Here is a 71058-nt window from a genome sequence, read left to right as displayed (position 1 = left end):
CTGGTTGAGGTCAGTTCTGTTGACTGTTCTGGATGAACTTCAGCCCTGATTTTGGAATCAACCAGATAAGAGACAACATTAGCTTCTGGCTTCCCTTTTCTGACTGCATGGGGCTACTATAGGCTCTGGGCAATGCTTACCTGCTGCAGCTGCACAGAGAGCCCTTAGAGATAGCAATCTACCGTACCTGTTAGCAGGTGAAGCCTCCCCACCTCTTATCTTGTTGCATCCTGGACAGTCAGAAACCCAGAAGAGCAGAAAGTTCATGAGGAGACCAGAATTGCAAAGGCTCTGAACTGGAGTGTGGATTAGGCATGAGATGCAAACTCTGAAGAAACAGAACAAAAATATTCTTACCATTAAAGAAATACAAAAATATGTAGCTAGACTTGGAGGCATGTGTCTATAATCCCAGAAATCTAAACGTAACTGTGGAGGATCAGGAGATCAAGGCCATTCTCAGAAATCTAGTAAGTTTGGAGGCAGCCTGGGCTACATGAAACCCTGTCTTTAAAAAAAAATCCAAGGCCTATGAAATGGTTTAAGTGGGTCAGACGCTTGCTGGATAAGCCCTGTTAATCTGGGTTTGAACCTTGGAGTCCACAGTGGAAGGAAAACTGATTGCTTTGGTGGGGGGGTAAAGACAGGGTTTCACTGTGTAGCCCCAACTGGCCTGGAACTCACTCTGTAGACCAGGCTGGCCTCAAATTCACAGAGATCCTCCTGCCTCTGCCTTTTGAATGCTGGAATTAAAAGTGTGCATCACCACTGCTGATTCTTGAAAGTTGTCCTCGGAGTTCCGCAGGTGACTGTGGCATAGGTGCACCTGCTTCCCCTTTCCCGTGTGTGTGTGTGTGTGTAGAGCATACCAAACATACAATTATGTAAATAAAAAGCAAATAAGACATTGTTCAGTCTGGGGATATAACGAAGTCAGCAGAGTGCTCACTTACATGCGCAAAGCCCTGGGTTCAACCTGCAGCACTGTATAAAGCCAGAATGATAGTTTCTGTAACTGGTTTCTCAGAGATGGGTAAGGGGAAGTCAGAGGTTTGAACATGGGTGGGATTCAGCTCACTGCTCTGGCATGGATGAGGGCATGAAAAGGCGAGAAAGAAGTAGAGAGGCTAAGAACAAAGGCAAAGAATGCCAAGACTGGCAGTCTGCGGACACCCAAGCCACCAAATTCTGCTAGCACCCCAAGTGAGTTTGTGAGTGGGTTCTCCCCAAGAGCCTCTGGACAAGAGCCCAGAGCTGCTGAACCTTTGATTCCAGCCTCCTAAGGACCCAGCTGAAACTGGTTTTCTCCTCCACACGACTGTGAGATGAGAAGCCTAGCACGGTGACACACACCCACAATCCCAGCACTGGGGGGGGGGGTGGCAGAAGCAGGAAGGTCTCTGCAAGTTGGGGGCCAGCCTGAGCTTACTAGTTCCAGGCCAGCCAGGAAAACATGGCAAGACTCTGTTTCAGCGGGAAAAAAAAATAATTTTTAAAAATGTGTGTTTTAGGGGTTGGTGAGATAGCTCAGTGTTTAAAAACACTGGATGTTCTTCCAGAGGGCCCAGATTCAACTTCCAGCACCCACATGGCTGCTCACAACTGTCTGTAACTCCAGTTCCAGGGGATCTGACACCCTTACACAGACAAACATGCAGGCAAAAAAACACCAATGTGCCAGGCGGTGGTGGCGCACGCCTTTAATCCCAGCACTTGGGAGGCAGAGGCAGGTGGATCTCTGGGAGTTCAAGGCCAGCCTGGTCTACAAGAGCTAGTTTCGGGACAGGCACCAAAGCTACAGAGAAACCCTGTCTCGGGGGGGGGGGGGGGACAATGCACATGGAATAAAAATAAAATAAATTATTTTTTTAAATGTGTGTTGGGCTCTTCTTCCAGAGGACCTGGGTTTGATTCCTAGTACCCACATGGCAGCTCACAACTGTCTACAACTTTAGTCCCAAAGGAACTGATGTCTTCTATAGGCACGCATGGTGCATAAACACACAAACAGACAGACAAAATACCCGTGCACATAAAATAGATAAATAAATTATTCTTTAATGTATGTTGTCTAGCATGCCCTGGGTTCAACCCCAGCATAAATGAGTAAGTAAGTAAGTAAGTAAGTAAATAAATAAATAAATAAATAAACAAATAAATAAATATTTTTAAATGGGTAGGATAAGAGGCTGGGAATGTAGCCCCGCTGATGGGATGCTTGCTAAGCACGCACAAAGCCCTGGGTTCAATCACCAGCATTGTACAAACTTAGCATGGTGGTATATCCCTTTAATGCCAGCCAGGCCTACAGAGTGAGTTTCAGGACAACCAAGGCTACACAGAGAAAGCCTACCTCAAAAAGCCAGAGAGAGGGGTAGGGGAGAGAGAGAGAAGAGAACTCTTGAGTGCTATTGGCAGAGCACCCGCCTAGTATTCAACCCATAACCCTACCAGGAAAGTATACCCTCAGAAACTTAAGCCCCAGAAGACGGAGGCAGGAGGATCAGAAGCTGAAGGTCATTTTTGGCTACATAGCAAGTTTGAAGCTAGCCTGGTATACAAGAGACTCTGTCTCTAAAACAAAAGAGCAGAGCCTCTCCCAGAAGAAAGACCTATCTGTCCCATAGCGTGTTGTGAGGACCCGTGTGGAGTAGGAAACAGGCCAGGTGTCCAGTGTTGGTAGAGGGCACTCAGAGAACACGGAGTGCCTTACAGGAGACCCTTATGGCTGGTGTCTCTAGACCTACAGGAGGACCCGTAAGGGATGGAGAGCCTCAGCTTCCTGAGGTTCTGTGGGAGAGGACGAGCCACAGAAACATACGCTTATTCAGTGATGTAATTATATCCGGCACCCCCACTAGGGTGACTGGAGAAACAGGACCCAAAACTGTTACTCTGGGGCAGCTTAGGAGGTTTCAAAGGGTCAGGAAAGAGGAACTGGTACGGTGAGAAGGGAAACAGAAAGAGATGGCACTGCGCCTGCCACAGCAGGATGTCAGTCCTTCCCCCTCAGTGGGTTGCACAAGTTACTTCACTCTTCTGAGCCTTCCTTTCCAGACTGAAAGAGAGAAGAGGAAAATTCTATCTGTATTGCAAAGAGCTACAGAGATGCAGTGAGCTACGTCACAGCACGCGGGCGGAAAAAATGCGTCTGATACTCTGTCTGGTCCCAGGAGACTCATTTCTTCAGTTCCCCCCGTCTCCCCCCCCCCCCGAGGGCAGGGGTGTAGTTTCATGTATCCAAAGCTGGCCTCAAACTCATTACATAGCTGAAGATAACCTTGAAATTCTGATTCTCCTGCCTGCACCTCCTCAGTGCTAGGATTACATGTGTGTCCCCTTTACCCGGTTAGCACAGTACTGGAGATGGGGTTCAGGGCTTCCTCCACGTTAGACGAACCTCGTGCAATTGTGTTCCAACCCTCATGTCTTTTCTTTGACACCACACTCGCAGCCAGGCAGCACCTTTGAGGACATGCACTTCAGTGCCAGCCAAGAGTTACAAGTGACCTTGTAAGGATGCCCTGCTTCTTGCTGACGGAGCACAGCTCTGTGTCCAGAAACATGGCTGCCACTGATGCGGAACCATAGCAACACGGAAGAAGAACCAGATTGCAAGAGGGGGAAGTCTTAGGGATGCTATCACCAACCAATTTGACTAATATTTTTCTTTTTGAGAGAGGTATATGGTAAAAGAAAAACAGTCTATGTAAATCAGTTTGAAAGAGCTTTCAATCAACACAAAACTGAGAGAAAATTCTAAGTGTGGGAAAGAAAAAAGAGACTGGGGAGATGGCTCAGTTGGCAAAGCGCTTGTTAAGTAGGCATGAGAAAGAACCTGAGTTACATTCCAAGAACCCTTGTTAAAACAAAAATAAAAGCCAAACCATGGTAGCCCACGCCTTTAATCCCAGCACTTCGCGAAGCAGCAGTAGGGAACCTCTGTGAGTTTGAGGCCAGCCTGGTCTACAAGAGCTAGTTCCAGGACAGCTGCAGCTATTACACAGAGAAACCCTGTCTTGAAAAACCAAAAAGAAACAAAACAAAACCAGGCATGGAAGCATGCATGTACTTGTAACCCCAGAGCTTGGGAGGCAAACAGAAAAATTCCTTGTGGCTGTCCAGTCTGGCCAAATCTGCAAACCGCACTACAAAGAGAAACTTTGTGTCAAAACTCAAGATGGTGGGGCTAGAGAAAGTATTCAGTGACAATCACTTTAGGCAGCTCAACACTTGCCTTCAACTACAGCTCCTGGGATCCAGCACCACTTTGGACCTCCCGGAGGATCACACACACAATTTAAAAAATAAAGAAATTCTAAAAAAAAAAAAAAAAAAACATAAACAAACAACAAAAAAAGAACCACCACCAACAACAACAAAAAAAAACTGCAAGGTGGCTATTTCCTTAGGAATAATAACACCTGAAGTAGTCCTCTGGCCTTCACACATGAACACACACAAAAAGGTATTAACAAATTCATGAGTTGCCAGGTATGATTCCCCCAGGAAGCAGACACATGAAGATCACCCACAAATTTCAGGCCAGCAAGAGCTGCATAGTAAGGCCCTGTCCCGAACAAAAGCAAAAACAAAATACAGGAGTTTTGGATTTTGGTTATGCCCAAATAATTACAGGAGTCCCTTGTAAATGGAGACTGCTCGTTAGTTTCCCAGTGGCTGAGACCAGAATAATCACATAGAAACTATACTAATTACAACACTGTTTGGCCTACTAGCTCAGGCTTCTTATTAACTAACTCTTATATCTTTTTTTTTTTTTTGCCTTTGAATGAGTTGGTTTAATTCAAAGTGATACAGAATTCAGAGTACAACAAAGATGAAACAGCAGGCTCTGGCAGGATTCCAGGCTGGGTTCACTTTCAATTCACAGCTGAGGTAGGAACTGCTGAACACTAAAGACAATGAGCTATTGTATTATTTATTTATTATTATTATTATTATTATTTTTTTACAAAAGTTTATTACAATGTACAACAGGCTCCAGGATAACACTTCATTCTAACTATAGGTGGCAATGATGTTATAGTAGGGGATCCTACTATACATTCTAGCTGTAGATGGCAAAGATGTTATGGCAGGGAATCCAGATGTTTAAATAGGAATGGAAGAGGGTCACCATCATCTCAGATATGAGGAACAGCTTACTTTTTGCCAGATTTCTTAATTCCACCTGTGGCCAGGGGTCCCTTTCCCGCGGCCTTGGCTTTTAGCTCCTCGAGTTTCTTCTGCTCCTCTTTTTGTTTCTGCTTGAAAGCCTTATCTTCTCCGTCCATTTCCTTGGCCTGCTTCTTGGGCTGCTTCAGGGGCTTCTTTCTGCCACCTTCCCGGCCCGACGGGGCGCCTCCAGACACCCCCTTCTCCAGCCTAACTCTTATATCTTAAATTAACCCATTACTATTATTTTGTGTATTGCCATAGACTGTAGCTTAACAGGTAAAGTTCCAGCATGTCCTCCGTCAACAGCTACATGGCATCTCTCTGACTCTATCTACTCTCTTTCTCTCTGTTCTGATTTCCTACCTGGCTTTACTCTGCTAAGCCATTGGCCCAAATAGCTTTATTTATCAACCAATAAAAGCAACACACATATACAGAAGGACACTTCACATCAGGCCCTACCACAAAACAAAAAGAAAGAAAGTTAAAATACAGAGAACAACTGGCCATGGGGTGCCCAGCTGCAGCTGACACGTCTACAACACAATGTCAGCACCTAAGGCTCAGGGAACATCTTGGAGGAGGAAGCAGGAAGACTATAAGACTATATATATGTGGAGAGGGGTGGGGGTAGGGACTCAGGAGGAATTGGAGAAAGGAAAGAAGGAAATTATGTAATTGCATTTTAATTTTAAAAATTTGCTTCATTTTTTTTTTAAACAGAGTTTCTCTGCATAATCCTAGCTGTCCTAGAACTAGCTCTGTAGACCAGGTTGGCCTTGATAAGAAATATCCTAAATTAGCCAGGCAGTAGTGACACATGCCTTTAATCCCAACACTTGGGAGGGAGGAGCAAGAGGAGCTCTGTGAATGTAAGGCCATCCTGCTCTACAGAGCTAGTTCCAGGTCAACCATGGCTACACAAAGAAGTCCTGTGTAAACAGGACATTTCTTGTCCTGACTGCCTGTTCCCAAAGACCCAGCAGCTACTTCTCTAATTACCATTCAGAGGTTTATTGAATTATAAATGCTCAGTTGATAGCTCAGGCTTATTACTAACTAGCTCTTATGTTTTTAAGTTAATCCATATTCCTTACTTATGTTCTGCCACGTGGTAGTATCTTTATTAGCATGGCATGTTCCTCTCCTGCTCTGTCTGTGTCTGGCTGGTGCCTCCTGACTCCATCCTTCTTCTTCCCATCATCCTTAATTTGGTGGCCCACCTATACTTCTTATCTGGCTGCTGGTCAATTGGTGTAGGAGGTCCTTCTGTATTTGTGTTGTTTTCATTGGTTAATAAAGAAACTGCTTTGGGCCTGGTGATAGGGCAGAACTTAGGTGGCAGGGAGACAGAACTAAATTCTAGGAGAAAGAAAGCAGAGTCAGAGAGAGGGAGAGCCACCATGGAGATGCCAGGTCAGACATGCTGAATCTTTCCCAGTAAGCCATGACCTCATGGTGACATACAGATTATTAGAAATGGGTTAAATCAGGATGTGAGAGTTAGCTAATAAGAGGCTAGAACTAACGGGCTAAGCAGTGTTTAAATGAATACAGTTTCTGTGATTATTTCGGGTGTAAGCTAGCCAGGCAGAACGGAACAAGGGGCCCCACTCCCTTCAACAGCCAATCAGTGTTTTATTAAGCCAATTTGAGTGGCAAATCTTTATAGTGTACAAGAGAATTATCCCACAGCAAAACCCTGTCTTGAAAACCAACGAACAAAAATTTAAACCCCAAGGTATAATATGTCATGACTAAGCAAACTTTATTTTTAGATTTCAAGGCTAATTTGACAGGATAAAGGACGAAATCCTTAGAGCCATTTTAACATGTAGAGAAAAGGCCAGTTCACAAAATATAACAAACTCCTTTAAAGACTGTTTTTAGTATTTTAAATGTGTATAGGTCTGCATTTGGGTAAATACACAAGAGTTCACATGCCAATGGAGGCAAAATGTGGAGTTAAGACCTGTGTGAGAAGCTGGATATGGTGCTGGCAACCAATCTCAGATTGTCTGGAAGAGCCCCAAATACTCCTAACCATTGAGTCATCTCTTCCGCCCAGAGTTTAAAAACTCTTATTAAACTAAAGGAGCACTCTAACTGTGGTAAAGTGTGTGTAAACCATGTGTTCTGGGACACTCTTATGATCCCAGTCCTAGGGAGGTTGAAAGTAGGATCTCAAATTAAAGGCTTATTGTGGTTGGAAATTTCTATACCACATGGTCCCACAGCCACTCAGTCCCAAGGAAAAATTCAGAGGCTTATATTAATTATAAACTGTTTATAAATAATTAGCTCAGCCTTATTATTAACTACATCTTTTTTTTTTTTTTTTTTTTTTTTGGTTTTTTCGAGACAGGGTTTCTCTGTGGTTTTGTAGCCTGTCCTGGAACTAGCTCTTGTAGACCAGGCTGGTCTCGAACTCACAGAGACCTGCCTCTGCCTCTCGAGTGCTGGAATTAAAGGTGTGCGCCACCACCGCCCGGCCCTATTAACTACATCTTACAACTTAAATTAACCCATAATTTTTGTTTATGTTTAGCCACATGACTTGGTACCTTTTCCCAGTGAGGCATCTTGCTTCCTCTGTGTCTGGCTGGTGACTGTGTCTCTGTCTTCCTCTCAGAATTCTCTTAGTCTGGTCACCCTGCCTATACTTTCTGCCTGGTTACTGGCCAATCAGTGTTTTATTAAACCAATATAAATGACAAATATTTTTTTTAGACCAGGCTGGTCTCAAACTCACAGAGATCCACCTGCCTCTGTCTCCCAAGTGCTGGGATTAAAGGCGTGCGCCACCACTGCCTGGCTATGAATGACAGTGTACAAAAGCATTATTCCACAGCATTTCCCCATTCTTATTTTCAAAACAAAAACCGAATCTAATCTCTTTTGTTTAGCTTTTTTCCTGACCGTTATCCATAACAACTTATAACCAAAACTCTAGACAAAGTCAAACATCCATAGTCCATTTTTTGGGAATATGGGCATAGTTTTCTAGGCTACTTCCTGCTGATCAGGATGCTGATAATCTTATGGGGACCTAAAGAAATTTAGAATTATAGTCAAGTCCTGACTGGAGTATTCTATGAGGCTGGATCATCTCAACCAGCAGTCTTGAAGCAGTTCTGAATGCAAAACTCAGAGGACACTGCCACGGAGGTGCTCTGAAAAGTTGGATAATTGGGGCCATCTGTTCCCATTGGAGATTTTTCAGGGGGTCTTCTTGATCAAACTTTATTTTCCTTAGCCCAGAATGAATCCACAGCCTCTCATTTCCATAACGCAAAATCTTTTCTCCAAACTAACATCTTTTGACTTAAATTTTGAAGTCAAGACATTTTCAAAATTATAGGTTATATTAATCCAGCAACATTAATAATCAAACGTCTTTTAGTGATTGTTGCTCCTTCCTCAGCAGTCAAACAATTCAAAGACAACACAATAATATACAGTATCCAGATTTTCTGTGTGTTTTCTATCTTTATGTAGGTTTTTTTTTTACTCTATTTCTTTTATTTTTATTTTTAATCTTTGTGTTTTTTGAGAAAGGGTTTCTCTGTGTATCTTTGGCTGTCCTGGATCTCACTCTGTAGACCAGGCTGACCTCTCAAACTCACAGAGATCCACATGCCTCTGCCTCCCAAGTGCTGGGTTTAAAAGTGTGTGTCCCCATACCCAGCTACTCTATTTCTTTTTTGTTTTAAGGGCTTTATTCTTTTTCTGTTCTCTCCCAATGCTACTATATTTTTAAACATACTGTAAACTGTTTAGAGTTTCTTTTTTTCCATCTGAATCTGTCCTTACTGTATAAATCTATCTTTTTTTGAGCACATGAGTGTTTAATCTGCTAAATGGCATGGCTAGGGTTGAAGCTGTGGTTTTGGTGGCTGTCTCCACCCCATTCCTTAGCTTTCTGAGAGTCTAGCTTCATGACTGAAGTAAAGGCGAGAGCCACATTTATTGCCACAATTCTGTGGAGTTTCTAGGTCCATGAAACCACCAAGAAGCACCAAGAAGCAGCCACTGGCTGCTCATAAACACCATTTAAGTGTTTGGTGGCAAGGCCTCTTAAAAGAGCTGCAAGGTTTTTGCCACTAAGACTGAATCAGGAAGTTGCTCTGAAAGGAGCCCCACCTCTGCTTGCCTCTGGCAGACAGAGCCTAGTTACCAAGAAGCTGTACTTGACTCTGTTCTCATCTGTGTAGAATCCTTTTTTTTTTTTAAGCTTTCTCAAGCTTTATGTGGAAATTCTTGCTAAACGTTTAAGCACCATTTGTTGATGGAAATTTCTGTCTCACCTGGTCCCACAGTCATTCAGTCCCAAAAAAATAAACAGAAGCTTATATTAATTATAACCTGGTTTATTAGCTCAGGCTTATTATTAACTAGCTCTTACAATTTAAATCAACTCATAATTTTTATCTATGTTTAGTCACAAGGCTTTATAGCTTCTCTCAGTGAGGCATTCTCATCTTGTTTCCTCTGCAGCTGGTTGGTGACTGACTCTCTGTCTTTCCTCTTCCCAGAATTGTCTTATCTGGTTGCTTTGCCTATACTTTCTGCCTGTCTACTGGCCAGTCAGTGTTTTATTAAACCAATACAAGTGACAAATCTTTATAGTGTACAAGAACATTATCCCACAGCAGATTATCAGGGTTTTGTAACCAGTCCTAGGCAGCCAGGGTGATGTGACTCTGTCTCAAACAAACAACAGAAAAGGGGTTCAACAAAGAAAAGTATCATTAGCTAATTTACTTTTGTGAGGCAATTGTACCAGAGACCCCAAGGACACTCTTAAAGTGGAATAGAATGTCTGTATTGCTGACCAGATGCTTCAAGGGAACTTGCCCAAATCATCCAGCCCACGCCAATCTTTGCCTTCCTTTTATGCAGAAAACCACATCCTGGTTGGCACTTTGGTCAGCAAGAACAGCTGCGGCCTGTTAAGTTATTCACAGCTTTTTAAGAGGGCTCCCTGAGTCTGTAAACTCCTTTTCTGTCAGAAGCTGAGGCATAACGTCGTGTTGAGCACTTAGTTGAACGCTGAGCTTTGCCCTGTGTCTAGAGCTTCACAGCCAAAAAGTGCCTCTCCTTCCCAAGACTGGCTGAGATGGGAGGGAGGCATCAAGGAGGAAAGGATTCAAGCTGCCCTGCAGCCTCCTTTCAAGCTGCTGTTTGAGTCAGACATGGTGATCCACGCCTTTAAAGCCAGCACTAAGAAGGTGGTCCACGTAGTCAGTTGCAGCCAAAGCTGCAAAGTGAGACTTCGTCATTTTTTTAAAAAAAAAAGTTATTTGTGTAACTTTTGTGGTTCTAAGTATCAAATCTTAGAACTCAGGAAGCTGAGGCAAGAAGATTGCAGACTCAGAGTTAACCTGGGTTATACAGCTCTGCTTCAGAACTACAACCTATATTAAAAAAAATAATAAAAAAATAAAAATAAAAAAAAATAAAAATAAAAAACTAAGGAAAAAAGAGAGAAGGAGTGGCAGAAAGGAAAGAAGGAAGGAAGGAAGGAGGGAGGGAAGGAAGGAGGGAAGGAAGGAAGGGAGGAAGAAGGGAGGGAGGGAGGGAAGGAGGGAGGGAGGGAGGGAGGATATAAGGAAAGTACCTGTTTCCAGCTTCCACGGCCACCAATAGTATCTAAGATGTCCCTCTGCCATATACTTACTCTTCTTCCATTAGGTTCAGCCTTTTAAATCCTTCTTTTCAAACATTCATGGGCTGGGGATGTGGCTCACTTGGTAGAGTGCTTTTCTGGTATGCACAAAGCATTGAGTTCAGTCCCCAACTCTGCATAGAAAAGCCACGGTGGCTCACCTGTAATCCCATCACTGGTAAGCAGAGAAAGGAAGATCAGATGTTCAAGGGCATCCTTGACTATACAGTAAGTTTGAGGTTAGCCTGGGCTACATTTAAACATCCTTGATGCACAGTTAGAAGCAACCTTGTATTTTAAAACTTGGGTTTAACAGAGCTGCAAAAGTTTCAAGTTCATGTGCTTGTTGACCTCAAGGTGCCAAATCTGGAAACGAGTCCTCCAGACATCCTAGCTGGTGTCACTGATGTAGTGATGGCAAGACAATATGGCTACAGAGGACTCATCATGGCTTCTTTTGTAACAATGACAGCCTGGAAAACAACAGGGGACTGGTTAAATAATTCACTGCTTACCCACACAGTGGATTACTAGATAGCCATTTAAGATAGAAAGGAAAACAATACTCAAGATGTAATTTTCAATGAAAATTCAAGAGTGGAATCACCAACAACCAGATCCCTCCCTTCACTGAGCCAGAGACATGCGCTTCTTCACTCCGTAATATAGTTGAAATGAAGATAGATTATCATCAAAAGCCTGCCATAATTTAATTGGAATGGGTTTCACTCTTAATATATAAAATAATGCTGTGTTTTACAATCTATAGCATCTGGAAATTTATGAAAGTCAATAGCATTTACCAAGTTCAAGGCATTGTCAAGCAATGTGTAGATATTACATATAGATTTTCCCTTTTTATTACATTTATTTCATTAGTACATGAGTAACTGTGTGCTGTGTGTGCACAATGGAGCGAGTACAAGAGAGTGCTTATCTGCTCAGGCACACAAGCCCATGTGTGGAGATGAGAGGACAGGGAGCCAACAGGACTTGGTTCTCTCCTTCTACTGTCTAAGCCTTGGAATCAAATTCAGTCATTGGACCTGGCAGCAAGAATTTTTACTAAGTTATCTCTCAGTCCCCCCCCCCCATCACAACACTCAGCAGGTTGTTTACGTTCTATAGGTCAGGAAATAAGACTGACTTTAGGTACTATCTGGATTTCCAGAGTGGATGCTCTTAGGCTCAGGAGCCAAAGCTACTGATAATGGTAATGTCACATATAGATGTAGAAGGAGACTGCTCTTTCATTTCCCGGACACCCAGACGCGAATAATCACACAGAAACTACAGTAATTACAACACTGTTTGACCTATTAGCTCAGGCTTCTTATTAACTAACTCTTACATTTTAAATTAATACATTTCTATTAATTCATGTATCACACGAGGCTGTGGCTTACCGGGTAAGGTTCTCTTCTGGCATCTTTATCCTTCAGCAACTACATGATGTCTCTTTGACTCAGCCTATTCTCTCTCTATATCTCTGTTCTGATTTCCTGCCTGGCTTTACTCTGCTAATCCATTGGCTGAAATAGCTTTATTCATCAATCAATAAAAGCAACACATATACAGAAGGACATCCCACATCACATAGAGGGATCTCTGGGTGCTAGGCCTGTCATCGATGCTTCCTTGCTTCCTGTATTAGTTCACTTACTTCTTAATTAGCATATAATGACATCTCTCATGTATGTGAGGATGAAGAAACAAAGCATTGAAAGGTTAGACACTGCCCACAGATCAGGCGATTAAACTACTCTAGACAACCACTCACAAGCATGCCCAGAAATTGGTCTCCAAGCCGCTTCTATATTGTATTGAGTTAATAATCAATATAAGCCATCACACCAGGCATGTAGGAAGCCCCTGGGTTCTGTCCCCAGTACTGCATCACCACATAAACAGGGAATGAAGGTGAACTGTAGTGGGATAGTCGATCACACTGTGAACCCTGACTCAGAGAGGCTGCGCCAGGGACTAGTTGACAGGAAGTAATCATAGAACAGCCAAGGGCATCTGGTAGAGCTAGAAAGATGCCCAGGAAGTAGCAGAGAGGGACTGGGGTTTATTTTTTGTTTGTTTGTTTGTTTGTTTGAGGTTGGTTCAGAGCAGAAGGACATTGTCTTTCAGGGACTCTGGCAAGGAGAGAAAGTTAGCCAGTTGCTACTCAAACTCTTCTGAGCTCGAAGGTTTTCCCCTAGCCTTTGAATCTTGAGTCTCACTTATACATTGAATAATAGAGATTTAGTTAAAGCGATCTTAGGTGGCAGCAACAGAGACATTGCCAGGGAATGGAGGCCATGGGCTGGGAGCCGAGGGCCAGGGCCACAATTCCCACCAGGCTGAGGCCTCAGCAACCAGGCAGCTGTCAGAGAAGCAGGCCTGGCTCTTTGGAGATATGGTTGCTGCTGGAACAGCAGTAGCTTAAGGCACAGCCACTGTGCCAATGGTAAAGAGCAACAGTGATGCCTGTAACCAAAGCACTAACAAAGTGGAGGCAAGAAGATGAGTTCAAAGTCATCCCCAGGCACATAGCAAGTTTGAGCCCAGCCTGGGCTACACGAGACCTCGTTTCAAACTAATAATAATGATGATGATGATGATGATAATTTGTACTTATAAAATTGAATTTTAAAATACATTTAGAGGAATAAAAAGAAACCGATGCTCATGTATTGCTTGAAGGGTAGTGTGGGACTGGGAATAGAGTGGATAGGGTGTATAATGGGAATGAAAAACTTTATTCTGCACTGTTTTTATGGCATTTGATTTGGGGTCCATGTGAATACATTACCAGTTTGAAACTAAATCAAACAAGTATTTTAACTTTGCTTCAAATGAGCAAACCACTGTTGTAAGAGAAGCCTTCCAAGAGTCAATAAGGCTCCCGGAGCCATTTGCTGTTTTGTTATTCTGATATTTATCTTGTAAGCCTCTGACAGGTTTCATCTTGTTATTTTGAAGTATCGAGGGGCGACAGATGAATGCTTCCCTTAAGCCTGACCACACATGCCATGATTTCAAGGCTTCAATCCCATGGCATCACCTCACTCGTGGGTCCCCCAGATCAAGCCAACAGAAGGGCAGCACCATGGCTAAGCAGCAAGGAAATCCGCTCCCCTCTGAGAGTGGCAGCGTGGATGCCAGCTGTGTTGGCATGGGGATTTGCCTTTTAAGTCCTTTGTCTCCCAACAGGTTCAGAGCGGTTGACTCTCTGGCATTCTCTTCTTCATGAGTCACAGGGTCTAAATTGCTTAAATATTGAGATTCAAAACAATATCTTTCCTCCCCAATTTTTAAAGATGTGTCTCTGTGTGTTTGTGTGTGTGTGTGTTGTGTGTTGTGCAAACATGGGCACAAGGTCAGAGGATAACTATGCACACTGTATTCTGCCCTTTCATCTTTATGTGGCTCCAGGGATCAAACTCGGGTTTATTATTTGGGGTATCAAGCTCCCTTGCCCACTGAATCATCCCACTAGACTTTTGGTGGTGGTGGTGGGGACACGAGATCTCAAGTAGCCCAGGCTGCCTCCAGCTCCCAAATGCTGGGATTATAAGCATGCACCACCACACCCAGCTTATTCTTTTCTGAGGATGAAACCCATGGCTCCTGAGTGCCAGGAAAGCAAGCACTCTGCCGTTTGAGCTCTAGCTCCACCCCCACGCCCTCCAACTGCCATCCGAAAGGGTTGCAGTTTGGGCTGTACCTACTTTATTCCAGCTATGGCACTGAGTAAATTTAGGAATTCCAAATCTCTTTCAGTTTCCAGAAAAAAAAATATATATATATATATATAATGTCCACTTTCAATAAGCGTTTGGCTTGCAAAGATCCTTTGCTATCACTTCCCCAAAGGGCATAATGTGTCGCCTTACAGTTCTATTCAATGTTACAAGAGCTGGGAGATCAGCATGCCAGCCTGATGCATCATGGGAGTGTGCATGTGCGTGTGTGCGTGTGTGCGCGCGTGTGTGTGACCAGCCTCTGATAAAGATGCTCTGGGGAGCTGCTCCAGCACAAGCGGCAAATGTCTGGATCTATCTCTGTCTAAAGACATTTAAAGGCCTGCACCATCAGCAGCTATCAGAGACCCGAGTTCACTGCACTCCCAGGACTCAGGACTAGCAGCAAATGGATCCCATGCTAGGGCTGAGGATAGAGTATCCCACACACAGGAAGCCTTGGGTTCCAACCCTAAACTAAGCATGGTAGGTGGCACACTCTTGTAATCCTAGCCCTTGGGTGGGAGAAGAAGGAGGATCAGAATTTCAAAGTCATTCTTGTTGATATAATGAGTTCAAGGTCAGCCTAGGCAACACAAGACCCTGTCTCAAAAAAGAAAGGGAGGGAGGGAGGGAGGGAGGGAGGGAGGGAGGGAGGGGAAGAAGGAGGGAGGGGGGGGAGGGAGGGAGGGAGAGAGAGAGAGAGAGAGAGAGAGAGACAGAAAGAAAGAAAGAAAGAAAGAAAGAAAGAAAGAAAGAAAGAAAGAAAGAAAGAAAGAAAGAAAGAAAAGAGGCTCATACTAATGTCAAGTATGTTTTGTTATTTGGTTGTTTTAAGATTTACTTATTTTAGCTGGGTGGTAGATTAAAGGTGCACACCTTTAATCCCAGCACTCAGGAGGCAGAGGCAGGTGGATCTTTGTGAATTAGAGTCATCCTGGTCTACAGAGCAAGTTCCAGGACAGCCAGGACTGTTACACAGAGAAACCCTGTCTCAAAAAGCACCACTCATTTTTTTTTTTTAACTTATTTTGGGCCAGGGTTGGTGATGCATTCTTTTCATTTCATCACTTGGAAGGCAGAGGCAGATGATCTATGAGAGTTCAAGGCCAGCCTGGTCTACATTGAGAGTTCTAAGGCAGCCAGGACTACATAGCGAGACCCTGTCTGAAACAAAACAAAAGACCAACTTATTTTTATTTTATATGTACGAATGTTTTCTTGCATGTACGTCAGGTCACTGCTTGTCTTCCTGGTACCCTGAAAGAGGTACCAGGAGGAGCCAGAGGAGGGCACAAGGGTTGTAAATGGCTATAAACTGTCATGTGGGTGATAGAACCTGACCCAGGGTCCTCTGCAAGAGTTGCAAATGCTCTTAACCCCTGAGACATCTCTCGAGTCCCCCTAAAGTCACATTTTAAGTACCTGATAAGCCATACAATGAAGAGATACCCAAGGAGGCTCACAAAAAAGTAGTATATTTCAAATATGTGCATTTTAATTGAATTTTATTTTATTTCATTTAATTTTTTATTTTATAGAAAAATTTCATATATCCAAATTTGTATTAAATTACAGATGACTAAAATAGGCCCTTTTAATACAAAAATGAAATTAAAAATAGTTTATTTTGAGGCTGCAGGTGCTACTACACTGAACATTTGGGGGGATCACTACAAGGGTGGAGGGTGACATGGAAGCACTAGGAAGTGAGGGATGGGGTACATGGTGTGAAATCCCCAAAGAATCAGTAAAAAACATTATATTAAATAAATAAATAATAGAAGCAAATACATTCACTTTATTTTTGTTAACCAGGAGATAACTACAGAATTCATAACCTTCCTGACATGAAAATGACATTATTTACAATTACTTCAAAATCAGAATGAATTTAAAGGTAAACAATGAACTGAGAAAAACAAATGTAATCAACACATGAGGATTGATAGTTACCTCACAAAGAGCTCCCACAAGCTTCACAAAAACACTAAAAACCCCCTCCCAAGTGAAGAAAGGAACAGGGAGATGATTTAAAGAGAAATAAAAGTTTATATCATATGGCTCAGTTTATTTAAGTTCCTAGGTTTAACTCCCAGCTTCACACACACACACACACACACACACACACACACCACTAATAATAACTCAAATAAAAAATTATTTAACTTGTAGAAGACCTGGAGAGATGGCTCAATAAATAAGAGCACTTGCTGCTTTTGCAGAAGACCTGGGTTCAGTTCCCAGCACCCACATCAGGGGACTCATAACCAAGTAACTCTAGTTCTGAGGGATGTAGCAGGTCTGGCCTCCTTGGGCCTTGAACACACATGGGACACACACACACACACACACTCACACGGAGGGATGATGGATTACTTTACCAGTATTTTCAAGTAAAATCCACACACAGTTATCACAAAACAGAAAGAAGAATCCTAACTAAGTCACCAGCTGCTATGCTGCCACTGCTGGTCCTGCTTCCTCATTCCAAAAAGGATGCACATCTCTCAGCTCCATCTTTTTCATTCAGTCATGTCCATCCCCATGAAAACTCCACCCCTTGGACCAAAACACTGCTCTCTATTGGCTAGCAGAACAGTGACAGAAATTCCATAATATTTCCCCCTTTTGTCTAATTAAGAAGAAAAAGTTCTAACCCTAACATAATAAAACTATATACAATAAGAATTATTATCGAGTATTATCCAGACACAAAAGAAAAGTAGTAACCTTGGCAAAAAGTGGAACTACATACAAGGACAATTATTAAGTAAGAAATGCATTCTAAATGTTCAGTTCATAAGCAACTGGCAAAATTATAAAGTTTACTCTAATAGCTGTCCTCTTCTGAAGAGTCCAACGTTTGGTACCTAATATGTCTTTTGCCAAGATTTGGGAGAACTGTCACTGTAATTGCCTAGTCTTCAACCTCATCAAAGACCAGAGAAGGAAACAGTATTACCTGAGTAAGTAGGAAGTGCAAGCAAGTAGCTTCCAAAAATGTAAGAAATGACAGAAACAGTTGCCTGGACAGTTTCTAGGTATAGTCGCTTATGTGTGTGTGCATTGCATGTGTGTGTGTGTGTGTGCATGTGTATGTATGTGTGTGTGTATGCACATGTGCCACGGTGCATGTATAGAGGTTAGAGGACAACTTTAAGAGATCAGTTTTCTCTTTCCACCTTGGGTTCAGGTTCCTAGGACCAAACTCAGATGGTCAAGCTTGGCAGCAGGCACCTTTAGGGACCGAGCCATCTCATAGCCATTTTCCCTGTGGTAACATAAAAAAAATCATGTTGGATTATCCTAGTTGAATGTAAAAACATGTTAACCTTCTAGTTGATTACAAACTGGCTATGGTTGTCAATTTATAATCTTGGTTTCTCATATAATCTTCACTCTGTTGTTTCTTGATAACATTTTTCATGCACACAGAAAAGTGGATAATATATTTATCACCTCCATTCTATAATTAACCTTTTTCTACATTAACTTTATCACATGTACATTGATACATCTAATTTTTATGCATTACTAAACAAATTCCAGAAATCAACGCCACTTCATCTCTGAATGCTTCAGCACACACGTCATTAGCTGTGGCTCACGGTTTGTTTACAGTGGTGTGGCTTCTTAGTTTACACACAGTGTAATGCATAAATCTTACAAGGTTGATGAATTTTGATAAATGCATACACATGTCTAATCCACATCCCAATTAAGATGTAGCATTTTTCCATCATTCCAGGTCCATCATTAGAATCCCCATGATCCTGGTGACAACCAGTATCGGACATCATCTATCACTGTATTCTACTTTTGTTTGTTACTGAATTTCATATGAGGGCTTGGGGATGTAGCTCAGTGGTAGAGCATATGTGTTTAGTGTGTACAGGGTTCTGGGTTCCACTTCCAACAACATCACACACACACACATGCACACACACACACACACTATAGATGGGCCAAGGGATATTGCTTAGTGGGTAGCATTTGCTGTGTGAGTCCGAGGACCTAAAATCAGATCCCCAGAACCTACATGAAAGCCAGGTGTAGAGGAATGCACCTGTCACCCCAGTACTGAGTAGGGTAGAGACAGAGGACCCTGGGGTCATACTGATAAACAAGTCCCACACACTCAGGAGGCAGAGGCAAGCAGATCTCTGTGAGTTTGAGGCCAGCCTGGTATGTCTGGCTGCCAACTCTGCTCTTCTTCTTCCCAGTGTTCTCCCAGTCTAGCTCTCCTGCCTAACCTCTTTCTGCTGAGCTATTGGTCAGTTGGCTCTTTATTAAACCAACGAGAACAAAACATCTTTACGGTGTACAAAAGGATTATCCCACAGCAGCTGGGGTTACATAGAGAAACTGTATCAAAAAACAAATGGGTGCTCTGATTCCTTAGTGGATTTAGGAAGCATCAAGAGGAAAGCATTGGGTGGGATGCAGCTCAGCTAGGAGAGCTCTTGCCTAGCACACATGAAGCCCTGGGTTCAAACCCCAGCACTATGTTAACAGAGCATGTCTGTAGTCCCAGTGCTAGGGAAGTGGAGTCAGAAGAATCAGAAGGTCAGTCTTCCTTGGCTATATAGTAAGTTGAAGGCCTGCCTTGGAATAATGAGACCCTGCCTCAGACAAAGAAACAGAAGCAAGCACACTCTCAGATTCCTCCGAAACGGGGCCTTGATGGTTCTGTCAATCAAGGTTGGAGCCCCCTGGCTGGACAACTGGGGCAGTGATTGGTGCCTGGTATGATATAGATATGACTGGAGAAATTTGATCCCCAGTTGGTAGATGCTGCCATTGGGATATGATTGTGTCATGAGCACGTCAGCTGTTGATAGGTCCATAATTGACAGCATTGTAGCACGGTGGCAGAGACATCAAGAAGTAAGGTCAGCCTGGAGGAAGTAGTCACAGGAGATAGGCCTTTGAAGGGTGACATATACTGTCTCCTTCCCTTCCCCATATCTCTTCTCTGCTTCCTGTCCACCATGAGGTGAGTAGCTCTGTTCCACCCTGCCTTTCCACCATAACATGCTACCTCAAAGGCCTAGACACAAGAGAGCCAACTGGACAGACTACCTGTGAAACTGTGAGCCCGAGTAAATATGCCTTCCTTTTATTTCCGTTCTCTCGAATATCTGTCACAGTAACAGAAATTAAAATACCGTCTGTCAGGTCCTGAAGAAACCTGGGACCAGTCACACTTGGTACCTGTGGCTCCTGCCAGCACTTCTCACCCTTCCCCCACCCTTAACCTCTCCAACCCAGGGACTGGGCTTCAGATTCCTGTATAACTCAGCCATTTGGGCTATGTGCTCTCTTGCCTCTTTGTCTTCTCTCTCTCTCTCTCTCTCTCTCTCTCTCTTTATCTCTCTCTCTCTCTCTCTCTCTCTCTCTCTATCTCTCTCTCTCTCTCTCTCTCTCTCTCTTTATCTCTCTCTCTCTCTCTCTCTCTCTCTCTCTCTCTCTCTCTCTCTCTCTCCTTCTTTTACTCCCCACCCCCTTTCCTCTTATAGCCTGGTTCAGTCTGGACTCTTCCAGATGCCTCTGACTGTTCTCTCCTTCATATCTACAATAAAACCCTTCTCCTCACCCACACCTTGGAGCAATCATGTCCTCATTTTCATTCATTGTAGGAAGCAGAAACTGCCTGATCAGAGGGCAAGGTCCCCTGTTGCAGATGGTAATTGGCTCAAAAAGCTTGTTTTCGCTGGGACACGCAGAGGACAGCAGAGTTAACTAATGCCCAAGGTCCTGGGGCAGCTATGTGTTGGAGTGACAAAAGGGCATTTGTGGCAAGTCTCTCTGAGTGCCTGTTGTATGCAGGGCATTTGTGGCAAGTCTCTCTGAGTGCCTGTTGTATGCAGGGCATTTGTGGCAAGTCTCTCTGAGTGCCTGTTGTATGCAGGGCATTTGTGGCAAGTCTCTCTGAGTGCCTGTTGTATGCAGGGCATTTGTGGCAAGTCTCTCTGAGTGCCTGTTGTATGCAGGGCATTTGTGGCAAGTCTCTCTGAGTGCCTGTTGTATGCAGGGCATTTGTGGCAAGTCTCTCTGAGTGCCTGTTGTATGCAGGGCATTTGTGGCAAGTCTCTCTGAGTGCCTGTTGTATGCAGGGCATTTGTGGCAAGTCTCTCTGAATGCCTGTTGTATGCAGGGCATTTGTGGCAAGTCTCTCTGAGTGCCTGTTGTATCCAGGGCATTTGTGGCAAGTCTCTCTGAATGCCTGTTGTATCCAGGGCATTTGTGGCAAGTCTCTCTGAATGCCTGTTGTATGCAGGGCATTTGTGGCAAGTCTCTCTGAGTGCCTGTTGTATCCAGGGCATTTGTGGCAAGTCTCTCTGAATGCCTGTTGTATCCAGGGCATTTGTGGCAAGTCTCTCTGAGTGCCTGTTGTATCCAGGGCATTTGTGGCAAGTCTCTCTGAGTGCCTGTTGTATCCAGGGCATTTGTGGCAAGTCTCTTTGAGTGGCTGTTGTATGCAGGGCATTTGTGGCAAGTCTCTCTGAATGCCTGTTGCATGCAGGGCATTTGTGGCAAGTCTCTCTGAGTGCCTGTTGTATGCAGGGCATTTGTGGCAAGTCTCTCTGAGTGCCTGTTGTATGCAGGGCATTTGTGGCAAGTCTCTCTGAGTGCCTGTTGTATGCAGGGCATTTGTGGCAAGTCTCTCTGAGTGCCTGTTGTATGCAGGGCATTTGTGGCAAGTCTCTCTGAATGCCTGTTGTATGCAGGGCATTTGTGGCAAGTCTCTCTGAGTGCCTGTTGTATCCAGGGCATTTGTGGCAAGTCTCTCTGAATGCCTGTTGTATCCAGGGCATTTGTGGCAAGTCTCTCTGAATGCCTGTTGTATGCAGGGCATTTGTGGCAAGTCTCTCTGAGTGCCTGTTGTATCCAGGGCATTTGTGGCAAGTCTCTCTGAATGCCTGTTGTATCCAGGGCATTTGTGGCAAGTCTCTCTGAGTGCCTGTTGTATCCAGGGCATTTGTGGCAAGTCTCTCTGAGTGCCTGTTGTATCCAGGGCATTTGTGGCAAGTCTCTTTGAGTGGCTGTTGTATGCAGGGCATTTGTGGCAAGTCTCTCTGAATGCCTGTTGCATGCAGGGCATTTGTGGCAAGTCTCTCTGAGTGTCTGTTGTATCCAGGGCATTTGTGGCAAGTCTCTTTGAGTGGCTGTTGTATGCAGGGCATTTGTGGCAAGTCTCTCTGAATGCCTGTTATATTGTCTCGTCACAGTTGGGCTGCTGTGGGTGCCTCTTGATTTTCTCCTTGACAATCTGACTGCCAGCAATGAGATCTGGAATGTTGGCCAAAGGAATGTCAGTAGAGAGATCACCTGAAATGTGCTTGGTTAAGTGGGTGTGTACCAGGAGACTCCTTTGCAGAACTTTCTGCTGGAACTGTTCTAGGAAAGTGGATGGACTCCAAGTAACAGGAGAAGACTATAATACCCAGCAATAATCGAGAATTGGGAGGTGTGGGGGCACAGAAAGGCCCCTAAACCAGGGGCTGGCAAGCTCCAGGGACTCAGAAAAGACAAACAAAACAACCAGCAACTCTCTTTACTGCCAGAACAGGGCAGGGTATGGTGGTTTCCCTGCCCCCAACTCTGTCCATCACCTATTTGAAATGCATGGAAGTTGTAGACAGAAGAAGAAATGCGATTTTCTTTCTTATTACATGTATGTATTTGTTTAGTATATGTGTGATGTGTTTGGGTGCAAACATGACACGGTGCACGTGTGGAGGTCAGAAAACAGCTTGCTGAAGTTGTTTCTCCCCATGCCAGTCTTGGGGATGGAACTTGGATCTTCAGTGTTAACAGTAAGCTCCTTCACCCGCTGAACCCAGAAGGGTTATTTTCTACCCTTCACACCTCAACGGAAGAAACAAGTGCGATGGTTAATTTTGATTATCAATTTGGTAGAATTTAGAATCACCATCCAAATAATCTTCTGGGTGCCATGACCTTCCCAGCTTTGGAACAGACCTGACTGGAGCACGAGGGTGTGAAGAAACAACAGACACGTGTATGAAGGAACTGGGATCACGTGAGTTATGAGCTCTGGTGGAGACGCAGCAGTAGACCTGAACTCAGAGAGTCTAATATATACCACAATGAGGAGGAGAGCTAGGAGGTCTCTGTAGGGGAGCCGGTTCAGGTTGCAGTCATCAAGGAGGAGGAAGCTACAACTGACAGATTTTACATTCAATGTCAACCTCCAAACTCAACTCAAGGGAAGACTTCGCCGTTCCTATGGGTCTGAGGCACTGGAGTCTTGGACATGGCTATCGATGCTCATGTCAAAAATATCCATTTATTCAGGACTTCATCCTCTCCCTACTTCTGAGTGTGTCTATGAGGGACTTTCCAGATGGAGCTAATGAAGTTGAGAAGACCTACCCCAAATGTGGGCGGCACCATTCCCTGGACTGGAGCCTTGGACTGAACGAAAAGAAGAAAGTGAGCTGTGCCCCAGCATTCCTCCTTCTCTGCTCCCTGACTGTGGGTACCATGTGACCTTATGCTCCTGCAGCCATGACTACCCCCAAACTGTACCCTCAAACTTCCTCCCTTAGTCGTCTTTGTTGGTTGTTCTGTTAGAGCATTGGGGAAAGTAACTAATAGCCTGGGTATATCTCATTGGTTAGCAGATGGCGGGCCTCCTCCCTTGCACGCTGCTGAGACACTCTTTCCTGGTGGCCTCTGGCTCTACTGGGTGACACTGTGCCCTTGCAGTCTTTGAGTAGAGCGGCCACAGGGAAGCTGTTCTTTTCCCATGTGCCCCTGAGCAAGGGCTTGGGGGAATTCTTTCTATTCTCCATTACTGCCTCTTTGCTCCCCCTCCTCCTCTAAAGAGTTTCCCCGCCTTGGAGACTACCACATATTTTTGTCCCTGTAGTAAGCAGTTTGAAAGAAAATGGCCCCCAAAAGGAGTGGCATTATTAGGAGGTGTGGCCTTGTTGGAGGAAGTATGTCACTGTGGGGGTGGGCTTCGAGGTCTCATATATGCTCAAGCCACACTCTGTGTCTCAGTTCACTTCCTGTTGCCTGCAAGATGCAGAACTCTCAGTTGCCTCTCCAGCACTATGTCCGCCTGTATGCTGCCATGTCTACCATGGTGATAATGGATGGAACCTCTCAAATTGCAAGCCACCCCAATTAAGTGTTTTCCTTTATAAGAGTTGCCAGGGTCATGGTGTCAGTTCTCAGCACTAGGAACCCTAAGACAGTCACCATTACAAATATCTGAGGCAAATGATTGAAAAGAACAAAATATTGCCTTTGGTTTGTAGCTTCAGAGGTTTTGGTCCATGGTCAAGTGAGTCCATGGCTTCTGGGCTTGTGCTGAGACAGGAAGTTACTATGGTAGCATGGTTGAACAAAGTTGTTTACCTCAGAGGGAGACACACTCTGATGTGGGGGAGGCACAGAGGGAGGAGTGGGAAAGGGCTAGATCACTTCTTGAGAAAAGACCTCACAGAGCTCGGGTTGGCTGGTAGCTGACTGAGGCTAAGAAGGCCCCTGAACTCCTGCTGTCTCTGCTTCTCCCTCTGAAGTGATGGGAAAACACTGCTCACCTCCAATGAGGCTCCCTTCTCTGTCCCCCTTCGCCCACCCCCCCCCGTCATACACTCACTTCCCACGGTCACGGCTTTGCTGACCTTACTAGTGCCGTTCCATCTTGGACATCTCCACCTCTGGCCTTCAGTACCTCCACGGGCCTTATTCCACTTCCTTCCGGTCAATCCTGACTTGCCTCCTTAACCAGCTTAGAGCTCAACCTGAAGCTTCATAACTTTCTAAACACACTACCTGAGAGGGCTGTTGTTTGCTTGCTTTGAAACAGATTCTCATGTATCCCAGACTGGCAATGAACACAGTATGAAGCTGAAGGTGACATGGACTTCTGATCCCTTCACCTATACTCCCAGCCCCCAATTGCCAAGATTGCAGGTATGTACCACCATGTCCAGTGTCTAAAGTGCCAATGAAGGAACCCAGACTTTGCACATCCTAGATAAGAACTCTACCCATTGAGCTATAGCCCCAGTTCCTAAACATCCCACTTTAAGGTCGCACTCAATGACTTTACTCTCCACTAAATGAGCACCCCACCTTCTGTGGCCCTAGGGTTGCTTTCCCACCACCCAGGAAAACCTCCCCACCTCAAGCCCCTATTGCCATCCCACCCTTCACTGTGGGATGTGTCTTATAGTTGAGCTCGTACTACATTGTCTTCAAAAGCTAACAGATTCCCTCCTCCCAGTTTTCCAGCAGTGAATCTACCCACTTAGGTGATCTGTGACCTTTCTCTCCCTCTCCTGTTACAAAGGAGGAAGTGTCCCGTCTTTATGGAAGACTCTATTAGTGAGGGTTCTCTAGAGCAACAGAACTTACGAATGAATCTCTCTATAAAGGTGATTTATTGGAATGACTTATAGGTGCAGTCTAGTTAACCCAACAATTGTTAGCTGGGAATGGAAAGTTCAAGGATCTAGTTAGTAGTTGCTCTGTTCATGAGACTCGATGCCTCAGCTGATCTTCAGTATAGGTTGGAATTCTGAAGAAATGGGTTCTAATGTCAGTAAAGGAATGGATTTACTAGCAAGGTGAGGGCAAGCAGGAAGAGCAAAAGTTTCCTTCTTCCACATCCTTAAATAGGCTTCCAGCAGAAGGTGTGCCCCAGATTAGAGGTATATCTTCCTGCCTCAAGATCCAGATTAAAGGTCTTCTCCCCTCAAGATCTGGGTTAGAAGTGGATCTTTCTACTTTAGATTAAGCAAAAATCCCTTACTCTTGTGCCCTACACTTCTTAGATTTTAGTTAATTCCAGATGCAGTCAAGTTGACAACCAATAGCCATTACAACTCAGACTTATATTTAAGTCCAAGATCCCATGCTTCCCTTCTCCCCAGGTCATCCACAACTCTTCCTCCTGCGCAGTCCCAGCAGAATGCCTGAGCTAACCTCCTGAGCCCTCTAGAGATGGGCAGTGAGAAGCAGCTGTCCAAGGTCACGTAAACCTTCTGACACTGGCTCAGGTTGGCCCCAGCAGAGTGTGGCCCCTCCAACCTTGCAGCCCCAGCTGATTTTCAAGCACCAGAAGCTACCGATGTTGGCAACAACCAGCACCTGGACACTAGCAGAGGCCCATTCTTCTTGTGCCTGAGTTTCAGAACACGTTTGTTGCGAGGGCTCTATCTCCAGGGATGACGGGAACACTTTGTTACTGTCTTGGAAGCAGAGAGGGCTGCAGAGGTGGGAGGGAGGACTCCGCTGGGTCTGAGAGGTAGAATCTTGAGAAAAGGTGGGAAATTAGTTAAGACGAATCTGCTGTAGGTAACTGTGAGCGGGGCCGGCCCTGAGAACGAAGGAGACATATCTGTACCGCAGAGCAGGAGGCTGTGGGTTCTAATGCTCCTGCTCTGCGGAGCCTTTCTGGTTGAGTGACCTTTGGATAATGACTATCTTGAAGAAAGTTTTGGGCAATGTGACAACAAACCATAAACTGATATTGCCTAAGTGACTCTGTCTGTCTGTGCTGGCTAGTTTCTTGGTATTGTTTTGTTTTGTTGTTGGTTTTTTGTTTTTCTGTTTTTTGTTTGTTTGTTTGGTTTTGGTTTTTTGAGACAGGGTTTCTTTGTGTAGCCCTGGCTGTCCTGGAACTAGCTCTGTAGACCCAGCTGACCTATTGAGTGCTAGGATTAAAGGTGTGTCCCACTACTGCCCAAATCTAGCTGGCTACTTTACTGTCAACTTGACATAAGCTAAAGTTATCTGAAAGGAGGGAACCTCAACTGAGAAAGCTTGCATAAGATCAGGCTGTAGGGCACTTTCTTTATGAGTGATTGAGTGAGAGGGCCCAGCCCATTGTGGGTGGTGCCATCCCTGGGCTGGGTGATTCCAGGTTTGTAGCAAGCGCCTTTACACACCGAGCCATCTAGTCTGCCCATCGTGTTAAAGACCAGCTTTCACTCTCCATTTCCCCTTGCTTCCTCCGCCGCCTCCCAGCCTTTGAGACATGCAGGTAGGTAGTTGCTATCACACACTTTCTACAGGAGCTTTGAAAGCCACATCGACCCAGATTCGAAGCTCAGCTCTGCTACTTGCCTTTGGGTGACTTTGGTTAGGTCCCTCAACCTCTCTGAGTCTCACTTCCCTTAATCAAACCTTCCTCTCCACGTCCCTTGGGGTGTTCACTTTAATATGCCGGTCTTAGCTAGACTTTCTATTGCTGTGAAGAGACACAATGATCACGGCAACTCTTAGAAAGGAAAACATTTGCCTGAGGTGGAAGTTCAGAGGTTCAGTCCATTATCATCGTGGCAGGGAGCATGCAGTATGCCATGGTGCTGGCTATGTCTTAATCAGAAGGCAACAGGAAGTGGATTGAGCTACTGGGTGGTAGCTTGAGCATATATGAGACCTCAAAGCTTGTCTCCACAGTGACACACTTCCTCCAACAAGGCCACACCTACTCCAACTAGTCCATACCTCCTAATAGTGCCACTTCCTGTGGTGGCCAATTACATTCCAACTACCACAACACCCAAACTTTCCTCATGGCAAGATTGCTTCGGGGATTGTTAAAACCCTGAGTCCTAGGTTTTCCAGGTTCCAATCTAGAGCTACTGACCCAGAATTCCCAGGGGGCAAAGCCTGGTGGTCTGACAAGCCCTGGGGGCTCTTAACGAAGAATTTTGGGGAGCACTGGGTGGAGTTCTGTGAATCGTTCTTTCTCTGCTGTGTCCAGGATGAGGCAGCTAATATTTATTGAGTACGTCGGTGTGTGCAGTCTTTGTAGTGGGGATGAGTGTGAGCCACAGTGCTCATGAGTACAGAGCAAAGCAGAGACTTGTTCAGGACCACTGGGAGCCGCCTGCTTTGCACTTGCCGGACTGAGGCCAAATGGAGCCCTGAAAAACTGGCTACCCTGATTTCCTGCCTCTGGTTGTAGGATGAGATCTTCCCTGGAAGATGCACCTCCACAACCAGGCTCCTCCCAGTTCTGTGCTCAGGCAGCAAGCTCTGTTTCCCTTTTGGTCGTTGTTGGGTTTTGTTTTATTTTTGTTTGTTTGTTTGTTTGTTTTAAATATTTATTTATTTACTTATTACGTATACAATATTCTGTCTGCATGTATGCCTGCAGGCCAGAGGAGGGCACCAGACCTCATTGCAGATGGTTGCGGGCCATGTGGTTGCTGGGAATTGAACTCAGGACCTTTGGAAGAGCAGGCAATGCTCTTAACCTCTGAGCCATCTCTCCAGCCCTGTTTGTTTTTTGAGACTGGGTCTCTCTTTGTAACCCTGACAGACCTAGAACTGTGTACACTGTGGTGGCTTTGAACTCTCGGAGATCCATCTTCCTGCTGAGTGCTGAGATTAAAGGTGTTTGCCACCACACCTGACCTGAGAGTTCTTTTAGTAGACTGTCTCTATGGAACAGGAGGGGAGGCTGTGGTTAAGAGTGCATACTGCAGTGTTTGCAGAGGACCTGAGTTTGACTCCTAGCATCTATGCAGGGTGGCTCACAGCTAACTGCCTGTAACTCCAGCTCCAGAGTATCCGACTTCCTATTCTGGCCTCCTTGGGTGCCTGTGCTCTTGAACATATACCTACATACAAACACACACATACACATAATTTCAAATAATAAACTTTTCAAACAACAAAACTGTCTTTATTCTACCACTATCCACACACGTCTCTGGTCACCAGGCAGACTGCAGAAATACCCTCTACTCTCGAGAGTGAGCAGTGGGCCATCTTCCCATGGAACTCCGGGAATGGAGAGTGTTCCCACCCACATTCCAATGGTTCCCCCACACACACACTGCTAGGAGGAACTGTTATGTCTCCTGCATCTGCTGCTGGAGTTCCAGTGACAACGTCTCACTGGGTTTTCAGTTTCTGGAGGGTCTGCCAGGTCACTCAGCTTCAGATGTGTCCCTATCTCTGGCCTTCTCCAGTCTGCCACAGGGACCGCTAGTTAGGCACCCAGTGTGGGAATCCTTCCAAATGAGAACAATGAATTTCCTAACCAGGATATAAATAGTCTTTGCAAGTCAGCAAATGAGATGGGCTGAATTGCTCACCTCTGGCCTGTGTCTGCTAGCACTTCTAACACAGGATAAGAGTAGTGTCTCTGGTGCAGAAACCTGGGGTTTTAAGGCACTTGCTAGTTGGATCGTTGTCTTGCCTTTGAAACTCAATTTCTATCTTTGTGCAATCTAGGAGACTGAAGGAAGTGATGGACTCAAAGTTCGTGGCCTGAGGGACACACCCCAGAGCATCCCCCCCGCCCCCCCCCCACACACAGCCCAGCCAATCTCTCTCACCAGGCAGTGGTTGCACCAGGGGATGCAGAACTTCCCTTTGGTAGTCAGCATCAGGAACTGGAGAACTCCTGATGGGTTCTATTGCTACATGAAACCTGTGGTTTTGGCTCGGTTCCTCCTGGAAAACACCGCACTTCATCCTTTCCATCCTCACTACGGAGCCATCCCTCAGTCACACAGTTTAGTGGAGGCATGTACCAAAGACCAGAGAAGGTGCCCTGTTTCGGTCCCTTGTGGTGTGACCTTGGGTCCACCACTTGCCCTCCCTAACTCCATCTTCCATGTTCTGGGATTAGGTGAATGCCACTGTGGACAGCTGGGGTTGGGTGACTTCGTGGGGTTTATCAGCATAGCGCTTGCTAGCACATTGGTGACTTGAAACATGATGGTGTGAGCTGAGAGCCAACTCGATGTGACCCAGCAGGTCACAAAGGCAGGAGGCTAGGAACTTAGAATAAAGACAAGTTAGGCTCTGGGACCACCTCAGCTCCTTGGGGCTCCTCTGTGTGCCCTTCTCAGAGGCTAAGGAAACCTACTGACTGGCTGCATTTCAAGTACTAGAAGGTTCACCTTTTCCTTCCCATTCAGTGAAACAAGTATCATAGGAATCAGTTTGACAGGCCTGGGTTTCACCCTTTATTCCCAAACTACTCAGCCTTCCTCATTCATGGAGGAGTGGGTTCTAGGAAGACCAAGCATGTACTCATATGTGCAAACATGTGGAGGTCAGAGGTCAAGGTCAGTGGTTGCTCCTAGCTGTTCACTTTGATCCTTGACAGGGTCTCTCAGCAGGATCTGGGGTTGGCCAACCAGTGAGCCCCAGGGTTCTGCCTGTCGGCCTTCCAATGCTGGATTACAAGCACATGCCACCACATCCAGCTTTCTACAGTGGATGCTGAGGCTGGCACTCAGGTCTCCACGCTTAGTTTACTGAGCCATCTCCCCAGCACCTTCATATTTAAAATGGCACAGCAATCTTTAAGGCTGATGGAAATACAGGGCTTGACACAGCAAGGGTGTCCCCTAGAGGCTGTCTGTGGAGCTTGTTCTTCACTACTCACAATGCCAATTAACGCCACCACAAGGGAGTCAGCAGCAGCATCCTGATGCATCACTTCCGTGTTCATACCTTCTGGAAGACACAGGGCACGCCTGCCTGCCCCCACCCATGACCAAAGAGCTTAGCCTATAGGATGGTCTGACCTTACTTCCAGGCAGTCAGGGTAGCCAGCTTAAAAGAGCAGGTGTCAGGGTGAGGTGAGCCCCTGGTCCTCTCAGAAGCATTTAAGTCACTGGAATCCAACCATGTCTGTAAGACGGTGAGGGCTTACTACGGGATGCAAAGCTGTATTGTTGCGCAGGTGTGCATACCACCTGTGCACCCACAGGATACCACCTGTGCACCCACAGGTTGCCGTCGCTATTCATACATGACCTTTATAAAAATACAAGGGGAGTCTCAGACCAATGACCATCCATCCTGTCTACGAAGTCTACTATGAATATGTGATGGGCAGAGGCAGGCACATCTCTCTGAGATTGTGAGTTCCAGCCCAGTCAGGGATATTTAATGAAACCTTGCTATTGAAAAATTTAAAAAAAAAAAAAAAAGTGTAAGTACTTGGGTTGGTGAGATGTAAGGCGGAGGCAGCCCATCAAATAAGCCTTTGCCCTGGTCCGATGCCCCGAGTTCAATATGAGATGCACATACCATGGAGAAAACTGATTTCCAAAAGTTGTCCTGACATCCATCCTTACATTTTCATACACACACACCCCACATGCTTGCATGAAATGTAAACAGATTTTTAAAATTGTAAGTGTAAGTAGTTCTCAGAGTGTCTGCTGCAGGGGAAACTAGAAATAATCCAAAGAGCTACATCTATGGTTACACTAAGTCAATCAGAACCCAGCCACGGGATTCGCAGGGAGCCACCTGCCTGCTTGGGAAAACTACAAGAACAGAGATGCCCAGACCATACGTAAAAAAGTAACACAATAAACACCAGCTGTAACTCTAGGGTTTGTTAAATAATGTTTTATACGTTCCTGAGTTTTCAAAGCATACATTCTTTTACAATATGAAAAAAACATGAAAGATATTCGAAGATATTAAAAAACAAATGCTATTGTTGGTCTGCCTTTTGGGTGTTTTATGTTTTTATTATAAGTAGGTCTTGCATCCCCCTTTTCCCTCCTTTTTAGCCTTCTTTCTTTTTCTTTCTTTCTTTTCTTTCTTTCTTTCTTTCTTTCTTTCTTTCTTTCTTTCTTTCTTTCTTTCTTTCTTTCTTTTTATAACGCAGCCTTCAAGGAGTGCACATCCCACCCAGCCTTGCTTTGCAAACAAACAGTCTCCACTCTTGGTGTTAGGTTACATACTCCCTAAGAAAAGCTGTTCCAACAGGTGGCATTAACTGGGCCAGTGGTTGCTCTAGGACGATCAGTGGCTTGTAAGGACTCAAAAGAAGCCATCCCCCCAAAAAATTGTATAAAAAAGATTTATTGAAATTTATCAATGACAAACAGACATAAAACTCAAAGTTTGGCTCTTCTCAAGGGTGGGAGAAAAATGGGTTGCAGATGTTCTTTGTACAGAGAGACAGAGCAGGGAACAGCGCGTCGTCACTTCTAAAGCAATCCGGAAGGGGACGGTGAAAGCAAACAGCATTCGCTAGGAGGAACCTGCGGTCACTTCAGAGTCCCATTAGGTAAGAAAATACAATTTTGCATTCCTTTTCCGTGCTCCAATGTATGCAGGAAGGAAACCAAAACAAAACAAAACAAAACCCCAGTGGGCATGCAGTGGGCCCCCAGAGCTTAGATTTGTAAAAAGGTTCTAAGCTGGAGCTCCCGAAATGAGTCCTCCTGTTATTTCTGCAAAACAAACTGCTCTAATATTTTACAGAACAAGATAGGACAGGTTATTTTTTTTTAAAGAAGTTGAAATATGAAGGTTCGCTGATTTTCATGATTACCAAGCCCATTTTGCTCGTATCTCCTAAGCCTGCCTTTTTTTGGCTCTCGGGATCATGGCTTCAGAGTAACGCAAGTTCTCTTTGCAAAAGCAAAGCCCACTGCCATCTGCGAAGGGGGAAAAGAGGTGAGAGAGGGGGAATGTCCCCAAACCAGTGCCAAAATACGCCTTTAGGTAGCTATTTACAAACCCGGGTGCTGGGTGCCTCCAGCAGAGACCGCATGAACCAGATCAGAGTTACTGAAGACAGGGGTTGTGAGTCACCTGTGGAGGCCAGCCACAGCCTCCCAACAACTCTGGGGATGTGGAACATACCAAAAAATGTTAAGAGACCTCAAAGCCACCTTCTCCAGAGAGTAAGAACAAACACTTGCTTGGTGCGTACTAAGCTATTGCATTTACGGGGACAAAACCAGACACAAGGAAAAAGGAGGGGGGAAAATAAAGAGTGGCAGTAAAAATAGTACTTTATTCCTCCCCCACCCCCCACCCCCCGGCAACCCCAGTACACTTTTCCCCTCTCATTCCCACATCAACGCTACAATCAGAAAAAAATAAGTTTCGGGGGGCAGGAATAGGAGGGGGAGGGGATATGGGTAAAAACAGTCAAATCACAACAGGAATCTCCCCAAATAGGTTAATTCCCCTTAGTCATCCTCTTCGCCCTCATCTTCGGGTTCTCGTTTTCGCTTCTGACTCCTTTCTTCTTCTGGAAAAGCAAGGAAAAGAGACAGTTACCAGGCAGCCATCTTTCAGTCAGCCCTGCCCGACTGGGAACCCAGGAGCTGCACATCTAGGAAGCAGGCATGAAAGTGTCCAGACCCTTGAATGTGTAGCCCCTCCTATCGCCAGGTCCTTAAAGCCTTAAAGCAAGTCAGTGCTAGTGTCAGATAGCAAAACAGGCTGACATACCACCAGCATCTTCTTCGTCTTCCTCATCATCCACTTCCCCATCATTGTAGCCTTCTTCATCCTCCTAGGGGCAAAGACAGAAGCAGGATATCAGCCGTGCCCCCACTGGGTTAAGGGGGGTGCTCAGTGGGAGCAAGTCTGAGGACCATGTTCAATCCCAGCACCTACGTAAAAGCCGGGCCCAGCGGCACACCTGTGCAGCCCCACCTTGGAGACAGAGAGGTGGACCCCTGTGGTTCACTGGCAGACAGTCTAGTCAAATCAATGAGCACCAGGTTCAGTGAGAGACCCCGGCTCAAAATAAGTAGGTAAGAAAGACACCTGGCATAACTTCTGGCCTCCACACACTGTGTGCACACACATGGACATATGCCATACCTGAACACGAACATGAATCTTTTATTTTATTTTTTTTTTAAAAAAAAGGAGGCGGGGATAAATGCCCCTGCCCAGGAAGGCCTTATCTCCTACCTCAGAGCTCACAATAATGCCTGTAGCTCAGGGCAAACACACAGTAGGGCTTCTTACTGTTGTGTATCATGGAACCATGAGGCTTCCAACATGCGCCCAGAGATGTAAGATGCTGGCAAACCACCTTGGGGCTTTGCAGAGTCGCTGTGGACTGCCCCACATTAGGGACTCCGGATGTGAAGTCCCCAGAACCCAGGCAGCTTGCCAATGTGCAGGCTCATAGGAGAACGGGCTCCCCAGGCAGTGGCCTGTCACTGAAACTAGGCTGTTCTTTCTTGCGTCTGTCCTCAATATGGTTTTGGCTTCAAAGGAAGACTCTGGTTTCAGTAAAGCCTGAATCAAGCGGGCAAGCCCAACTCTCCTGGCCACTCCCCTCTGTCAAGTCCAGGCAACTAGGGGTGGGGGGGGGGACTCAAGGCCCCTAGAGGACTTCACTTCCGACTTGCTTTGGACTCAGTCAAGCTTTGTGACTTCATCCTCCCCACCCAGGGCTCTGGCTCTGGGTACTTCCCATGGTTCCACAGCAGCGTCTCCGCACCTGAAGCCCCAGGCTCTGACAGGCCGCTACCACTGTTTCTAAGAACTGTTGATGTAAATTTGCTTTTGAATAGATCTCAGCCTGGTCTGTTTGCTGAGACTGTGTGTGTATGTATTTAAGTGTTTCTTCACTGGTAACTGGAAATGGGCAGAGGGTCAACGAGATTACAGAAAAACAAAACAAAATCCATGCAAGAACAGTACAATCGACAATCCAGCCAGTATGTCTAACTACCCTGTCCTCAGGGAAAGACATTCCCTGCCCCAAGCATCCCTTAAAGGCGGGCCTGGCAACCCAGACCCAGAAGCAAGAGAAACCGTACAAAGTCGGGAGCACGCTTTTCCGTTGCCATGCACCGTCCTGAGGCCTGGGGTGGGCAGGCTGGGAAACCTGCTCAGGTGGCGTGTGTGGCAGGTGGACTATCAAGTACCAAGCAAGGAGGCAGGAAACTAGGAGAGAATGAGGAACTGTGGTGCGTGTACTGCGTGCGTGTGTGTACACGTGCATGCGCGTGCGCACACATACCCGGAGCCACCTAGCCATGCGCTCTCCTTCCCAGTATACCAGTCTTAAGCAGCAAGAAAAGATTTAGCAAAGAACTCATGAAAAATGATTCGGCCACCGGGAGACCCTGAACATCCAAGCTCAAAACCCAGCACAGCTAAAACAAGGAGGAGGGCAGTGCAGACAGCGAGGACTCATAGCAGCTACACACTCCTCGGGCACCTCCTGTCAATATATGGTACTCTACTCTCAATAACCCAGTGAGAAAGGTGAGGGGATTCCTACTTCACAGACGCAAGGAGACTCAGAAACGCCAAGCGACCTGTCCAAAGACACACAGCCAGCACAGGGCAGGGCTGGGACCGGTTAAGCAGGGACTGGCAAGATGGAGCAGCAAAGAAAGGGTGCTTGCTGCCAAGCCTGGCGACCTGAGTTTAACCCCTAGACGTCACACTGGGAAAGAAGAGAACTGACTCCCAAATGTTGTTCTCGGCCTCCCCAAAGCATGCTGGGCCCTTGCTTCCAGCACTCATCCCTATTATGAAACCAGCTTCCCCAGAACTTTGAATGTCTGTGCACTCAAAGTCTATACAGGAAAAATCATGGAAAGGGACCCCTTCCCTTCCCTGGGTTGTCGCGACGGATAACAGAGGTGCCCGGCGGGGCTCAGGTGTATTATACAGGTGCCCCCCCTTACCTCCTCTTCTCCACTCACGTCCTCTTCCTCTCCTTCTTCCTCCTCATCCTCTTCCTCCTCATCTTCCACTAGCTGGGCATACTCATCGTATTCCTCCTCTATGGGGGATGGGTAACAAGAACACAACAGAAACTGAGGTGACGGGTGGTCCATGTCTGCCCAGAGTCCAACGGCTCGCCCACACAGACGTGGTGATCACACGATGCAACACACCAAAACACGCTATCAGCCTTTCTCCAAATCACACACGTGGAAGAGCCTATGTGTGGGTAAGGCCAGAGACACTGGGGACTGAGCAAGAAGCCCTGGGCCTAGGGAAGCAGAGAGGCCAAGTCACCATAACTCATCCCTCTGAAGAGAAATGACTTGTTCAAGGCCACGCGTGACCCGTGTAATGGGGGAACAGGGCAGAGGCCGGACCTGGCACTGTAGCACAAGACCTTGCCATAGACCACAGCACATACCATGCCCCCAGCAGGGAGACACTTATAACCTTTGGAAATAGAACCTTCACCAAGGCCAAGAGAATATCTGAAGATCTCACAGAAGACCCCAGATCAACAAGAAAAACCAAATCTTATGTTTGTTTGCATTGACTGGGCACTATCTTGGCTCTTAGCTTTGCTTAAGCTGTAAAGACATGCAGGAAAGCTGCAGGAAAGCTGGAGAGGACCATGAGAAGGAATTAGGAGGAGGGGCCCTTAGCCTCTCCTTCCTCCCCAAGGGGTCTGAATTGCCTATAGCCCCCAACTTCCCAGCCTCCCCCTGAGCAGTCCAATGCTGGCCTGTGTTCTTGCATGCTGCAACCACCAGGGGGCGCCACAACCTCTCCAGCAGAAAACTGGTCTACCAGATGAGGAAAGTCCTCAGGCCACCCTCTATTGGCCTCTCTTCCTCCCAAGTCTGGTGTCACACCGGAGAGATACATATAGTGACCTTCCCTGGGGGACTTGAGAAAATATCAGATTTGAAAGGGTGACTGTTAACATCTAAGATGTCTTTCAGGAGACAACCAATAAGACCAGTTAGGGACTGGGGAGATGAGGTTCAAGGGCTTCGGAAAGAGGAGGCAGGTGGCCGGTCATCTGAGCCACTGTTGCCCTGGGTTCCCACTGTCACCCACCATCCTCATCTTCCTCGTCGTCATCCTCCACGTAGCCCTCAACATCAGAGTCAGGGGCCTCCTTGTTGTCTCTGTCGTAGCCATCGAGGTACGTGACCTGGGGCAGGAGCTTGAACACGTTTTCTCGGTAGTCATTCAGGTTGGTCACCTCACAGTTAAACAGGTCTAGGCTCTTGAGATTCTCTAACTTCTTCTGCAAGGGGAGAAAGGGGGTCAACGGTGAGGGTAATAATTGTGTTAAGTGGGTGGGGAGGGGAAAACACCTTAGGAAGAGGCAGCATGGACAGACCGGAATTACAGCGAGAAGGAAGCCAGGTATGCTCGTGCGTGCGTGCGTGTGTGCGAGTCTATGCGTGTGCTCGTGCGCACGTGTTCACCTTAGCTCTGCATTTGCCTAGACCTCAGTGAACAAAATAAGCTAGGCTTGAGGGTTTGAACAGCCTCACCCAAAGTTAACTCTTTATTCAGCTTTTGCCGAATTGTGACTGCCTTGAAGTCAACCCTGGACCCGTCTGGTACATGAGCTGAGAGCTTTGGTGCACCCACCCCTGCGACAGGAAGTCCAAAGGGAATGAAAACGACAACATGAACTAGGTCTTGCATCTAATCTTCGCGGGCACACAGCTCTCCATGCATTAGGTCAATTTATTCTCCAACCCCTGCAAGGCGGAGCTAATTATCGGTGTGCGGCAGAGTCGAAGAATGAGAGGCCCGGCCTGCACTCCGTCTGCTAACCATACTGTGGATGAGGACAGGGAAAGAAGCCATGGAGGACCAGTCTGTCTGATACTCAATATGATACTTTGTATCAGGTCAGACCAGGCCTGCCCATGTTATCTGTTATCTGGTTGGCTAGTTGGGAAAACTGAGGTCCAGGAAATAAGGAGACACACAGGAAGCCAGGGAGCTGGATCCTGACCCCCACACCTCATTCTTTTTTTTTTAATTTATTTATTATGTATATAGTGTTCTGGGCACAAGATCTCATTATAGATGGGTATGAGCCATCATGTGGTTGCTGGGAATTGAACTCAGGACCTCCGGAACAGTAATCCTCTGAGCCATCTCTCCAGCCCCCCCAACACCTCATTCATCAAGGATTCCTTCCCCAATAAGTTCCTGTTGCCATGGAGACCAGGTCAAACTAGAGAGAGCAGATCCTTCAGGGTCACAGTTGATTCTCTACCACTTTTGTATGTTGACCCAGGTGATTCTTAGCGGAGGGGCCCAAGGCAGGGGAGGACATCTGAGTTTGTCTTTGTGAGGGGGCCCAGCACCCCCCACCCCAAAACAGGTTCCAGTCCTGGGAGGACAGAGGACATCTTACCAATAACCAGTGTGGGAAGCAATCTGCATGCAGGGAAGTGGGGACATGTGTGGATGTGTGCTCTCCAGGGGTGACCCTGCCACACTGCTTCATGAAGAGTTTAGACTCGGCCCTATCTATACACACTCCCAGCACAGCTGATTCAGAACTTCCAAGATGCTCCTTTTCATAACAAAATGATGACTTCCAGGCAGATGAAAATAGCTCTGCCCTCTCCTGGGGGGTTAGTGGGAGACTGGGAAAGAACTTTCTGTGGTCGGTGAGTATGTTTTATTAGGTGACCCCAAGACACGGACAGAAAGGTAAAGTCCGAGCTTGAAAAAGCAATGCCAGTTTGCTGCCATTGCCACCTGATGGCCAGCGTGACCTGAGATGTCCAGAGACTGAGAGGTGCCTTATGGACAAGAACCCTGAGACACGAACCCAAAGGGTTCTTTGTGTCAGACCTTCAGGTGGTTTCTTGGGGGAAAAAAAATTAAAGAATGCTGCACCTCAGGCCTTGGTCATAGAGAATTGTCATTCTGGCCAAAAGTTCTCACTTCTAACTGGAAAAATGAAGAAAGGAAGAACAAGAAGTGTCACCCGTCATGTCTCTGAGGTCTTGGTCACCAACAGAGATGCTCTCCTCCACATCTACACAGGAAGGCCTGCACCAGGCTCCCACCCGGCACAGCCTCACGCTCCCGGAATCCTGAATCATTAGATCTGGATGGCTCCCCTCTCCTCAAAGGGTGGCAAGCCAGTGAGGACTGTGAACCCAGGTTGAAGGGTACATCCCAGACCAGGGTCCATTCTCTGCCCCACACTGGATGCCCATTCTGGCCAGATGACCTGGGTCAAAGCCCCGAAGTCTCCATGGACTCAGCAGAAACAATCGTCCCCACCTTAGCTCACAGTACAGAACGAGAGTCAAGCAAATGGGGGTAAAGGGGTAAGTAAGCTCAAAAGACAAACACGAAAGCTGCCCACACCGAGCCCCACTGCCCCAAAGGAAAGGGGAGGGCCCCAAGGGACTTACCAGCGGCTCTATTGTACTGAGGTCTTTTATTTTGTTGCCACTTAAATTTAGATGCTTAAGGTTCGGACATTTTTCTGCCAATACCTCCAGGTCCCCTGAGATTCTGTTATCGCTTAGTTCAAGCTGTACGAGGTAGAGGGGGGAAGAAGCTTTTAACACGAAGGCTGGGGGCCCAAGCCTCCTAACTCCCCAGACAGAGGGAGGGATCATCTCCAGGGGCCGTGCTGGAGAGCTGGAGCACGCACCTGGCCTTGCTCTTAATTATGCTCCCCAGCACAGAGCACCCCCAACCCCTAGGCTCCTGGCTCCCAGGCCCGAGCTGTTTACCTTCTTGAGTTTGTTTAACTTTGGTAAGTTCGCAATGGAAGTGAGGCCTACGTTGATTGTACTTAAGAATTCCAGTTCTTCAAACTCATCTGTGAGGCCTTTGATTTTGCCTTCAATTGACCGACAGTTGTCCAGGACGAGTTCTTTCACCTGGAAAGGGAAAGAGGGTTAGAGTGGAGACGGGGAAAGGCCAGAGAAACAGCCCCCCGACCCCCACCCCAGGGTCACATCTTCCAGCTCGTGCCTGGATCAGAGCTGTCTCGGAGCAAAAGATGAGCAGCCTGGTCTTTCTGCCATTAGCAGGACCCAGACAGAAGGATGCTGAATAAGGAAGTGCATCCCTAACACAGGGAATCACTTCAGAGAGGATAATCAGTAGGCTTTGCTGTCACTGCGGCTGGTGTGTGTGTGTGTGTGTGTGTGTGTGTAAAACAACATTCTGCCACACGCTCTTCATCCCCAGCATACAATGAAAATCAGTCACCACTCCCCACAGGCACCAGCCACAGTGCTAGCGGCAGTGCAGGGGGCATCTAGCATCCCTGCCTACAAATGCCCAGGCCAGATCACCCACTGGAGGCAGGCTGCTCACTTCCCATGCTCAGCCCCCACTGTCCTCTCCCCGCCAAATGCTCACGGCTTGCACGGAACACACTCACACTTGCTTTCACTCCTTCCTTCATTCAGTCTGAGCCTGTGCACCGAGGCCTGGCACTTATCACTGCGATCAGGTCCCTGACCTGCCCCCACATAGGGGCAGCATAGGAAAGAACCCCAGTCTAAGTTCTCGTGCCTAGACAACACTGTCCCGGATAAATTCCCACCAGAAAGGAAATGTTTGGTGCTGTCCAGGAGCAGAACCACGAGCCTTGTGTGGTCCTGAATATGTGGTGTTATTTAATCAAGTGTACAGAGAGGCAAGACATACTTACTGAACCACACGGCTCAGGGATATGTTCTTCAGTTCCTGTCTACTAGATGGAGATGAGGAAGCCTGTACTCCTTAACATGGCCCGCACAGAAGTATGAGGGCCAGCAAGGTCCCATCGCCAACTAAAGGAGGTGCCCTTGTGAGCCCCTAGGTCCTCATCCACACCCTGTCTGAAGTTGGGGGGGGTCTTTGTTTTTGGCCTCACTCTGATGAGGAGGTTCCAAGGGGCAGCTGCTGGCTCCAGTGAGAGGTCAGAGGAAAGCCAGTGGGTCTCAGGCACAGTCACAAACCGCCCAAGGAGCTGGCAGGTAGCCAAGGTCTCCCAGGGCAAGCCAGGCGCTTGGGGAACCCAGCACATTGGGGATAGAAGGAACCTTTACTGTGGCGTGGAATTGACGATTGAGCCTCGGCCCTCACACATGCTAGGCGCGCACCTTTATTTTATTTAACTTTTTCCTATCCTTTTATATTTTAACACAGACTCTAAGTTGCCTAAGTTGAACCTGAATTCCCCTGTATATAACTTAAAAAAGGCCTTGAGTTTGTAAGCCTCCTATCTCGCCTAGTGATTTGTGGCACTAGGCCTGGCTGAAAGGAATCTGCAGAGTGATAGCACTTGTCTCAGCGAATCCTTGCACACCAGGACACTGCCTCAGAGCCAGCTTCTACCCAGTGGCCTCCGGGAAGCATCAAGAATACTCGGTATATTGTACCCTCCAACTTGGGACTTCACCACAGGCCCACACGGCCCACGGGGCCACCACTGTCCTCTGAGCTTTTCCTTCCCTTGGATAAACAGCCCACGAGCCAGTCCCAGTCCGTGACTGTGGCTCTCTAAGTAAGATGACCTCACCTAGAGTTTTCTACAGCTAGAACGGCTTGCTCTGGTCTTCCACGAGCCCTTGTATTTTGGCACTCTGCAGGGAACAGAGTCCACTCCAGGCTAAGGCAAGGGCGCAGGCACGATGGGTTGTGGGCCCTGCAGAGCCCTGCCTTCCTTCTTTCCTGTGGATGAAGGCACAGCGGAGTGTTCCATGCAGGACAGCATAGCAGGGATTCAGAGTTCCATCTGAAGGGAAAGAAAGCCAGGAACGCCACCTTCCTCTCTGAAGCTTCGGAGCCCTGGCCAGGCTCCGTCTTCTTGATGGATCTGAGAGCTGAGGAAGTCCAAAAGGCCATCCGTCCAGGTCAGGCCACTCACCGGTTAGAGTAACTAAGGGTAAAGCCAGGTGGCCCTCCACTCTAGGGCAAGAAAACTGCAGAGAGAGGAAGCCAGGCTGCCGGGAGCAAACAGATTGGGGGAGAGTGGCTGCGGGCAGAGGGACACGAGTAATAAATGCTGGACCCGGAGGCCCAGTCTTCTTCCTTAACTGATTTTTCTGAGAATCCCTGCTTCCAGAGGCAGATCCCAGGCAAGATTGCAGACGTGACGTGGTTTGCCTAGAGCGGTCAAAGGCCTCTCTTCTTCATGCCATTAGCCAAGCCTAAGATGGCCTGGGAGGGAGAGGTGATGCCGGACAGTCAAGGGAATTCCTCGGGAAGCTGTCTCTATCCTGGGGAGCACAGTGCCTCCCCGACTCCTGATGTCAGAGCAGGCTGCCCAGCACTTCTACAGACGACCAGGCCAGTCCCCACCTCCCAGCACCACACCCAAACTGGGGGCCCCTCCTTTTAGGGACACTGTGCAAGTCATCACAGCTACTGTTTAAAAAAAAAAAAAAAGCCAACTCCACCCTCCCCCACAACAGACACATTTTAAGCATTTTACACAATTTCATTTCAACATTCCAGTTACACCCTGGAGGGGGATTCTCTCTACTAACAGCCACATCAAGAACACCTGTCTTGGGTTGGCGGTGCAGCTCAGTTGGTTGCGCCTGCTTAGCATGTATGAAACCTTGGATTTGATCACCGGCACCCCACAAACCAGGTGCATTCAAAGTCATGATCAGCTGCACAGTCAAGTCTGAGGCCAGCCTGGTCTGCACGAGATGCCGTCTCAAAATAGAAAAAAGAAAAAGAAACCCTTCTCCTGAAATTCAGGACGGTCACAGCAGGTGTCTGTCTAACCAACACGGTCAGTGTTGACCGCTCAGTGTAGTGCTCCCCTGAAGCATCTCTGACATTCCGAGGTTTAGAGCACATGGCTGCCCAGATACACTCGTAGTGCTCCCCTGAAGCATCTCTGACATTCCGAGGTTTAGAGCACATGGCTGCCCAGATACACTCCACAGGCTCCCATGGCTAATGGCTTCCCTTCAGCCCTTTCCTGTCTCACCAGCTGGGTGGGCAGCACTTTTACCCCCTCAGCCCCCAGGGTGCAGAGCTCAACCTGGCCATGGCTCAGATGGCTGTGTATTCCTCCCCCTGATCCCCCCAGTGGGGCGTGGGGTCCAAGGAACAGGGCTGCTTCCACTCCATCTGGGAAACTCTCAGGTAGCCTTTCTGAGGCACCTCCTTTCCGACAGGGAGGGGGTGCCCTGCACAGTTCAGGAGGTAAGATGGGGGGGGGGACACATAGTATTCTGCAGAAGCCCAGGCCATACAGGCTCACAATGAGATAGGCAGGTGAGCTGCCTGAGAAGTGGCTCAAATGGGACAAAAGAAAGTGCAGCCACAGTCCCCTGTGAGTCATCTAGCTGTCCCCCTGCTCTCTCTAAGGCCTGTGAGCGAGGGGACCCACCCTGCAGCTGCTAGCATTTCCAACCCACTTCCTCCATACTTGGCAGCCTCTTCTCTAGCCCTTCCATGTGAGGAGAAAATCCCTTTTGTATTCAGGGTGTGCTGCACTTTAAATAAATAAATAAATAAAATAAAGGCCCACTTGCCTTGCCAAGTCCCGAGTGTGCACGAGCTACAAGTTAAAATTAAACTGGAAATTTCTACTTCGGGTTTAGATGCCCTCCCAGTTCCACCAGCAGTTTTTTAAAACGTCCCGAAGCAGTTGGTTGCTCTCAGTAGCCCTGTGACCAGAATTACTCCGTGTACACAGGGACTCCAGACCCAGGCAGGAGGCAATCTCCATTCCCCCAGAGGTCACACCCAGGAGGAGACTGGCACTCACATCCTGCTGGCAGCAGGGAGGCACCAGATTCTCCAGAAGTCAGCCTGCCCTTGCTCCCCTGCTCTTAAAAAAACAAAACAAAACACAACTTGTTGTGCCCCCCCCCCAAAAAAAAGCTTGGGTTTGCCATTGTTTCTCACCAGCGGGTGCCAAATTTCATGATAAACACTAACACACTCGGCTCAAGAACTTGTTTGTTTCAAAGCCACCGAATCTGTCTTTACACTTATTTCTCAGATGTGACCTTTCTTGTACATCTCCAACACTGTGGCCCTGGTCACTGCCACCACTAGAAGGCTGTTGACCTCAGCGGAGGATGTGGTTAGGTGATAGCCTGGTCTACTGGTAACAGACCTCACCCTGGATACGAGACCCCTAATCTGGGCTCAGTAATACCATCTCTGTTCTGTGGAGTCCAAGCGCCTACTGCCTTAGAAAAGGGACGGTGACATCTGTTTAACCTATAAAGTGCACACTCCAGCCTCAACAACGCTCCCAGCTCGTTAACGTCTGGGAAAATGTTCAAGTTTCTAAATGTGACCTAGAAGCCTCCCCCCATCACTTGCCTTTGCACCCAAATCTAGTTCAAGTCCCCCCCTCCCAGGAAGCCATTCTTGTAACTGGCACTGAGCACCCGGGCTAGGCTCTGAGCTCAGAGGCAGTTGCTGCATGAATCATTTAATCATGTATTAAGCATCTGATCCTCCTAGAGGTCAGAGACTGTCCTTCCCCATAATCAGCCTAGCGGGAATGCACACCACAGCACCGCTTAGCAAATGCCCCCCTTATTGGGCCGGGCACAATATAAATAATGGGAGTAGCAAAAGAGAGGGGGCCAAACAGCCCCGACACAGAGAGCATAAACGGTGTGCTGTAAGCGGTGGAAACCAAGGCTGCCTGAGCTCTGCTTTACATTCAGCAGCTCTGGCTGCCTATACCAGCCAGGCCCCAGCCCTGGGAGCACATCCACTGCTACCCTACCAAACTGGTCCAGCACTCACTCCATACAGGCCTCCAGCTCTCCCTCAACTCCTGCCACATTGTTGGCTGAAGGGACACAGAAGCCATGGTGAACCCAGATGGGGGTAGGGGAGGAGTCTGCCAGAAAGAGCAGTGGCGGGTGGCATGCTGGTAGATGACAGACCTATCCCAGAGTTCCAAGTAGGAGGATGAGTTAGGGACTCAGTATTCTTCAAACGTACTCCCTAGTAGATAAGACAGGCCGCTGAGGGCAGACAGGAGACACCCAGAAAGACAAGGGGAGACGCTGTCTCAGTCAGGAATGGTGCTGTCAGTACAGCTCAGTGCAAAATGAAAAGGTGGGTCCCTCGTTCCAAACTCACTGAGAGGGCCAAGCTGATAGAGTACTTGCGTAGCATATGCTAAATCCTGCATTTGGGCCCCAATACTACATAAACTGGACGGAGACAGGAGGATTACGGGTTCAACATCATCCTCAGCCACACAGTGAGTCTGAGACCAGCCTAGGTTATGTGAAATTCTGTCTTAAAACAAAACCTCATAAAACTCAAAGATAATGACAGCCAAGTCTGTGTGTGGCTCTGATTGGACAGCTTGTATCTGCAACAGCCTTCTAAAAAATAAAGACCCAGGTGGAAGGATACTTTGAGAGCTGCTCTTCTGAACTTCTGTGGCAACTCGTTGAGGGTGGGCAGAAGGCAGGCTCTGTAGTCAGACAGACCTGGCTCTACTCCAAATTCTCCAATCTAGACCAGTGGTTCTCAACCTCTGGGTCCAGACCCCTTAAGGGATAAAGGGCCCTTTCACAAGGGTCTCCTAAGACCATTGGAAAACACAGATATTTACATTACAATTCACAATAGTAGCAAAACTACAATTATGAAGTAGCAACAAAATAACTTTATGGTTGGGGGTCACCATAACATGAGGAACTGTGTTAAGGAGTCACAGAATTAGGGAGGCTGAGAATGGCTGATCTGGCCTCTCACCTCCCTAACCTTCTAGTTTCCTCTCACAACCCTTAGTGCCAACCACCTAGGGCTGGATTAAACAATTAATGTCCTAGCCTAGAACTTCACCACCCTCTATCCCTTTTACCTGTAGCTGGCAGCTGGTTCTGCTATGGTATCCACATGTATAGTATCAACATTGAAGCCACCAGCATGGAAACAAAGGCACCCAACCTGTTCCTGTCCTCCAAGCCGCCTGCCATGGGGACTCTTAGCTCAACATCCCAAGCCTTCCGTACTAATCCGGAGAGGCACAGAGTGCTCCAAACACACCCTCTTTGATCAATCTCTACATCTTGTTTTGCCTGGTTTTCTATGCCAAACTCCAGTCATGCTTTTCCTTTCCTTTACTGAGAAATAATTGGGTAAAATACACGTAGCTTTCGTCTCAACTTTATCAGTCCCTGACCAATTTAGGTTCCAAGTTCCAGGCTTCGAACAGAAGAGAAGACTCAAAGCAAATTGACCCTGTGTTTTGTGGTGCTCCTGGGTTTTAACTAGGTCAGCTTTTAAATGGGCCATCCCCTGTTGCAGATCCCGTTTCTAGCTAGAAGGCCAGATCGCATGAGTCAGCGAGGTTTAGACAGAGATAATAGAAGTATGCTTGCGTTTGTTTTAACGGTAAACTCTGTTTACCAAGCGTTGCGGTAAAACCTACAAAACTCAGCCAGGTTCCACGAGGGAGGTTCACCGCTCTGGAGAAGTCGTCGGATATTTTTGAAAGCTACGGGGATCGTAGGGCCCAGAGGCCACTGGCTTTCTGCTCACAACCACTGCAAGGTATACATTTTGGGGGCTAGAGAGATGGTTCAGAAGCACTTGTTGCTCTTGTAGAAGGCCAGTGTTTGGTTGGTATCCAGCACACAGGGTCAGAGCCTGTAACTCAGCTGGGGAGGAGGGTGAATTAGATGACCTATTCTCTCTAGTCTCCCCAGGCACCTGTATGTACACACACACACACACACACACACACACACACACACTCTTTATACAAATAAATCTAAGAAGAAAAAACACACTTGACTCAGAGCATGCTCTTGTGGGTGTATAGGCACACACACTGAAAACAAACACCACACTTAGGATTTCATCTATTAATTTTTTTTAACCTTGTTTCTTATTTATATGTTTCTGGGAGTGAATACCGCAGGTGTAGTGGAGCCTGCGGAGGGCAAACGGTGCTGGGAACAGAATCCAGATCCTCCATAAGAACTGCAAGTGCTCTCAACTGCTGAGCCATCTCTTCAGCCCTCTTTATTATGGGCCCACAGTCGGGTGAGGTGGGCGAGAGAGATCGATTGTCGAGCGGTTTAAAGAGCCCTTGTTTTAGCGGAGGACCCAGGTGCAGAGCTGTGCAGAGAACGCAAGGAACTCTGGGTTGGGCAATTTTTTCTTTTCTGCCACACCATGCATGGACACCTGACCTAGGTCAGAATCACAGCCCCTGGCAGACAGTAAAGGCATCCACGGTCCATCCACCAAGCTCCCGAGGCTGGAGTTCCCTGCAGCCTCGGTGGCAGCCAGGGCTTGGGGTCTCCACGCCTCTCAAGATCGTGCGTAGTCATAGCTAGGGGAAAAGTCCTTCCCCGTTTTAAAAACAAACAAAACCTCCCAAAGAATTGAAAGCCTCTCGGGGGCCTTGGATTTTTGCTGCTGCGTACAAAGCAGCTCGGCAGGCAGCGGGGGAGCACGTGGCGCTGGCAGCGGTGACGCCATCCTCATTACTGGGAGGTGGGAGGGCGGGCCGAGGGAGATCGGGCCGGCTCATAGGTTCAGCAGGCTGGGCGGGCCCGACCGCACCAGCCCGCCAGCCCCGTGACTTGCTCCCTCCTCACTCCCCACCCCGGGCGCAGTCGGGTGACTTGGGTCTCCACTTCCCGCCGGAGTCGGTGCTGGGGACGCTTCCTCTCAGTGGAAAGGGCTTGGTGGTGGTACCTGGAGGCCCCGTTGCAAGGCCAGGCTCGTTCAAGAGGATGTCTACCTTCTGCCCCAGCCCGGATACTGCGCCTTTGCATTCCTCTTATCTTTGTTTAAGATTAAAAAAAAAAATGTGTTTTGCTTGCATACTGTGTGTGTACCCCGTGCCCGCTGGGGCCAGAAGAGGCCGTTGGATATTCTGGAACTGGTGAGCCACTTGTGGGTTCTGGGAACCGAACCCTGGGAGTCTACAAGAGCAGCAAGCACTCTTAACTGTTGAGCCATTTCTCCAGCCCCTTTTATTTTTTCTCTTAAAGCCTCGTTCCTGCTTTCCATCTCAACTAAACCTTCCTTCCCTGGCTGCCTGGCCCTGCCCTTGTCGTGACTGACTTTCAGGTAACAGAAAGTTACCAGAGAAACTTGAAACGGCCTAGAGGGCTGCTGTGGGGTCTGAAGGGAAGGAGGAATTAGGGATCTGACTTTAGTTTGGTGAAGGATACCGCGGCAAAAGAAAGATGGGGTGGAGAGAGGTACGGAAAGTCGGAGGTGATGACCAAACCTAGCAGGCTTCATTCTCTGAATTACCATCCTGTCTTTCTGTGTGGTCTGGAATATAGGAAAAGAGCACTATTCCAGGCGGCCAGAAAAAGAGGGGCTGGTCAAGAAGCCCTCAACGAGTATGCAGGGAAGCTACAGGCAGCCTCTTGACATGGCTTCTGCCCCTGCTGTGTCTCTGAATTTGCCGTGTGCCCTGGTAGAAGTTGCTGCCCACTCTGAGCTTCTGCCCCATCCTTCAGACTACACACTGGGTAGTGGGGCATGAATTGAGAAAGATGAAGCCCTTCTGGTCCGAACTTTGAAGGCCTGGTATTCATTCCCTCTACATCTAAATTTTGACAGGACATCCTAAAGGAGGCATGAGACCTCAGGGACAGAAGAGCTCGGGATTCAGCATGCAAAGGTGCAAGACTGTTTATTATTCTAGACAAAAACTAAAACGGAGAAACACATCAGCTAGACTCTTTCAACACACCAAGATTACAAAAACAGTCCCCAGAGGCCCAGGGTATGGGGTTCTAAATGTGGGAGTCTGTCAGTCATCTCAAAGAGGACCCTCCTCTTAAGGTAAGGGAAATGGGCACAAACCACTTCCACTCACCAACACTCAGATTCCTGATAAAATCAGAGCCACAGCACTGTTCCCCATGCAATAGAAAAGTTGGGTTCAGGAGGGTTGGATTGGGGCAGATACAGTGATGTTACATCGCGGCTCATTATTCCCCCCAAAGTCTTTAATGGTCATGGAGATCAAGTTCAAACCCAGAGCAGGATTCCCAGGCCCCCAACCTCACCTCTCTTTCCAAGACAGCTGTGTCTGCCCTTCTCCTCTACAGCAAAACATGGTGACTCCACTTGGCATTGCATATCACAGGAATTCTACCTCCCCTCCCCTCCCCAGGAGCCTGTCCCTGTCCACCAGGACCCTCTCAGAGCTGCTGCACAGGCCTAAGATTCAGTGTCCCCCGGGGCGTCCTGCACAGAGGGCCTGGCCAGTTCATGCTCACTGAGCGCTCACATGGGAACAAGTCACTCAGGCCGGAAAAAGGTGGGCAATCATTCTTGAGACATTTCTAGATGACTACTTCCTTCCCTGACGTCTGAGGCAAAACATCCCGCTAGGACCACTCATGGGCAGACCAACTGTACCAGCTGAAGGATGCCAGTGACTAGCTGCTGAAATCAGTGATGCTGGGACCCCTAGTGGACCCAAGGGTGGGTGCTGAGGAAGGCCCTCGGCATCCTCCCTAGGGCTTCTACCTGGAGATGCTGACCGCACAACACAAATGAGGTCATTTCCCCAGTTTCCCTGGCAATTTAGTGATTGTGCCCATCATGACCCTGTCATGACTCATCTCAAAAGGCATGAAGCCATTCAGACTCAGAGGCCAGGGCACTGAAGCCTTGGCAAGGAGATCTATCCCATTTCCAGTTGACCTTTAAACAAAACAAACGGTTTCAGGGATGGACTTGTAGCTCAGGCAGTAGCATTGCATAAAACGTGGGTTTGATCCCCTGCACCGAATAAGCCATACCGGGTGAAATGCCTCTAGCCCCAGCACTGGCAGTAGATCTGGAGAATCAGAGGTCAAGGCTATCACTGTCCTCAGCTGCCTAATGAGTTCGAAACCACCCCGTGGTATATGTGAAGATCAGTGTCAGCCAGTGAAGAAAATCTTGGATTTCTCTTCTCTCAGCCTGAGGCTCAGAGGCAAAGACAGTTCCGTCCAGGGGGACCTCCTTGAAGCAAGAGGAAACAGGAGGCAAATAAGAGGGCTGGGGAGGGAAGTACCCACAGATCCAACCTAGCCCTCCTCTAGGCGGGGAGGCCTCCAGCCAGGCCTCACATACCTTAGCTGGCATGGAAATGCATGAGATGCCAAACAGCCTAAGAGAAGAAGCCTTGCCCTGGCTTCCTTCCTGTCACCTCTTTCAGACCTGGCAGCCTCCTCCATCACAGGAGTGGAGCAGGGCCCTAGTGCTAAAGCCCCGGCATTTAGGCTCGGCAAGGGAATGAATGACGTGGAGACCAACCGCGAGGAAGAACCTCACCAGTTAATAAGAAGGGAACCAATCAGCTGTTTCTCCTTCAGCCTAACAGGATGCACTCAACTCGCCTAAGTGGACAAATCAAATACTTATGGTAAAAACCCTGGCAGAGAAGAGGGGGAGCGAGCAGAAAAGAGGAGGGAGAGAAGTGGGGGCAAAGGGGGAGGGAAGGGGAGGATAAGGAAGAGAAGGAGTGGGAGGGAGGTGGAGGAAGGGGCAGCTAAGCCAAACCAGGCAATGCAGGTTTGGTTTAGCGTCCAGAGTACCATTCTCTTCCCCTGGTCTTGCTGGTGGAACCTGACCTATACTTAATTATTTTAATAGAACACAGAGCCAGGGCAGTGGTGGTGCACACATTCAATCCCAGCACTTGGGAGGCAGAGGCAGGCGGACATCTGTAAATTCGTGGACAGCCTGATCTACAGAATGAGTTCTAGGATAGCCAGAGCTATACAAAGAAACCCTGTTTCAAAAACTAACCAAATAAACAAAAAACCAACACAGATAGAATTAACTGTTATTCACAGATCTACAGTTGCTTTAATCTTAAAATTCAAAAAAACCAAAATAAAGAACCTAAAATGTTACAACTCGGGACTCTTTGAGAGTCAAGGAGGGGCTAGAGATAGGTGAATAAGATAGGTGGAGACAGGCTGGAGGAAGTTGATAAGACTCAGGAGGTCAGTTACTGGGGAGCACCAGCCCCATCACCCACCCCGTCACAGCAGCCCACACTGACAAAGTTATTCGGGCGCAGGAATGGGCGGGACGCGTGGCTCACTAGTGCAGTGCTTGCCTAGCATGTACTAGCACGCCTTATGTTCAAGCTCTAGTACCAAGGATTTGGGGGGAGGGGGACCTCAGTCACCAAGCCTGATGACCTGAGTTTGATATTTGAAGCCCACAGGTGGAGAGAACCAACACTTGCAAGTTGTCCTCTGACCGCCACGTGCACACCATGACGCCCATGTTTGAGCATAAAAAACATCTAAGAAAACCTAAAAAAAAATAAAACAAGTGGGAAAAAAAAAAATCAAGGTTCATTGGTGGTAACATCCCAACTCCAGCTGCACCAAAAGACCAAACCTTAAATTCCAGAACCTCAAGAGTAGGCTGGAAGGAAGAAGGCAATTAGGATGGGAAGGCATCTGAAAACCAGGGCACTGGACAGTTGAAGGAAGCAGGGATGCCGAGGCTGGAAGGCTGGAGACCCACAACAATCAAAGGATGCTAAGCAGCCATCTGTGAAGAGCTCCTCACACAACCTGTGCCATCCTATCAGATGGACGAGTGCGGCATCCTGAAGCTCTGCAAAGCAGGTGCCAAGGGCCTTTTCACTTCTAAAACCACTGCCTTGCTTCTTTCCTCTGAAGGAGGGCTACCTGCTTAGACCACAGGCCCAATCACTCGTTCAGTAGTCTTTAATGAGTGGCTACAGTATGCCAGGCAACGTGTGAGGTGGTAAGGTATGGCACAGCAGAAAACCCATGTGGTGCCTGCCCTCCTACGTGTTCGCCTTGGGGGGTGAGGTGACGACCAGGTACTAAGCCAGTGATTGCGTACACCTGTATTTACAAGAGAAGCTCAAAGGAAAAGAGAAGCAAGTGGACGGTATTGAAAGGGCAGCTAAAGAAATCTATCCAAGGTGTGTTTTCTGTACAGACTTGAACCCCACAGTATGTAATCAGGGCCCTTAACAGTGGAAGGAGCAGCCACGGCCGGGACTCTCAGTGGGATGCGTGCTTGGTTCCGCTGGGCAGCTAGGAAGCTGTAAGAGCATTTGTGAAGGGAGGGCCTGGTGAGATGGCTCAGTGGGTAAAAGGTACTTAACCTGATGAACTGAGTTCATTCCTGGGACCCCCACATGGTAAAGGAGGGAACTGACCCAGACAAGCTGTCCTTTGACCTCCACGGTTGCTCCATGGCACATGAGCAAAGGGACTTTACTGTGGGCCGCGAATGGCCATGTTGTCTGATATTAATGGGAGACAGCCTATGGAATGCCGCTTTGATTATTAGCACAGGGACAACGAGACATAGTCTGGTTTGGCTCTGGGCTTTTCCAGTTAAGAACTGAGACATTTTTTGTTTGCTGTTTTTGAGACAGGGTCTCATGTAGCCCAGTTAGTCATAAACTCTCTATGGCAATTGAAGATGATCTTCAACTTCTGATCCTCCTACCTCTACCATCCAAGTTCTAGGAACTCAGGTGTGTACCCGTTTTAAGTTGTGCTGGAGAATGACCCCAAGGTTTCAGGCAGGCTAGGCAAACTCTACAAACTGAGCTACATCCCCAGGCCAGGACTTCATGAACTCAGTGTGTTCACTACGACAATGGGAAGAAGAATCCATACCCCACAGGAATCCACAGAACCAGGCCAGACGCTAGGTGGGAAGGCACCCAGGAAGCCATGCTGTGCTTGGCATTACTACAATCCATTTCACAAGCATGTTCCTTACCAAGCAAGATGCTGCACCCTAGAAGAGAGGAGGCGCTCTATACCCAGTCCCCTACTCCTCCTTGCAATTAGCCCTCAGTAAATGTTTGCTGATCAAAAAGGCATTAAAAATAACCTGGGAAAACATCCTGTGGTTTTTTTACTTTCCCACTGTATGGCAGCTAGAATGGTCTGGAACAGCCTTCACTGTATCCTTCACGTCACTCAGTTGGGAGAAGAACCAACTGAGTTACACCATGGTGGTGTGTTGGGGGATAAACGCAGGGATAGAGACAAGGGACACTCTGAAGGAGGCTCCTTGCTATGTGCCATGGATTACTCAAACTTCGTGAGAATCATGGAAGGATCAGCCAAGGTGTTCCCATCTGGACATAAGAAGCTATATTATTAGCCAGGCGGTGGTGGCGCACGCCTTTAATCCCAGCACTTGGGAGGAAGAGGCAGGCAGATCTCTGTGAGTTCCTGAGCCTGGTCTACAAGAGCTAGTTCCAGGACAGGCACCAAAGCTACACGGAGAAACCCTGTCTCAAAAAACAAAAAACAAAAAGAAGCTGTATGATCTACAATAGAATATCTGGCCCCCAACCCACTCTTTGTTGTTGCCCGTTTTCCAGGTGTTTATCATCATCATCACCATCATCTAGTAATACATTAATCCTCCTGATTTCAGAATCAGACAATATAAGGTAATTCAGTGACCCCTCCCATCACCACCCTCTGTTAGCCCAGTAACTACTCCACCTATCTATATCCAGGGTGTGTCTAGATTTCATGGGTAAATTTTGGAATCATTTTTCTCTCCTTTACCCCCAAACTAACCTATAACACTGACTTTTGTCTTGATTTTTCTCATCGAGCTCACCATCTGCCTTGGCTGGGCATGGTAACACATTCCTGTCACCTGAGCATTTGGGAGCCTGAGGCAGAGAATCATGAGGCCAGTGTGAGCTCTGTTTCAGTAACAAAACCCCACCCAGCAGCCTCCCTGGCAGTGCCATAGATTGAACCGGAGGCCTCATGCATGCCAAGCAAATGCTCTACCACTGAGCTACCGTCCTAGACCACCACAACCCTTTTTCTTTGTAGCCAGATGGTTCCCTGTCCTGTGGATGGCCACTGTTCTTCCCCAGGTCCTTCTTCATGGATATTTGAGTGGCTTCCGATCATAGCTGTAATAAATAATCGTGGACTACAAATAAGCTGGTACCTGTCATTTTGTATTCACCTGGCTTAGTGATAAGTGCCTAAATCAGAGGCCACCCTGATCTGATTACAGGGTCACAGTCCAAAGTCCTACAAATCTAAGGGTCTCATCACTGCACACCTGTCTGAATAGGTTACTTAATCTCAGTCCATCCCACAAATGCCTAAAACTCACTCAGTAGAGACTACAACGTGAGATGGGGCTACAGAGACAACGGTGTCCTTGCCCCCTGACCCAAGGGTGTCTAGTCTGGGAGAGGTATGCAAGGAGGCTATTGAAACATAAAAGCGAGGCCCAGTCTGCCAACCTGACCGCTCTGGGCCAGTCTCCCTATCTCAAAAATGTGGCCCAACCTCCACCTTGGGGTGTGCTAATAGATCCAGAAGGTAATGTTTACCAAGTACCTAGCAACGAGCACCACCCAAAACTCACCCTAGATGCTCAGTAAGGGTCAAATAAGCCTCTGCTTATCCCAGGAGAGGGCTTAGCACAACAGGGTAGGGAGGTGCTCTGTGCACACAGCTGCCATGCCCATTCACAAGGGTGCTACACTGCTCTTGCTGAAGAGGATGCCAGTCCCTGCTCCTCTTGGCAGAGGCAGGCCCTGGGCCCCTAATTACATTTTAACCTACTTTTATTGGAAAGCGATGTATCTCTTCCTACTTTCCAGGCCGTAGGAAAAAATCTCTGGGTATTGTATCTCAGTTGTGGGCATAAACTAACTGTATAAAGTATGTCAGGGCCACAAAGGGAAAGGACCTTCCCTAAGACCCTGGGCACAGCCTGAGGCATGCCTGCAGTCTCGGTACTCGGGAGGCTGGGAGGAGGACTGAGAGCTCCAGAACCCAAGCTCTCAGTGAGACACGGGGGAGGAAAGGGGGGGGCGGGTAAATAGGTCAGAGGACTTGCAGGTTATCGCCTGAGTAACTGGAAGGCGCAGGTTAATGTTAAGGTTCTAGGTTGTTTGCACAGCTCCGGCGTTGGCCAGGCTGTGCACCCAGGACAGCTCCTCAGTAGCCTTGACCTTGATCAAGTACTTTCTGCAAGCTTTTTAACCACATCCCCTCACTTGTTACATGGGAACAACATTAACTACTTTGTAGCACTTCTGAAGTTTAAATAAATAAGGCACCTGGCACACAGGCATAGAACAGCAACAAGCAAAGAAAACACGATTTAAAGACTTACATTGCTTTCCCTCACTGTGGTACCAAGTGGCTTTCTCTTAAAACCTCAAAACAGGACAGCAGCACAATATTGCAAAACATCACTAACACCAAGAAGCCTTGCTGGAGCCAGAAGCCCTTTTCAAGCTCTCTGAATAAAATCCAGTGGTCCAGGGGATTCATCCTGTCCCTTGGGCTAAGCTGGTCAAGTTCTCTCCCCATGGACACCCGTGCAAGGGACACATGGGAACTTGTCCTGTGCCACTCCTAAAACTGGCCACTGGAGTAGAGAGAAAGTTCCTGGATACTCCCAGGAAACAAACATATGCCCTGAATCCAGTATCCTTGTGGCTTAAGAGGACAGCCTGCAGAGCTGGAGAGATGGCTTAGAGGTTAAAGAACACTGGCTTTTCTTCCAGAGGTCCTGAGTTCAATTCCCAGCAACCACATAGTAGCTCACAACCATCTATAATGAGATCTGGTGCCCTCTTCTGGCCTGCAGGCAGAACACTGAATACATGATCAATAAATCTTTTTCTTTAAAAAAAAACAAAAACAGAAAACAAACAAACAAACAAACCCAGCCTGCATTCCAATTGGGCTCCTGCCACTCCATCCCAAACAGCAAACCAGAGTGTTGCTCTAGAAACTGCCCCAGACTCATGGATACACCCTGAAGAACAGATACACCGGCACTCACTCAAGACATGTCTGCAACAGAGCCACAAACTAGATGATGTTCAGAGTGGAGCTGTTTGCCAGGGCTGCAGGCCAGCCTCTGCAGAAGCTTCCCCAGTCTCCCAGAGCCAGCTGGGAAAGCCAGCACACTGACAGCCCCTTATCCTAGGCAATGCCCAATCCTCATGACAAGGGAAGACCTGCAGTAGAGGAAGGCCAGTTCCTAGTTCCACATGCGGATGCTGGGCAGGAGGCTGAGAAGCACCTCTGCCACCAGCTTCGGGGGAATTACCCTGGACCCTGCACACCCTCAGTATGCTCCCTTGGCAAATGCACCACGAAGAACTGACCACAAACTCCCATGAGGTACCACGGAAGTCCACCGGGGAGACAGACTGCGTGTGGCCTCTCATCCTGGATGCCACCTCGGCAGCGGCAGAGAGCTCCCTCTCTCCAGGAGGACCTCCTGGGGAAGGGGCCTCTGAGGAGCTGCATGAAAGATAAAGGATGAGAAGCCCACAACTCTGTGGAGAAGCAGAAGGGTTGGCACCCTGGGACAGCTGCTGTAGAAAAGGCCAGCCAGGCAGAGTCTCATCCCCTAGAATCCCAGACCGAGCAGAGCACGCCTGAAACTGCCTGTGTCCTTACAGTTCCACCTCAACACAAGCCAGAGGCTCTTCCCTTTTCTCAGGTCTCCCATCTGCTTTTGGGCTAAGTGTGAGGTCCCTTCTGAGTAGGAGGACTTCCTCCTACCGCACAGCAGACAATCAGCACAGCTCTCTTCAGCGTGGCTGGCTCCCTGAACAGTGCCTTTGCCCCTCGGGAAGGCTCTACCTCATCCACCTGGTGCAAACCATCATCATTCATCCTGGACGCAGACCCTAGAAAACGGGCATGGGTGTCATTGCCACTTTATGGCACTGGTAACTGAGGTGCAGAAGGGACCTGCCGACATCCTGAAGACACTGCCTCCTGCGCTGATTGCTTGCACCCAGTGGCCCTGCTTTCCTCCCAAGGCCTGCTGACCCATTCATTCCTCTGGGACTAAGGAACGACCCCCAGTGCTGCGTGCACATTCATGTGGCTCAACATCTGATGTTTGAGACCTTTCTTCCTCCATTGCACTCCATCTAGTTTTCTGAACAGGGTCTCTCACTGAATCTGGAGCTCTCTCTCGATGACTGGGCTAGGCTGGCCAGCCAATGAGCTCAGGGATTCTTCTGCTTCCACCAATCCACCAGCACTAGTATCACAGATAGGTACTACTATGCCCAGCGTTTTTATGGGTGCTGAGGATCTGACCCCTGATGCTTGCATGGCAGGCATCTCACCGACTGAGCCCAGGCCCCAGTCCACCCTGGGTCATACTCTAGTAGCATCACCCTCGTGGGACACAGGTATATAAATGACACAAGAATGGTAGGCAGAACGTGGGCATGTTTAAATTTGGCATGAATGCATGGTGGGGGAGGGAGGAGACACAGGCCAAGGAATGGGTCCTTGCATCTCAGCACATTAAAGCCTGGACCATTTTTTAGTTCCGTTTTCCTCTTTGACTTCCATTAAACATGCATCTTCCCATCTGCTGAAAAGTTCTGCACCCTGCTTCAATGTGGCCACACCCAACTGTGCCTTCAAGTACCCCTTATCCCCTCGAGCTTTCTAAAAATACATAGACTCGAGTACCACCCAGAGACAGATTCAGCAGTTGGGGTAGAGCCTGGGAAGTTCCTCAGATACTCCCCTGGTAGCTCTGATCCCCAGATGAGGCTGCAATCTGAGTCACTAACCATATTCTTTCCTCCCGTCTATCACTCAAGCTCCACCGCAAGACACAGGCATCAGCACCCTCTGCAATCGAGTCCTCCCACACCTCTGCCCCACCCAAGCCACCCAGGACATAGGGACAGAATGCAGTTCAATAAGCTTGCTGTGCAAATGGCTTAGGAGAAGCCAGTTTTATTTTGGATGCCAGTGCTTTGGACACGGTTGACGGACAGAGAACATGACTGTGGGGGTCTTCTTTTCTTCAGAGCCATAGCATGTTGGCCTCCTGCAAGGTCAAGGTAAGGTGGAAAGCTGGTTACAGAAGAGTCCCTCCCCCAGGTGTCTGATCCCTCTAAATTGACTAGAACAAGACTCTTGCCTCCACCCTGCCAGTCCTCTTCCCCTCCACAATCCTCATGACTTTTGTAGACAGGCAGCTGAATGGAGAAATCCAGGCCTGGGCCCTGTGGCTGGTTGCAGAGTGAGAATGTGTGTGCACGCGCGCACACACACACACAAACACACACACACCAGCCATCCGAGCCTCATTCTTCCCTTCCATTGCCAATCTACCAGCCTGCTGCAGATCCATCCTTGGTGATGTTCTCAGACAAAAGCAAGAGGAAATCACCCAGGTACCCACTGGCCCCGAGTCTCTGGTCCATGGGAATGAGATCCTCTCACCATGCCCACTCCTGGCTTCTCAGGCTATGTGCGGGGAAAACCCAGGGTACATCTCTTTGGGACCTTCAGGGGTAGCAGAGTGCATCTGCACACACAGACCTGATCGATGAAGCTGCCACACAGCAGTGGCCATTGATGAGCTTGGTTGGTACCTTAGGCAGGTTGGCTTACTAGTGGGACTGTGACTGTCCCCCACCGTGCCCCCTCATGCCAGAGCTGGGAAGATCATCACATAAACAGTGTTTGGCATGGTATGGGCACTTCTTTTATAGCCTGGACTTTTATAACCAAGTTAAAAATAAAGGAGGCAAGCCAGGTGATTAAACAAACCTTTAATCACAGCACTGAGATGGCAAAGGAAGGCAAATCTCTGAGAGTTCCAGGCCAGCCAGGACTACATAGTGAGACCCTGTCTTAAGGAGAGAGAGAGAGAGAGAGAGAGAGAGAGAGAGAGAGAGAGAGAGAGAGAGAGAGAGAGAGAGGAGGAGAGCTGGAGGGATGGTTCAGTGGTTAAGAGGTTCCAGAAGACTGGGGTTCAATTCCCAGCACCGACGTGGCAACTCACAACTGTCTGTAACTCCAGTTCCAGGGAAACTGACACCATTACATCAATGCACATAAAATAACTCTAAAAAATAAAAAAAAAAAAGGGAAGGAAGAATATTTTGATGCTGATTCTTAACTGTCCAGGATAATCCACTTGGTTCAGGGAAGAAATATTACTACTTTGAATGTTTTTTAAGTGTCTCCTTCATTTCTGTTCTCTGAGGTATTTAGTCCATGCTTCTAAGTAAACAGTCCATAATTAAAATACAGAAAAGTAGTTGGGTGCAGTGGCACACACCTAGGTTGAGGCAGGAGCATGATGAGTCTCTAAATTCAAGGCCTGCCATGGCAATGTAGCAAGGTCACCATGTCTCAGAAAAGGGCATGGGGTGCATGGTGGCATACATCTGTAACCCTAGCATTTCCAAAGCTGAGGCAGAAGAACCACAAACTGAGGGCTATCTTGGGCTACCAAAGTGACAGCCTATCTCAAAAAATTAAAAATAAAAACAATGACTAGGTGCGGTAACACGTATCTATAATCTCATTTCTTAGGAAGCTGACGCAGGACAACTGCCTCAAGTTCAAGGTTGGCTTGGGTTATATAGAAACCTGGAAGTTTCAGGACAAAGTCAAATAACCAAACAGCATCAGATGGTGAGAAACAAAAAGAACAAAACAAAGAGGAAGGTAGGGATTCTAGCATTTGGATTCTAACTTTTTAACTCCTAAAAGAAACGTCAAAAAAACCCAAAACAACAAAAAACAAAAAACTGGAAGCCCCGTGCTGGGCTGAGAGATTGCACATCACCCGCCCTGAGACACCTCTATCAGAAACTCCCACAATCATCCGGGCTGCTAGCTCCAGTCTGCCAGACAGCTGGTGTTAAGAAGAAACCAGTCCATGTAAGTAGCGTAGGGCCTTCACTCCAACACTAGGAGAATGCTTGCTTGCCAAGTGTCGGTACACTGCTAAGCTCAGGGGATACACCAGGGTGAAGGAAACCCAGGTCCCTTAAAGCACACAGCACACTGGCTTTTCTCCAAGGGAAAGAGATGCTAATTAACGGGGCTAGGAATGTGCAATTACAAGGGAACATTCTTTGAAAGTTTTACAACAAAAGCATCCAACCTAGACCCTCCCCAGAAGGAAAGGGAGGAGAGAATCAGCAACTCTGAAGGGAGTGGTTTGGATTCGGATGGAGGGGGAAAGGTGCTACTGAGGCCCAAGTGAGAGCAAAGAGCAGCTAGAAGGCCAGCAAGGGCTGAGTCACGTGGACCTTGCTGATCTTACTGAAGACAGTTTATCCGAATGGTGAATTTCACACGCTGGATGGCAAAAACTAAAACAAAAACCCCCTACAACAAACAAACAAACAAGAAAAAAAAAAATAAAAAACACCACGTCATCTATGCTTTGATAAGATCGTTTTGGCTAAAGTTGGAAGCCTAGCTTCAAAGAGACCAGAACTGTGTCATGGGGAGGCCAACTGGGATAGAAAAAGAAGACAGTTGTAAATAGGACATGTGGTGGGTGGAAAGAAGGGGTGGGCAAACGGGGTACAGAGGTTCCCTTTGGTCTTGCATGCAGGGTGCTGCTGGGACACCCAGGTGGCCTGTAGCTGAGCAGTAAACATCACAGCCCAGGCACTCAGTATCTGCAGATCAATCTGTGAGATGTCTTAGGGAAGGAGCATAGAATAAAGGGGGCCCAGGTCCCACATTCAACTGAGTTAAACATCTCAGGAACTTGAGAAGTGGCCAAAAAAACCATAGAGGACATGTCCAGCAAGACATAATGACAAATCTCACAAAAGCCTAGGACTCCAAACACTGCAAGAGTCATGGGAGAAATGGAATGAACGTTGACAGATCCCCGGAGCTATATCCCGGAAGCAGCTACTTAAAGAGGAGACAGGGATGGTAGCAGTTACAGTCATCTAGGAGACAGGGGACGGCAGCTGCGGAGGGGCACAGCTCAGTAAAGGGTCTGCCTTTTTGTTTTGTTTGAGTCAAGTTTGACTGTGTAGCCCAGGCTGAGTGTGATCCTCCTGTCTCAACCTCCAGATTGCTAGCGCTGTTCAGGCTCAGCTCTAAGACCAACCACAGAAGCATCCTCAGCTAGAAAAGAATCTAGAGAGAGAGCAACCAGGAAAGATGGAGAGATGGCTCAAGCGGCAAAATAAAGGTGACTGCTACCAACCCTGATGAACAAGTTTATTTCCCAGGACCCACATGATCGGAGGTTAGAAGCAACTCCCCCAGTTGTCCTTTGATCTCCCGGAGCATCACACACACACACACACACACACGCACAGAGGGCTGAAGATACACATCACCCTCTATAGATGGTGGGAAGGCAGTGCAGGGCTGAGGGCTGGGCTGCGGCTCTGCAATGCTGCAGCTGCTTCTGAACCAGTGGGTCCTAAGGTCTTCAGTGGCACAGAACTGCTCCCTCTGGCAAGTTGGCACCTCCAGATTCTAACTGCTTTTCTTACACAAACATATACTACTTACTTTAATGTAAGTCACTCCTCTCTCTCTCTCTCTCTCTCTCTCTCTCTCTCTCTCTCTCTCTCTCTCTCTCTCTCTCTGTATGTACAATGTGCCCAAGTGTGTGTACTCAGGGGACAACGACAGGTGCTGGTCCCTGAATTCCACCTGGTTTGAGCCAGGGTCTGTTGTTTTTCTGTTGCATAGAGCAAGCTTCCAGACACAGTCTTGTCTGTTTCCAGCTCTCTGGAGCCCTGGATTACGGATACTCATGCCACACCTCCACACCACCAGCTTTTATGTGGGTCACAAGGATTGAACTCAGGTCAAGGCAATGTGGCAAGTTAGCAGAGCCATCTTCCTACCCTCATTTTTTCCCTTTTCTTTCTTTCTTTCTTTTTCTTTTTTTAAAGTGACTACCAGCTACCACATTCTAGCAAAGCAGCAGCAGTGTTTATGGTGCTCGAGACTTGGTAGGTACTATGACAGCCTCATTTTCGAGACTGCTAGACACTGAGGGGAGGGAAGGGACTTGCCCAAGCACTGGAAGTGACAGAGACAGGCACACACCAGGTACCCTTCTCTGAAACTTTCTGATTCAGTGGAAGCAAGTGTGGGTGTCCTTCACAGCGTACAGCATAAGGTCTAGCGATGCGGTAGCAAAGAGCACCAGCATAGCCAAGAACTCTGGCAGGCACCCATCTAGGGTAGGCACTTAAGCTAATGACTACTTTTACCATGAGGTTGTCTGTGCGGGTAGACAAGAGGAACCTGAGCAGTTGGGGACTAGGGGACCCGGCAGTGAGTTGTCTCACTGCAGAGAAAATACACGGCTCTGACGGGCAGCTCTAGTCCCAAACCAAACCACCAAACAGTTGAAGGAGTTTTAATATGCAACTTTTAATTTTAAGCTACCATATTTTCTTTCCAATGAATCAAAAGTGTTCGTGTTTTAAAAATATGTATATATGTATATACATACTTATGTGCTGGGCAACAGTATGGATCACTAGTGGGTTCAAAAAGTCTGAATATCACTGAGATAATTCAGCTTCCCCATGTTATTTATTTGGACAGGGTTTTATATATTATGTAGCACAGGCTAACCTTGAACTCGGTATGTAGTTAAGGATGGCCTTTAACTTCTGATTTTCCTGCCTCCAGCCCTGAAGTGCTGGAATGACATCTGGTTTATCTAGAAAACAGAACCTAGAGATCTGTCTATTCTAGCCAAGCACTCTAGTGAGTTACACACCCCCAGACCTAAATAACACCCCTTCATTTTAGAAAGTGAGAAGACAGAAGTCAAACAACTTGTCCACCTCAAGTTAATGACAAAGCTGAGCGGAGGATTCGAGTCTAAGGGTTTTCAATAATCTCCTCACTAAACCAGACTCTCAAAATGCAAATCCCTCTGGGAGAGGGGCAGGGACTATAATCCACACCAGAGTAAGTAATCACTAGAGTGGTGTTATCTTTTAAACCTGCTGCCTGGAGCCAGTTTGGTAAAGAAAATGGTAGTGTGTGGGGGAGGGGAGCATGGAGCTAAAACATAATCAGTTTGAACCCCCCCAGCACTTGCCCCTCCCCCACCGTGCTGTGGGCTAGGACAGAGGACAGGACAGATTGAAGACACTATTATCATCCGGGCAATTGGCTCCATACAAGGAGGCTGTTTCCGTGTCTGAGAAGGCAGATGAAGGCCACGCTGCTTTGCTCATGTAGCTTCAACCAATTTTATTACATGAGATGTTCTGAATAATTACCTCTGCTCCAGTCAGAAGCCCTTTCTCTCACCCAAACACACTGGCTGTTCAGTACTCGTTGTATAACTACACTCCACTGTAATATAAGACTCATGTCAAGTTCGTGGCTCTCTGCCTGTCTATAGGAAGCAAGTGCTGGGCAGTAGTGGAGAGCAGGTCCTAGGAGATACAGTCCCGAAGTGAATGTCTCCAAGTCAGAATTCAGGCTGGAGTTCATTACATCAGACCCCAACCACAGACCCACAGCTCTGGGCTCTGAAGAGGGAAGAGGGGTGCGCAGTTGATGTAAACACCACACCTCCCAGCTCTGCAGTGTGGAGTCAGCACTGAGTCAGGGGCCTTTCCCATACTCTCTAAGTAGGAAGAAGGGTGGCTATCTGTAGAAGTCCCAAGTAAGTCACCTTGAGAGGCTGTCCCTAGTCAAGGGAGGGGACAGGGTCTGAAAGGACTGTCGGGAACTTCACAGTCCTTCACCAAGAAAGAAAAATTGAGAATACAACACAGGTGCTTTTATGACAAAACGATACAGATATCCCTGTAATTCTTTTATTGATCAAGTTCAAAACATAACGGGTACATTTTTTTTCTCCTGGTAATATAGGTCTGTTAAAGTGACAAGACTAATCTGTAGGGACAAGGACTCAAAGGCTAGTGCCCCGAATCAAACCCCTCAGTGTTTATACATACAAACTGTTGGCAACTCACGTGGCATAAAGACAAGCCACTTAGCTGCAGTTCAGTGATCTGGTAGTAAACTTATACCCAGGGGGAGGAGCCCAGGAATCTACATTTCATCAGCTTCCCTGGTGATCTGGTAATGTAGGTTATCTTTGGGCAGAACCACACAAACCTCCGTTCTCTACTGTCCACACAGATGGCCTCGGAGGTGGACTTCGAGCCCTAGGTGATCCATCCTCACAGCAGGGAGCTTGTCTCTTCTGCTTTGCCCATCCCCAAGGAACTGCAGGCAGGGTTAGGTGCCAAGTTCTAGGCAGTATTATCAGCAAGTACACCCCAACACTAAGGACCTACCTATTCTGCCTAGAAGTTTTGCTCTTTCTGTAGAAAAGACTAATAAAAACAGGAAATGTATTATACCTAAGACCCCAAATAACTACTAGCTAAGAAGGGCTCCTGCTTGTTTTCCCATTACCCTAAAAGTGTGCCCTGACATCTAAGAGGCCAGCTTCATCTCACCCTAAAACGATGTATGTTTATTTATATGCGAAACCAAGGTAAGGCTTCCCCTTAAAATGCCTACTTACCCACCCTGCCTGCGTAGGTCCCACCTAGAGCTAACAGGAAGCCATGCTTTGTTTCAGTGTCTAACAAACCCCAAGCCACCGTCTTGCTCATAAGGTGGCATAACTCCAAGGCTGGAGGAGAAAAAGCCCTTCCCTATGGTGCTTTACATACGACTAGTAATGGGGCTTCAAGGCAGTACAGAAGCTGAATACAACCAACGAGTTAGAATCCGGGGTCTGCACTGTCTGTAACTGGAGCTCTGCCTCGACTTCCTTACATTTAATATAGGAATAACGACAGTACCTAACATAGTGCCCTTGTGAGGATTAATTAACAGACGTGTGTAATCCACTTAGCAACATGCCAGACACAGTAAGAGGCTATGTAAGCATCCGCTATTATTGTTGGAGTTGTTAGTTATTTTAAAGCTCCAGGACGCCATCAGTTATCCCTCGCCACTCCCCAGCATCAGAGACTATACAAATCAAACCAATTTTGTTACTTACTGAGAAAGCAGCACTGTCTCCGTCTTACAGGACATATGTGCAAAGCTTTGGAGGTAAACTGAGGTAACCTGTCCCAGACCACAGGTTAGCATGTAGCTGGTGAACTCGAAGCCAGGTCTGTGTGATTTCAGAAGCCAGCCTCACCACGGCTTCAGATTCAAAACAAGCAGCAAGCAGCAGCAGCTGCCAGTCACAAGGCTCAACTGATCACCAGCACCACACCAAGGTCTCACTCAGTCCTCTGCCCCTGAATCCCTGCTTGGCTTGCATAAATTGGAGCAAATACCGAGCCACTTGAACCCAATTAGGTAGTAAGTCAGCCTGGAAAAAAAAAAGCATGCAATGCATTCCAGAGGTCAAAGTAGACGCTGGCTCGGATGGCAGCCTATGCCGGACACTTCCATGGAAGTTAGTCTCTGCATGTAGACACCAGCCTAACAGTCAGGGAGGTGCCTACCACACGCTTGAGTCCCATATCCGGACCAGCATTGGGAACAAATTGCCTGAGTCTTAAGTCAACACAAAAAGACAGTTTACTTTTTTTTTTTAAAAAAAAAAAAGAAAAGTCCTATTTCTCTTTCGGTTTAGGGTAACGGTTACTATGTAGTTATCTACCTTCCCCGCCAAAACAAAAAGGCTGGTGGGAGAGGGCCAAGGACAAATAGCGAGAGCTCCCCCAGCCTGCAGGGTGCTGCGACACCCACCTGAAACTCGACCAACCTTTCTTGAGCCCGGCCCCGGAGGGCGTTTCCCCAGCGCATCCCGACAACTCGTTCCTCCCGGGTAGGAGGCCGACGCCCTCAACTTCGGTTAGGGACACTAGACTGACGAGCCAGAGCCCCTCCCGTCCTCTAGTTTCACCCTCACCCCCCAATCACCACCCTATCATTTCCGCCGAAGGCGCAAACACCAGGGCGACCGCTCCGTCTTCAAGGCCACCTTTCACTACGTGCTGATCGCGATCGCAGCGGGAGCCACGGCGGAAAACCGAGCTGGGGGAGGGGGGGCGGGGAGCAGGGAGTAGAGGTGGGAGGGCGGGGGCGCTTGCTAAGGAGACCGTCACCTTCTCAGGGCTGCGATAGCTTTGGGATCCTCAGATCCCGGGCGTGGGGCCGGAGCCCCCATAAGACCGAATGCAAAAGTGGGGAGGGGGTGTCCCTGGGGCCAGCTCCCCCAGAAGCCACCTCGCTGGAGGGCAGCCGTCGGGACGATGGCGCAAGCCTCTCACCCCCCCCCCCCGAGCGACAACAGCCACGGTGACAAAATGGCAGCTCGGCGCCCGACAGGCGAGCCACCGGCACAGCGCCGGGGACGGTTGCCCCTGCACCCCGAGAATGGCAGGCACCCTGGGGCTGGGTCTCCCGCCGGCTTAGCAGTGCAAATGGCGAGGACAAACAGTGGCCCGCAGGTCCGAGAGGGTCGAGGGCCCCCGGCCCGCCGCGCCCTCTCCGAACCGGATCCCCAGGCCCGCGCCGCCGGGCTTCTGCAGCGCCTGTGCGCGCCCGGGTCCCCTCCAGTGGGCACCAGGGTCCCCGCCGAGCTGGGTCCGCGGCCTCCGTGGGGGAGGGGCGGGCCGCCGGCGCCCCGGGAAACATGGCTGCTCGTCCTAATTCGGCGGCGTCGCGGCCACCAGTCCCCGAGATGCGACTTGGGAGAGAGAGAGGTTGCAGAAGGTGGGTGCGTGGGGGGAGGGGGACTCTGGGGAGGGAGATTCCCAAGAACGATCTGTTTTCCAAAAACGTTTATTTGAAAAAGCAAAAGAACCAGAAAAACAACAACAAAAAAGCCAGTTCCTCCTCCCCCACCCCTTTTGTCCCTCTTTCGAGAGCTTTCTGCCCTCCCCTCCCCCATGCGCAGCAAGTGCCCCCTCCCCCGCCACCCGCGCGCCCCACCCCGCCAGGAGCCCCGGGGCCGGCGAGTGGGCCGCGGACTCGCGACGAGGGGGCGAAGCGTGAGAAATCGCGCCCAGCCCAGAGTCCCGCCCCTCCCCCAGCGCACACACTCGGGGAAGTTTAAAGAGCCGGTTCGACCCGCTTTCCGTTTCAGTCCAGGTTGGCTAGTACTGTGGATCACTTGGTCCGGCCCAGCGCTTATGCGCACCTACTCGCCGCGACCCCGAAGCCCCCCAACTACGTACAGGGGTCTTCCGGAAAGTACGCGGGAAGCCCGCGTCCGGCCCCTTCCCCCAGCACCACACCCAGCCCCCTCCACCCTCGGGATCCGGCACCGGGACTGGGTCAGGACGCCACTGGCCAAGCCCGGCGGCCCCGCGGCAAGTCCTGCTGCTAGCGGCGCCCCCTTCTCCCCGCCCTGCGCGCCATAAGGCTGTAGCACGTCTCCAGTGCACAGCTGCGTGAGGATGGGCGGACGGCAGAAAGAAGCTTGTTTTCAAAAGTCTTACTCAGGTTTGGAGGGAGGAACTAGGAGAAAAGAGGAAGCGAGGCCTGCCTTTGTCAGGATTCGAGGGGCCAAGTGGCTGGGGGACGACAGGTCAGTGCAACGTGCTGCGCGAAACCCCAACTCGCCCGACCCCCCGTACGCCCAGACTGAACCTGGGATCTTCCCGCCCGCGAGCCCCATCTCCCCACAACCGGGCCTTGAGGGGAAGCCGGCCAGGATTTCCACCCCTGTCCCTAAGGTCTCTCGGATGGGCCAACTCGCAGACAACACGAGTGTGTGAAAGCAAGAGGGAGACAAAAATAAACAGTAGCGTTCGAGTCACCCACCCACCCTCACTTCCCCTAGCAGTGGGCTCGCGCCCAGCCTGCTTGTTCCCACCGGTGTAAGTTTTCTCCTGCCATACTCCCGCCGCTGCCCAATCCATAACGGCGACGGCCAGACGAACTGCCCATCCCAGAGCTGCGTGCCAGCCGTGCCTGCAAGAATGTAGACCCGACCGGTCCCCACAGCAGCACCAGCTCTGGGCACCTCGGGTCCTGATAAAGTTTCCCGTGCTCATTTATTAGCCAGGCGCCGAATGGCTGCCAGGGAGCCCACCCCGGGAGAAGCAGGGACCCGGAGGTGGGGTAGTTAGTGCCGATGGGGCATCAGGGTGCCAAGGTTGGCATCTGGGGAGAGAACCGGGGGTTCGGGGGCTCACCGGGACGCAGACTACGGGCAACTTACACTAGCGATCACTCGTGGTTGGGGAGGCGTGAGGATTATCTGAGCATTTGCACACTCCACAATCCCTCCCCCTCTCTCTAAGGTACCCCCCCCCATCTTCCGCGAGGAAGAAGGGAGAAAAGACAGCATCTGGCCCAAAGGTGGGGTGGAAAGAGTGAGAGAGAAAGAAGGAAGGCAGGCAGAGAAAGGGAGGGAGGGAGAGAAAGGGCGCGTTCACGAACACGACAAAGTTACAAATATGGCTCCCCACCTCTCGCCTCATCCCCGCAGAGAAACGAAGACGCGCTTTAAACTCGAGCCATCTCCCAACTCCGCAGCAGCCGGGTCCCCACGCGCTCTCCCCGGGGGCCTCGGGCCACATTGATCAGAAACTAAACCGGACTCGCGAATCCCAAAACTTATTGTGTGCGAGAGAAGGAGCGAGCGAAAGAGAGACGGCAAAGGGAGGGGGCAGGCGCGGGAGGGGGAGGAAAGGGGGGTACGTTTCTAAAATATAACACCCCCTTTTTGTTGTTTAATCCAGGAGGCAGCCCATCTTCTCCTCCCCTCGATCATCTTTTCCATCCAGTCGCAAGTCGTGGGAGCTGAGAGCTCGGACGAGGGTGAGATCGCCGCGTTCCCTCCGACCCGAACGCGTGCGCCCCGCCGGCCCCCCGTTGGGTGCACACTCGCACGCACACCCTCGCACCCATACCCGCACACGCGGGAGCACACGCACAGGTAGTCAGTCACACACCAAGGGCAGCGGCGGCGGTGGCCGGAACATGCTCCGATAGCATTGCAACCCCCCCCATCCAACCTTGCAATTCATTTGCAGTTCGTTCGACCCCAAACCCTACACCTCCCCGGAGCACCCCTCCATAAAAAAGTGCCTTCCCCCCCAAACACACACGCACACATAACACAAAGTAGGAGAATGGACCGACAGAGATATTTTTGGCAAATGCTCACATCAGAGGGCGTCCTGTTCCGCAGCTCTAAATGAATCCGTTTGTCCATATCCATCTCTCGCGCTCTCTCTTGCTCTCTCTGCAGAGGATCCTGCGCCAGCGGAATTCAATCAATAAACCCCGAACCCACGGCCGCGCGTTTTAGGACTTTGAAGGCTCAACCAGCTCCGCTCGGTGCTCGAGCCCCCAGCACCCGCGGCGCACACTAACCTGATCGCCGTGGAGGCGGGACCTGCAGCTCCGGCGTGGAGCGGCGGCAGCACGAGCCAATCGAGTGGCGAGGCTTCGGATGCCAGCCAATGGTGGTGGTGGCGGCGGGGGGCAGGGTCCAATGGGCGGCCTGCGCAGCGGGCCAGGGAGGCTCAGCCATTTGGCTGTGGTGCCGGAGACGGACCCCTTTAGATACCCGGGCGGCCGAGGAGAAGCGCGGCTGCAGCTTGGTGGCTGCGCGCGGGGGGCGGGAGGGAAGGCAGGGCAGGTGCGTGGACCTGAAGGTTCGTGGCCGGGGGCGGGGCCGCAGGTGCGTGGACGCGGGAGGGGCGGGGTCCTTGCGGGGACACCCTCTGGGTACTTGGCGGGCGGACGAGGCCTGGGGCGCGCGGGCTCAGGGCAGGCCCAGAGAGGGCGCGCATTCTGGGGGCGCCCGAAGGACAGATCACACCCCGGGCTGCCACTTGGCACATCCCTTTGGACTGGGTCTACTCCCATTCCCGCAATTAAATAAGCAAATCTAAGCGCATGATGTTCCCATCTACCGAGGAGCGAGGGCGGGATCTCGACCCAGAGGCTTGGCTTTCTGATGCCCTGCCAGGACAGCCTTAACAGAAGCGATTCCCCGAGAGCCACCGGAGATCTTGTGTAGGGCAATAAATGAATGAAAAGGCCGCGGGTGCAGAACTGTATCGAATATTTAAAAATGCGAAAGGAAGGTGCTAGTAATTGCCGATTCTCAGAGCCGAGCATAATTTACGGGCAAAGGTTTTGTTGAGAGAGTGTTGCTCATTTCAATCCAATTGTCCACTAAAGTCGTTTAGTTAGATCAGAGTTGCCAAGGAGTCGCTAACTGGAGCACTTATCCAGGTCTTTTGGTTGCTTTGGGTTTTGTTTTTGTTCGACCACGTTACGTTTTTAAGAGACCTTAAAAGCCCTGGTTCTCACTGGGTTACTGCTTCTTATGGGCAACCCTGGGACCTCGTGCACTGCGTGGATATCTGAGGCTGTGGACAAATGACGGGGATGACTGTCAACAGGGACCCATGTTTACCTTCATCCACACAACTGTATCGCAGTGTCCGTTTCCCTTCGTCTGCACTCTTCGCAAACAGCCCAAGGTAGTTTTGTATTTTTGGATACACTGGAACTGAGCATTTTGTTCAGTAAGTTCTTTTAGATCAAACAATGAATTTGAAGGCCGATAAATGTTTATTTTGAGTAACTGAAAGTACAATTAAAAACCTGTCATCTGGATGAATATGGCATGATTTCTTTAAGTTGTTCATTTAACATTTCTTATCCTTAGATTTGGTTCATTTTTACGAGGCTGTGTAACCGGAATTCTTATCCATTCCTTTTTAAAACACAGCGGACTTCAAATTACCTCTTTACCATTGAATCGGTTGGTATTTCTGGATATGATAGTTAATGTTTCTAAAGCAATAGCTTTTCATCACAAATATATTAGGAGGTTGTGGTGGGCAGAATCTATATAGCCAGGAGTCTTGAAGTTCCTGTTCTTTGGGGTAGTAAATGCTCGTTTGCACTAAACACTGAACTGTAGTTGAGGTCTCTGCTAACAGTGATGTTGTGGGAGAGTCCTTTCCGCAGGACTAACTCCTTCAAAAGTGCCCCCATTCTACCTCTGCTAAGCAGAAGCAAGTAAATCACGTGACAGGGACAGAAGAGAACTACCGTAGGATCCTACCCCCACCCCACACACATACCCTTAATGGAGAATATACAGAAACAAAATATGAAAAGGCAGGCATTTCATGTGATCCCAGGAGAAACCAGACTACTACAGACTAAAATAGAATAGAAAATAAAAATGGTGACCTCATCACTGAAAGTATTAAATATAACTTATTTTTGGAGCACCTTACCTTTCCAAAGTTTGAATAACAGCTTTTGTATTTAGTGTCACAAAACTGAAAGATGACTTTTGCTGGTTGTCAGTCAGAATAGAAGCTCAAATATCAAAAGCACTTTGAGTATTGCCCACTTGCTTTTACATGTTGAAGGAAGTAAGTTCCTCTTGCTTGTAGTTTATCTAAGAAAGTTTTAATAGGACTTTAGTGTTTTCATTAGGAAGCAGGAAGACAGCTCAGCCATTTGCCCTGTAAGACTTGGGTATGTATACACACATGAATGTCTGTAATTATTATTTACAGGGTTATTACAGTTTTATTGTGCATTGTAGTAGTAGTATTCCAGATCCCTCTGCATTTCAGGAAGGTGGCGAAAGAAAGCCCCACCTCGAGGGCTTTTGGAGGAACTTCAATGTGGACAGGGAATTGGTGCCACTCCTCCTTAGAGACTGAGCTGTAGCAGGCTTTAGGTGATTAGGCACAGGCAGTCTGCAACAGGGTTTGATTCCTGCTGAGAACTAATGAGAGGCAAATCAAGTTTTGAGCCCTTACAGAAAGGGGTGGCCTTCAAATAAGGGCACCTTCCTCCAAGGAAGTCACCAAGAAGCACTACAAGCTAAAGAGCAGCCTCTTCTCAAAGATAAGAGCAATGGGTGTCCCTGCCCCCCTGCTTTTTAAAATGTTTTCTGTTTTGGTTTCTGAGACAGGGTTTCACTGTGTAGCCCTGGCTATCCTTTGGAACTCACTCTGAGCCCAGACTAGCCTCGAAACCAGAGATCTGCCTGCCTCTGCCTCCTGCATGTGCCACCACTGCCTGACAGTTTTATTTTTCCTTATGTGCATCTGTATATGTGACTGTGTGTGCACGTGAGTGCAGTCTCCCAAGAAGGCTGGAAGAGAATATTGGATCCCTCTGGAGTTGTGAATTGACATATTAAGTGCTGGGACCTGTACTTGGGTCCTCTTCAAGAGCAGCAAGTGCTCCTAACTGCTGAGCCACTTCTCCAGCCTCCTTGAAACTTCTGACATGTTGAGAAGCCGTGTTTTGGAAATACCCACAC

At 48.3% G+C, this 71058-nt stretch overlaps 2 protein-coding genes across 4 annotated transcripts; both read right to left on the bottom strand.

The window, feature by feature from the left end:
* Window positions 1-5088: 5088 nt before the first annotated feature.
* LOC130873525 (translation machinery-associated protein 7-like) lies at window positions 5089-7408 on the bottom strand. Its single transcript, XM_057768377.1, has 2 exons — window positions 7404-7408; window positions 5089-5388 (listed from the first exon to the last, which is right to left on the bottom strand). Exons 1-2 carry the CDS (start codon window positions 7406-7408, stop codon window positions 5166-5168), a joined length of 228 nt encoding a protein of 75 aa, XP_057624360.1. The 3' UTR covers window positions 5089-5165.
* A 23996-nt stretch (window positions 7409-31404) lies between these two features.
* Anp32a (acidic nuclear phosphoprotein 32 family member A) lies at window positions 31405-68127 on the bottom strand. Of its 3 annotated transcripts, none has more exons than XM_057766633.1 (7): window positions 67915-68127; window positions 38814-38963; window positions 38487-38609; window positions 36142-36334; window positions 35019-35116; window positions 32809-32872; window positions 31405-32605 (listed from the first exon to the last, which is right to left on the bottom strand). In XM_057766633.1, exons 1-7 carry the CDS (start codon window positions 67966-67968, stop codon window positions 32544-32546), a joined length of 744 nt encoding a protein of 247 aa, XP_057622616.1. In that variant the 5' UTR covers window positions 67969-68127; the 3' UTR covers window positions 31405-32543. The 3 variants fall into 3 exon arrangements, with proteins under 3 accessions (XP_057622616.1, XP_057622614.1, XP_057622615.1); XM_057766631.1 differs by lacking the exon at window positions 67915-68127 and adding an exon at window positions 67214-67354; XM_057766632.1 differs by lacking the exon at window positions 67915-68127 and adding an exon at window positions 64542-64618.
* Between the last annotated feature and the right edge of the window lie 2931 nt (window positions 68128-71058).

The sequence above is a fragment of the Chionomys nivalis genome, chromosome 4 (genome assembly GCF_950005125.1).
Source record: "Chionomys nivalis chromosome 4, mChiNiv1.1, whole genome shotgun sequence".
NCBI lineage: Eukaryota > Metazoa > Chordata > Mammalia > Rodentia > Cricetidae > Chionomys > Chionomys nivalis.
Note: the sequence above shows the minus strand (reverse complement) of the source record. Positions and strands in the feature narration are given on the sequence as shown.

Bases quoted from the DNA above. Each gene is read 5' to 3' on its own strand.
- Anp32a (XM_057766631.1), bottom strand. From the start codon at position 67,324: ATGTGGCCCGAGGCCCCCGGGGAGAGCGCGTGGGGACCCGGCTGCTGC. The intron at 36,335-38,486 runs GTAAGTCCCTTG...CTCCCCTTGCAG, and splicing joins TCAGTACAATAGAGCCGCTG to AAGAAGTTAGAGAATCTCAA. The intron at 35,117-36,141 runs GTGGGTGACAGT...CATCCCCCATAG, and splicing joins CGACGAGGAAGATGAGGATG to AGGAGGAATACGATGAGTAT.